Raw genomic sequence first — 60948 nt, 5'->3', positions numbered from 1 at the left:
TTGCCTCGTATGTCATTACAACACAATAACCTGGACTGGACGAAGACTGCCTCTCCTCTGCAACATTCAACGGGACAAAAAAAGTTCTCCCTGGCTGCTTTCGGATCGTTGTCCTCGTTGGAAATTGATCATTCAAATTCAAAACAAAGCTCGGAAGTTGTGTAACAGGAGGGCTGTCAGCATCTGCCGTCCTTCGACAGAGGCTACTGTGGCTGGGATGGGTTAACTGGGCCAAGCCATGGTGGTCACCCGTCTGGAGCTCGAGCTGTGCTACCGGGGGAGGAAGCTGAGGGGTTTCACCTGTAAGCTGACCCGCTCGGCCCACGGCTTCATTTCAGAGAGCTCGTGGTCCATCGCTGCCCAGGTCCTGCTGCCTTACTTGGTGTCCGGCCTGGGCATGGTGGCTGCAGGGATAGTCATGGACATAGTGCAAGTATGTGAAAAGGCTCTTATGCATGTGCACGTGCTTGTATGACAGACGGACAGACAGACAGACAGACAGTAATACTAAGAGAGGATTGCTCTGTAATTTGTGGTGCCCCAGAGTGGTCAAATGTTTCTTTTTCTCCAATTTTGAAAATACATTTTACTAAATAGAGGGCATGAACATTAGATTTTGGAAAGCTAGAAGAAAGATGGCAAGAAGTGGTTAAAATAAAGCAGCTATTGGCATCGTTGCATTTTAAAAAAAACATTTTTGATCTCATTATGCAAAGGATTATAGTTAATTAAAGTAAATTTCTGTTTTGGGATCTGCCTAGTTATCAGCGTTACGTTTACTTGCCTTGGAGCAATGGCAGCCCATGCACCTGAAGGACAGGAACTCTTGTGGTCACTCCTCACATTTACTTGTTATTTGAGAGCACAAATTGACAAAATTTGGGAAGCAATTTCCATATTTCAATTTATTAAAGTAAAACATCGACGTCACAAAATAAGAATGAAATGGGAAAGATCTGATATTTGGTGAACACAGTTTAATTTGTGGACCCAATTTTTAAAACGTGCGCTCAAATCCCCACCATTTTTTCAACTTCATTTGCTTAATTTGGTCACCCAGGGCTCCATAGTCATTTCAATTGGGTTTTGAGATTAAGGTCTATTTCCACTTGCAGAAAGTATTTCTCATAACCGTTTTGCAATATCTCTGTTTTTGAAGGCCTTTTAAAGGTAACTTGTGGAGGAATTCAGGAAGGCATTTTTTTTAATAACATAAACCTGTTAGCCTCTTTCTGTGTTGTATTCGGTAAATTGGGTTTTATTCTTTACACACTACATCCATTGCATGTAGTCCATCTTGGGAGAGAGATGCCTCCTCTGTTGCTCTCACTGAGGTTACCTCTTATTTTTCTCCCTGTTAAAGGTTTTTTTTAGGGAGTGGTTCTTTATCCAATGTGAGGGTCTAAGGACAGAATGTTGTGTTGCTGTGAAGCCCCCCTGAGGCAAATTTGTGATATTGGGCTATATAAATAGAACTTACTTGAAACCAAGTTATCCACAGAAATTGCGCACAAACTGCTGGGGGATGATTGATAAAACGGGGGTGAGTGCAAAAGTTTGAAAAGATTGTTAGTTATACAATTATAAAGAGGTCAAGTTTTTACAGAGAGAACATTTAGATAGGCATTACAAAAATACTGAGTTTGCTGTTGTTTTAGGGTCCTCACAGAGGACGAGAGTGAAAAAGTCTTCATGTATTGGCAGCCCTCAGTAAAAAGACTGTCTATTATATGTCAGGCACTCCCAGTCAATCTATATGTGGCAAGCCTCTGTAAAGGCTACAATATATTGAAACTAGAATTACATGTGGTTTGCTGTTATAGTTAATGGTAATATTTATATAAAAACTCTGATTCTGCACAGCTGCAATGGATATATACGTATATTCTGGAGAGGAGACAGTGGGACAGATAACAATACCTGAAAGAGACAGACACCGCAAAGTATGGCAAGGAGGCAAGGCAAATTTAGTTGTATAGCACATTTGATGATGCTGATGCTGATGATGATTTACTTCAAACATGTAAGTAAGTAGGATATAACATACGGATAAGTCATTGCCAATAATCTGAAGTGGTCAACAAATCCACATATCAAACTCAGTGAACAAATCTCCGTATGCATCAGACTATTTGTTACATGTTGGAAAAGGAGTAGGAGGAAGTATACACTTATTTTTCCCTGCCCCTTCTCACCTACTCTTAAGTTAATTCAGCTACTATACATTTCAAACTCAATTCCCACTGTACTGTATAGTTCAAATTCAATGCAAGTTGTGCTGCACAATACAAACTCAACTACGGTGAACAATGAGAGAAAAAAAGGGGGGGGACACATCGAAAACACGTGAGAGAAAGAGAAAAAAAAGAGAACGCAAAACACATCCTAATGTCTGTCATGTACCAAGAATAAACAGATCTCAATGCTACGTACAACCCAAATATCCACTCGATGTCATACAGAGAAAAATGGGGGGGGGGGGTGTAGTTAGGAATGTTTAGAGATAAAAATAAAACTTAGACAGTTAACACAACTCTTTGTCATCCCTGTATCTCTTGATAATCAGACCTTTGTACTTCTTCTTGATCTGGGTAATGTTTGTACTTTGTTTGAGTTCAATGCTCAAACTGTTCCACAATTTTACCCCACAGATTGAAATGCCCCCACTCTTCAAAGTTGTACGAACACGTAATTTCTTGAAGTTTAAGTTCCATCTCAAGTTATATTACCCTTCTCTATCTGAGAATATTTTTTGTGTAGTACTCGGTAGTAGATTGTTTCTTGCTTTGAACATTATTTGTGCTGTGTTAAATTCTACTAAATCCATGAACTTCAAGGCACTTGACTTTAAAAATAACTTGTTGGTGTGTTCATGATATCCTACATTATTAATTATCCTTATGGCTCTTTTTCGTAGTGTGGTTGTAGGTTGATTTTGTAGGTGTTACCCCATACCTCCACACAGTAGATTAGATATGGTAAAATACATTAACAATAGAGTGTACAATGATTTAGGATCCAGAATGTGTCTTGCTTTCCTCATGACTGCAATGCTCCTTGCCAGCTTTGCTCATACGTATGTTATGTGAGGTTTCCAGCAGATTTTGTGGTCTAGTATCACACCCTGGAATTTATTTTCATATACTCTTTCTAGTTGGATATTGTCTATCACTACTTTGGTTCTTGTTTCACAATTTCCAAACAATATAAACTTTGTTTTGTCCAGATGTAAGGATAATTTGTTTTTGTCAAACCACTGTATTAATTTTTTCCATATCCATTGTGGCCACCTCCAAAAGTTGCTGTAAATTCTCACTAGAATGAAATATATTCATGTCATCTGCAAATAAAACAAATTTCAATATTTCTGATATCTTGCATATATCATTTAAGTACAGAATGAATAGTTTTAGACCTAAAACTGACCCCTGGGGTGCACCACAAGAAATACCCATGCATGCCGATTTATATTCACCTATCTTTACAAACTGCTGCCTGTTACTTATACAGCTTCTTAGCCAATTCTGTACCACCCTTCTGATACCATACCTTTATAATTTGTCTATTAATCTATTGTGATCAATAATGTCAAAAGCTGTTTTTAGCTCTATAAATATTCCCACGGAAAACCTTTTTTGGTCTATGCAATTAGCTATTTCTTCAATTAGTTTGATCTGTTTGGTCAAAAACCTTACTGTCTACTGGTCAGCAGATTGTGCTTCTCAGTGAATTTGTCTAGTCTAGCAGCAAATAGTTTTTCCAATATTTTGGAGAATTGTGACAATAATGAAATCGGTCTGTAGTTAGTAAATTGGTGTCTCTCCGGTTTTATATAAGGGTATGACTTTTGCGATTTTCATTTTGCTTGGAACTTTACCAGATTGAAAGGACATGTTATAGATGTGGGTTAGTGATTTTGCAATAACTTTGATTACTTTCTTAACTATTGTCATATAAATATCATTCCAGTCAGTAGAGTTTTTGTTCTCGCATTTGTTTACAATGCCCACGATTTCCTTCTCTTTTACCGTGCTAAGAAAAATGGAAGTTGGATTTCTGTCTCTATATTCACTGTCATTCCCCTCTGTGATTGTTTGTTTGTCATTGATTTTTTTTTCCCTGCCAGTTTTGGGCCCACATCTACAAACAATCTGTCGAAGCCATTGACCACGTCTTCCATGTTATTTATAGTCTGTCATTATCTGTAAAATATTGAGGGCATATCTTGTTTATCCTCATAATGTTAGCTAGCTTGTTTTATATATATACTATATATATACAATTTTTTTGTATTTTATTTCTGCTCCATTGGTTCTGTGCTTTATGAATTCTTTATAGAGCCTTGTTTTATGACAAGCATTATGTCGTCCCTTTATGATCATTTCAGCCACAAGGCAATTCAAAGCGCTTTACATAAAACATAAAAGGCATTAAGACAAAATCTAAAAGCAACACAAGGCAATAAAAAGACATTTGAAAGCAAATAAAAGGATAGAGTAAAAGTTACAATGCAATGTGAGATGATAATCAATAGCTTTCAATTTTATTTAAAAGGCAGTGGTAAAAATGAAAGTCTTCAGCCTTGATTTAAAAGAAGTGAGAGCTGCAGCAGACCTGCAGTTTTCTGGGAGTTTGTTCCAGATATGTGGTGCATAAAAACTGAAAGCTGCATCTCCATGTTTAATTGTAACTTTGGGGACAGAATGCAGACCTGTCCCAGACGGTCGGAGAGGTCTGGATGGTTCATAGTGTACCATACAAGAGCTCTCTCCTTGCTAGACCTTTTGGAGGTAACCCGGCAGCAGCGTGGAACCACTTGCTCACTTGATAATGTAGCAGGGTTGGGGAGAAAAGGAGGGGGAAAAAAAGAAATACTGTAGCAGGGCTGGCTTTGGCTGAAGCCAGCTTGCTGCTAGGCAAAGCTTAGAAGGGCAAAGGATTACGCTCCATAATAAATGCATGAAAAATAGCCACTGATCAAACTAATCAAATCAAGCAGGTTGAATGGCTCAAGATGTCACCCGTAGCAAGGTTACTGTCCTATATAGTGTTTAGGTTATGTATGAAGCAGCTGAAAATAGAATTATGTTTTTTTTTTCAATTTCACATGAGACTGTTTTATCTTTCATTGAGAACAATGGTACAATAACCTATTGTTTTCAGATGTGGCATTTGATTTTCATTCATGTTGATTTTCACATGTTTTCTAACTAAAAATTATGTTTCAGTATTACGAGTTCGAAATAACTGATAAAAAATCCTGATAAATAGTATTTATCAGGATTTTTTTTTTTACTGTTGAATTAATAGGTCCTCCTGGTGTATTTCAGTGCTGGAACATGTTTTTTTACTTGTTGTATTTTTCACCAGTAGAAGTATGTCAGCAGAAAGAAGTTGTTTTGCAATCACTACAATGTAATTCAACACTGTTGGTGAATTTTTGAAAAGTTCTGTGGGGACATGTTTTGGCATAAAGAAGGTATTTATATGATCATTGTGGTGTATTTCAGCACTGGGACGTATTCAAGGATATCACGGAGGTATTTATCTTGGTGCCAGCCCTGGTGGGTCTGAAAGGGAATTTGGAGATGACGTTGGCATCCAGACTGTCAACAGCAGTGAGTGGAAACAGTCACACAACGATGTATACACACACACACACACACACACACACACACACACACACACACACACACACACACACACACACAGATAAGGACACTTAGTTATTCTATCCATATATTCTTTTGCTCTTTCATGTTGTCTTTGCCCATCTCTCTCTCCTATGGCTTTCCTCAGGCCAACACGGGGCAGATGGATGAGCCCCAGCAGCAGCGAAGGATGGTGCGCTGTAACCTGGCTCTCATTCAGGTGGCACTGCCCATTCCACCACACTTCTGTCACATTAACAAATCACTCTGTCACTTGGCCCATCTGGACAGACAGACAGATGCATACTTGCATGCATATATCCATCCATACATACATACTGCACATATACATACATACTATATACTTACATGTGTGCATATATGTATGCTATCCTACCGCTCTGTTTTCTTCACTATCCCCAGGTGCAGGCTACCGTGGTGGGCTTCCTGGCTGCGGTTGCTGCTATTGGGCTGGGGGCGATGGTGAAGGGCAGAATAGACTTTGTGCGGGCTTCTGTCCTCTGTGCCAGCAGTGTCACCACTGCTTTCATTGCTGCATTGTCTCTAGGTCAGACAATAGCACATAATAACTTTAAATACAGTGCCATTGAACAGAACCGGAAAGGCCAAATCAGAAAAGTAAAATTCCCAACTGTGATATTTGCTCCATCCATGTACTAATCCATCTGATTCTTATGAACGCAGTTCTTGAGCAAGGTAGGGCAAACTAGTTAGTGCAGTCAGCTGGTTTGGTACATGTGTGGGTCATGTACATGGCTAGGACTTTTACTTTCTGGACCTGGTTCTTCCACCACTGCAAACAAGTAATGCAATGCTATATTGCAAAAGTATAGCTAAAAACAGAGAAAAAGCATTGTTGATAGTAAGATTTGAAAGGCAGGCTGTAATTTGAGAATGTAAACTTTATCAAGCATGTGCTGTGGAGGACCGTTTGCATACAGGTTTTTTCAACCCAAAACACCAGCCGATTTCACCAATTAATACACCTTCAACCAGGCGAGGATGACCAGTTAGTGAAACCAGCTGACGGAGTGTCAGGTTGAAGAGCAAACCCGCATTCACCTGGCTCTACAGTGCATATCATTGGATTAACATGTGGTCGTTTCAATGTGTTAAATATTTATCCTGTGTTCATTAGGGCTGGTGATGGTGGCAATAATCACTGGGTCAAGGAAAGTGGGCATCAACCCAGATAATGTGGCTACGCCTATTGCTGCCAGCCTCGGGGACCTCATCACCTTGTCTCTACTTGCTGGTGTCAGCAGTTTCCTATACCATTACAGAGGTCAGAGGACTCACACATCACATTCATTTGACTTGTAGGGTCTTCAAAACTAACCGTCAGTGCCATGTTGACTTAGAAGCCACTCAGCCAGAGGAGGGCAGCAAAAGTCCAGTTTCATTCCTGCAAAACCTCTCATCAAGCATCAGGAGAATCTTTTGAGCCAATGCAAAAAAAAGCCTCCCCTTGGTTCCTAAATGATCTCTCTGATTTAACTTGCAGCACCAGTTGAAAATTAACATCCAACGCTACCATGTCTTGGTTGAGTTTGTTTGTCCACTCTTTGTTTCCTTTTCAAAATAGAAGGTCATTTTCATTTCCACATGCACCAGTTCATTTTCATGCAGAAATATAGTGTGGTGGGTATTTTATGAGGATATCCATCAAAGTGCGATACAGTATATGATAGTTTTGTTTGGTGTCATGTCTCTGTCAAGAACAATGGTACCTGCCCCTGGTGGTCTGTGTCCTCTTTCTGGTCCTCGTCCCAGTGTGGATTATCATAGCCCGCTCATTTCCACCAATCAGTGAGGTGCTACGGTCCGGCTGGCAGCCCGTTATTGTGGCCATGTCCATCAGCAGGTAACTCCCGCGGAACACAATTACCTCTGGAGGAGATGGGGTGTCAAGTAGATTGTGGGGTTCTTCCCTCTCGCTCTCTTTTGATCACAATGGTTTGATTAACTATTTTCTCACCATGACTAAAAACCTTATAAGATCTAGTCTTGAGATGCAGGACTTCAGTGGTATTGGCTTTTCCACAGAGATGTTTCCCATTATGTTTGTTTTGTCTTTTACAGTATTGGTGGTCTAATTCTAGACAAGACAGTGAGTGATCCAAACTTTGAAGGCATGGCAGTATTCACCCCGGTCATCAATGGTAGGTGGAAAGAATTCATCACACTAAAGAAGAAAAGCACATAGGTTGTCCTTCAGACTTCAAATCCTTCTGTATTTCTTGGATTTGCAATGACTTCAGAAAGTATTCAACCTATTCAACCCCCTTCCCCTCCCTTTGGACTTTTTCCACAATTTGTTCCCATTACAACCACCAAATTTTAATGCGTTGAAGTATTTTTCTCTACCTTCATTAGCACCACAGATCAAACTGTGGAGCAAAAGACACTTGTTTTATTAAAGAACATTCTGTTTTCAAAAATGAAAGACACATTTTGCATACACAAAAGTATTAAACCCCCCTCAGTCTTCTTGTATACATATATGTCTGTTTGAGGTTTAGACTGTTTCATGCTGGTATTTTTGTCCATGTCTTCATGCAAATTAGTTCCAACTCATTTGCAAAATTAGATCCAACAAATTTGCTCAATTAGCATCAATGGACAGCAAATTTCCGATCGTTCCTCAGATTTCCAGTGAAGTTGAGGTCAGGGCTTTGGCTGAGCCATTTCAGATTATTAACTGTCGTTTAAGACTTGCTTTAGTAGTTGTTGCTGTGTAGTTACAGATATAGTCCTGTTGTAAAATGAATATTTGCCCTAAATGCAGCTCTTTTGCCAACTGAAGACAAAAACACATATCTAAAAACTACAAGATCACATATACAGAACTACAAAAAAAAAAAATCACTGTCCAAGAAAAAAACAAAAACAAAAACAAATACCAGCCAGGATGACTGTTGGAACTGCTGTTCTGCATGGGCTAGCAGTTAGCTTAGCCTGCCCCCCTTCCACACCCTATTAGACCACCCTCGGTGTTTCCTCCGCGGGCACAGTTTCAGGCAGGTCCGTGGTCCCTGGGCCCACCAGACACAGCAGACCAGGCTCCCCCAGCCGATCCAATTCCAGCTCTCCCAGCCAGACACCTTCGACACACCTCCCCGCACTCCACATGACGACACCAAAAACACAGTCAATGTTAGGCGGGGCCGCCGCCAGACCACCCTCGGTGATATCAGAACTGCCGGTCTGCATGAGCTAGCAGTTAGCTTAGCCTGCCCCGCTTCCGCATCCTGTCAGACCGCCCTCGGTGTTTCCTCTTGGGGCACAGCTCTGGGCAGGGCTGTGGTCCCTGGGCCCACAGGATGCAGAAGACCAAGCTCTCCCAGCCAATCCAGCGCCAGCTCTCCCAGCCATCAAGCGAAGACACAAACTTAGACACAGACATGGACAGAGACACTGCATGGATGATGCTGGGTAAGGTTCCTGGAAACGTAAGTTCTCGCCGCCATCTTTCCACACCGGTACTGGGTGAGGCCTCCGCAAATGTGAATTTGTGCCGCCATCACGGGGTCACTAAATAACCCATAAATGCCTGTATCCAGCTCCGTTTTTGCTCTATTCATCTTGCCCTTCATGGCAACATGCTTTCCAATCCCCCCTGCTGAAACAGAACCCATTGTCACGATGCTGCCTCCACCAAGCTAGATAGTAGGGATGGTGTTACTTGGGTGTTGGACTGTGTCTAATTTGTGCAAAACATTGAGTTTTGCTTTTAGGCTACCTTTAGCCCCATCAAACCACAAAATCCTCTTCCAAAAGAGATTGGCTCTGTAAAGAGATGGGCCCTGCAACTTTTTTAAGTGTTGTAGCTCATCTCTTGGTCACTTGTCTGACAGTTTACTAGGATGGCCTGATCTTGGTAGTGTGTTGTGTGCTGTTTTTTCCATACAGTTACAATGGGAGTTCTGTCTTCTCCAATGAAGGTTCAAAGCTTTGCCAGTCCTTTTAAAAGCTTAACTTAACTTTTTGCTTGCAAGATTGTTTGCAAGCAAAAAGTTAAGTTAAGCTTTTAAAAGGACTGGCAAAGCTTTGAGCCTTCAAACCTTTGTGTGTGTGTGTGTGTGTGTGTGTGTGTGTGTGTGTGTGTGTGTGTGTGTGTGTGTGTGTGTGTGTGTGTGTGTGTGTGTGTGTGTGTGTGTGTGTGTGTGTGTGTGTGTGTGTGTGTGTGTGCTTGCAAACAACTTAATCTGTGGCACGGTGGCGCAGTGGTTAGCGTGGTCGCCTCACAGCAAGAAGGTCCTGGGTTCGAGCCCCGGGGTAGTCCAACCTTGGTGGGTCATCCCAGGTTGTCCTGTGTGGAGTTTGCATGTTCTCCCCATGTCTGCGTGGGTTTCCTCCGGGGGCTCCGGTTTCCTCCCACAGTCCAAAGACTTGTGGGTCAGGTGAATTGGCTGTACTAAATTGTCCCTAGGTATGAATGTGTGTGTGTGTGTGTGTGTGTGTGTGTGTGTGTGTGTGTGTGTGTGTGTGTGTGTGTGTGTGTGTGGGCCCTGTGATGGCCTGACGGCCTGTCCAGGGTGTCTCCCCACCTGCTGCCCAATGACTGCTGGAATAGGCTCCAGCATCCCTGTGTCCCTGAGAGCAGGATAAGCGGTTAAGATAATGGATGGATGGATGGACAATTTAATCTCTCAGAGTTCCTCGGGCAGTTCTTTGGTCTTCATGACAACAAAAACTGATCTGATCTGCTGTTTCAGTTGTGAGACCTCCCAATGCTGGTGATATTTATTAACCAATCATGCAATTAAACTCGTATGGATTCAAAATCAACACGGGGACCTTTCTATTGTATTCAGTGTTATCTCTCAAGAAACCTGAATACACATGGCCCAACATAGGTTGTTAATGCAAAGGGGGTGAATAATTATTTTAGATTAGATTATATTGGGGGCGTCTGGGTGGCATGGAGGGCTATTCCATTGCTTACCAACATGAGGATCATCGGTTTGAATCCCTGTGTTGGTCCCCGGCTTGGTTGGGTGTCCCTATAAGCACAATTGGCCGTGTCTGTGGGAGGGAAGCCGGATGTGGGTATGTGTCCTGGTTAATACACTAGCGCCTTCTCTAGTTGGTCGGGGCGCCTGTCTGGGAGGGAGGGAGAACTGGGGGGAATAGCGTGATCCTCCCATGCGCTATGACCCCCTGGCGAAACTCCTCACTGTCAGGTGAAAAGAAGCGGCTGGCGACTCCACATGTATCGGAGGAGGCATAGTCTGTAGCCCTCCCTGGATCGGCAGAGTGGTGTAATTGGCCAGATACAACTGGGGGGAAATCCCCCCCCCCCAAAAAAGATTAGATTATATTAAATTACTTTCATGAATCCCCTGATGGGGGAAATTTAGGTGTAATTTAATAATTTTCAAGTTTTTTTATTTTTGATGTAATTCTGAAGATATCTAACCAGTTTATTTCCTTTTGACATTATAGAGAATGACTTCTCTTTAAGTAGACTTTGCTTTCTGAAGCCACTGTGTAATTCCTCTGAACATTTACCATCAAGGAGGCAACTGACATACACCTTTGTGTGTGATTAACAGATGTGATCAAAACATGACTAACAACCATCAGTGTATATTTTATGGTAAAGTTTGATAAGCAATATGATTTGATTAGTATTGGAAATATTATGGTCACTGCAACTAAGGTACTACGATATAGACGGGTGACAAAGTAAAACCTGAATGCTTGACCCCTACAGTGAGGGGGTCTGGGGCCTCTGTTATGCTGTGGGGGACATTTTCCTGGCATAGTTTGAGTCCACTTGTCTCCTTAAAGAGAAGGATCACTGCAAATCAATACAAAGTTATTCTGAGTGATCACCTTTATCCTGTGATGAAACATTTCTATCCTGATGGGAGTGGTCTCTTCCAGGATGACATGCCCCCATCCACACAGCACAAAGGATCACTTAATGGTTTGGTGAGGATGAAAATGATGTAAATCATATGCTATGGCTTTCACAGTCACCAGATCTCAACTCAGTTGACCACCTGTGGGAGATTTTCGAGCGATGTTTTAGACAGCGCTCTCCACCATCATCAACAAAACACCAAATGAGGGAATATCTGTTGGGAGAATGGTGTTCATCCCTCCAATAGAGTTCAGAGACTTGTAGAATCTATGACAAGGAGCACTGAATCTGTTCTGGAGGCTTTTGGTGGCCCAACACCTTACTAAGACACTTTATGTTGTTTTTTCCTTTCATTTGTCACCCGTCTGGAGTTAAAACCACTTTCACTGGATAATTCCTTGGTATTTTTGCTTCATAGATACAAGCTTACGTTCAAAGGGCTCCAGCCCTCGTGTTCTGTTCAGAATGACTAAAGAACCATACCTATTGATCATATTATTTGCAAGATGTAGATAGTTTATAGTGTGTATTTTCTAATACATTTTACAGTTGCACTGCTATAAAATCCCAAGGTGTCCTGGGTGAATGTGATGGGAGAATAGCACATCTGTTGCTAATAAGTGAGCAGAACATAAGGATTAAGAGCGGAGGTCCCAAATAAGATGTAAAAATAACCCCAACAAAATTATATATGGCACAAAATTAAGCTGAACTAGGTCACCTAATTAATTGTTTGGCATTATCATAATACTTTTACAGATTCCGCTATAAAAGTACCGGATGATGACGTTCAGGTCGTTCTTAGCCAAAATGCATAGTGTTTTAAAATGATAATGAGACAAATGAAAAGAGGAGTCTGTGCCCAGTTGTATTTCTGCTTTACATGTGTTATGAATACAAGCCCCAGCTGATCGGTGGAAAATAAAAAACCATGGGTTGTGTAATATGCAGAGATGACTTTTAGAGCTTTGGCAATTTAACGGTCTTTTTGGTTGAAGTGTGACATTTCAGCTTTATAATTTGTGGTATTGTTTAAAATATGAAAGCTTCATGAAATTGATCTTGTATGGAGAGAACTTTAGCATCCAAACCCTCAACTATTAATCTGCATGCCTGCACCCCCTCACAGAAAGCAAATGTGTGTTTCAATGCATACATTCTAAAGCAAGATAAAGAACTAAAGACCTGATATATCAACAAGTCATTACCATTGTACTGTAGTTCTTTTCACAGCCCTGGCCCTGCCTCCATTTGTTTCCCTTGTGTTTCTCTTTTCCCCTGTGTCTCCTGTTTTCCCCTGTGTGTATAATGATAATAATAATAATAATAATAATAATAATAATAGGGGTGGCACAGTGGCGCAGTGGATAGCGCGGTTGCTTCACAGCAAGAAGATTCTGGGTTCGAGCCCAGGGTTAGTCCACCCTTGGGGGTCATCCCGGGTCGTCCTCTATGTGGAGTTTGCATGTTCTTCCCATGTCTGTGTGGGTTTCTTGTGGGTGCTCCGGTTTCCTCCCACAGTCCAAAGTCAGGTGAATCAGCCGTACTAAATTGTCCCTAGGTATGAATCTGTGTGTGTGTGTGTGTGTGTGTGTGTGTGTGTGCGTGCGTGCGTGCGTGCGCACCCTGTGATGGCCTGGTGGCATGTCCTGGGTGTCTCTCCGCCTGCCTCTCAATGACTCCAGGCTCCAGCATCCCCACGACCCTGACAGCAGGATAAGCGGTTTGGCTAATGGATGGGTGGATGGATAATAATGATAATAATAACTATATGTGCTGTGGGTGTGGGCGTAGCTTCCTTCCTTGGCATTCTCCTGCTCCCCCCTGATTCACAGCTCATTCACCTCATCTGCCCAGCCTGCACACCTGCCTTCCATCAACTCAACACTATATCTACTCCGGTTCTCCATCCACTCGTCGCCAGGTCCCTCTGGTCCCCTTGCCTGCCTGCTTATCCACAACCAGCTGAGGTCACATCCTTGTTCATCTGTCCTGCTCTACTCAACTCTGCTAACCAACCATCCAGCTCTGTTCAGCTCTGCCATTGCCCCTCTAATTTCTGCTTTGCCTGCCATCCTCATTCCCCTTTTATTCCTACAACAAACCCCTTTTTATATTACTTAATTCTGTTGTGTATGTCTGCATTTGGGTCTGCTTCTACTGATCATATCAGTTCTGCTCATGTAGAGATAACCCCTGGCCTTTTAAACGGATCTCAGAGGTGTGGAGAGTCCTCAGATCTTTAGTGGTTGCAGGCCAGTTTGCTATGTTTGTTGCCAACAATATGGCATACTAAGTAGAGAGGAATAACAATGGCCTTTACATAAACCACACGCCTGTTTAGAATCTCAACTATGTACCGCCTGCTTCCCATTTCCGCACTATTTCAGCCAGTGTCACTGCTTACCAAAGACTCCTGCATATTGCCATCCCAAAACAGGAAGTGCATTTGCATCGCTATTCAGAGTTTTCTGGGCCTTGGCTTGTTGACCAGAGGTACTCCTTTCTCTTCGGTCTTGTCCTCGTGATCCATTGGGTTGAAAGCCTTGCAAGCCAAAGAGCTTTTACTTGTTTTGGCTGTTTTAACTGAGTGTAAAGAGGAGGACTGTGATACTGTGAACCAACATTGTGATCACCTCTTTGCAGTTAACTGTGACATGGATGACTAATAACTGCTGCACAACTGTCAGAATCTTAGGCAAAATCCCAGATTGGATGGTGAACCTTTTTCATGGAAATTTTTACACACATGCTTTATATCTCACAAGTGCATAGTCTTTTTTTGTTGTTGCTCTAAGCCAGAGGCCACAAGACATTTGCAGATAGTCTTTAGTAATCTCTCATGTCTTTTCCCAGGTGTGGGAGGTAATCTGGTGGCCATCCAGGCCAGCAGAATCTCGACCTACCTTCATTGCTGGAGTGTTCCTGGAGCTCTACCAGTCGGGATGGGCGTCAACTGCCCCAACCCCTGTGTCACATTCTGCTCCTCAGGTTAGCCACAGCAACAGCTGATGATCAAACACCAGTTACACAAAGCCAACACGAGCGTGCCAACTATATTTTGCCCACTTTGTCCATGGGGGGGGGGGGTGCCTCAGTGAGGACCTACAATTAATCATTGGTGATAAAACATTCATCATGAATACGTTTAGAGTGCAAATATGCGTTGTATCAGCAGACCTGTGTCTCAGAGACCAATATGAGAACAAACACCCCATATGATACAACAAGGCCAAATGGACTACAACCATCAGTGCATGAATGTGTGTGTGAAAGGGTGAATGTGAGGCATATATTGCAAAGTGCCTTGAGTGGTTGGTAGACTAGAAAAGCGCTATATAAATGTAGTCCATTTACCATTAGATGATAATAATCTTCTGGAGATTAAGAAATAGATCAAGTCAAATGTAATGGTCACACAGCAATAAGGAAATTCTTCTCTAATGGTCAGTTTGGTATTGCATCATCACTTTAAAATGGTGATGGTAGGAATAACACAGCTGGATCTTCATATTGAATGAGTGATGAATCACTCCAATTCAAGAATGCATACAACATGTTACTATAGCAAACAATATAAAAATGCACATGTAAAAACAATGCAAAAAAATTTGGTAATTCATATATTAGAGACACCCCCCTCCAAAAAAAATCAAATTTTGGACAAAAATCCTTTTGTCCAATAACGCAGCAGAAAGTGGATCAAGGAAACATTCGTACAGTGCCTGCTACTTATATGCTTGCACATTGTTCATCCATAGGAGTGAACTCCAGATCAGCCAGAGTCCTGCTCAGCCTTGTGGTACCGGGTCATCTAATCTTCCTTTACACAGTGCACCTCCTGCAGGGGGGGCACATGACCATGACACCTGCCTTCATCATCTGCTACCTGTGTGTAGCTCTGCTCCAGGTGAGATAGTTAATGTGTTCGAGATTTCATTTTCCTTTAATTGGAAGTCTTTTTTCTTTTAACTTGGGAGTTAATGAATTGCCTCTAAGTAAGAAGTATATTGTAAGTGTGTGTTTAAGTATATTTGCACAGTGATAATAACAGTGTGCCTGTTGCATAGTCTAGGGCTATTACTGCCAATGCTGCTTTGCTATCCCTTGGAAAAAAATTTTTTTTTACTTCAGTGCACTTTTAGTACACCCATTTTAAACTTTTAAAAAAGGCAAATTTTGTTCTTGCAAAAGGTGATCTTGATATTATACTTAGACTTGTTGAATACTTTTTGAGTACAATTACTGTATTTTAGTTCATTTTTTTATAATTTTAGTAAGTTAACTAAAAATATACATTTCAGTCTCAGGAGTATTCAGGAATACCTTTTTACTTAACCCTGAATACACTTACAAGTGTACTTTTATAAATTAAAAATATGCCTGTTCAGTCCCAAAGAGTAACACAATGGGACACAAAGTATACCTATGCCCTAATAGTAAGTGTGGTGCATCTTTACTCTTAGCCAAAGCTTATCATTGATGTGCGTTTTGTTCCCAGACTTAAAGTGCTTTACAAAACAACATCAACAAAACTTTCAAAGGGACAGTAAACTGAAAGCTTGGTTTCAGTGATTTACTATGGCCTGAACTAAATGGCTAAAATTTGACGGGTCTAAGGGTTGATGAATACAGACTATGAATTTGTTTGCTCTAGGAGTCCTGCGTTGTCTGACACTTTGTACCTGAGCTTGTCTTATCTCACATTGTCCACAAACAGGTAGGGATTTTGCTCTACGTGGCTAGATTGATGGTACAGTGGATGTGGCATAGAGGAATGGACCCAGATAACTTCTCGATACCATACCTCACCGCCTTGGGGGACCTGCTAGGAACTGGGTTTCTGGCTCTCAGCTTCAGAGTGATTCTAATAACAGGTTTCACTTGAACCAAAGTTTGACAGAAGTTGGAACCTGGGGGTTATTTTGGTTAAATAAACACTGGGCACCATATGCCATTCCTCATCTGCAAGCAGTTGAAAAAAAAAAAATCTGCAAAACAAGTTGGATAAAGGAGGGGGTTGGGGCAGAGGAGAAAGCATATGTGTTTAACAGTTGAAGTTGATGAAAAGTTATTTAGCACTTTGGTCTCTAATTTTTGCCAGCTCACTGTGGATCAATAGATATACACTGTTCACAGGAGTTTCCGTGGCCTCTCAGTCAGCACCACCAAGCTTATGGAGTAGTTTAAAAGTTGGAAATAAGTATGAAGGCTATACCATGTAGAACCACTGCTGCAGAAACTGCTGAGACATTTGTACACCTATTGTAAATGCTTTGATGTTAAATGGTGAATGATTGTATTAAAGCAATAACAGCACATTGTTCTTATTTTAAAGTGCACATATACATAGCTGGTCTCTGGAGTCTTGTTTGTTTGATGTAGATTTGTGCCTTAGTGATCAGCTAACATAGGCCTCTAATGTATTAGCACCAGGGGCTACTGCCCTAATTTTAGTACTGTCAAATATCCCATAAATATTTCTTTCTGCAGATCCATTATGCGGTTATTTTTACAGTGCCAACAAGTAGTCCATTATTCTTAAAATGTTTTACTGTGGTGCCTCCGTAGCTGAATGATTACAGCGTATCGCCAGTTCGAATCCAGCTGACAACCTTTGTTGCATGCCATACCCCCCCTCCCCCATTTCCTGTCTGCCTCTTCACGTTTGCTGTCTAATAAAGGTAAAAAATAAAACAGAATAAAAAAAAAGTTTCATTTTTAGTATCTACACAAACTTTATTTATGGCAAAGATATTCCCCAGAAGTCTGCAACCTGGGTGTCATTCTGGACTCCACTGTCTCATTCTAGTCACACATGAAGTCCATCACTAAATCTGCTTTCTTTCACCTCAAAAACATCCCCGGACTCCAGTCATCACTCTCAGACTCCGTGGCAGAGACCCTCATTCACGCCTTCATCACCTCCTGTCTGGATTATTGCAATGGGGTCTTGTCCAGAGTGCCCAGCAAAGCCTTGCACAGGCTTCAGTTATGTGTAGAACTCAGTTGCTGAGGTTCTCACCTGCACCAAACCCTGGCAGCCCATCACCCCTACCCTCATCCACTTTCACTGCCTCCCGGTCAAGTCCTGCATGTCCTACAAAATCCTCCTCACCTACAAATCCCTCCATTCACTTGCCCCCCAGTACCCATCAGAACTCCTTCACCCCTATATCCCATCCCGGAATCTGCAATCCGCAGACACAGGCCTGCTTTCCATCTCCCACACCAGCCTGTGGACTTTTTGGGACAGAGCCTTCAGTGTGGCAGCTCCCACCTCTTGGAACTCTCTCCTGGCAGAGATCTGCAATTCTGCTTCTTTGGACACTTTTAAAAAAAACTCCTGAAAACCCACCTGTTCACCGAGGCCTATGGTCCCTAGTCCCTTCTATCATCCCCAGCAATCATTGCCATTTTTATTTTCTGTTCTTGCATTATTTGTTTTGTCTGCTCCACTATGTGTAAAGTGTCCTTGGGTCCCTTGAAAGGCACGATATAAATTTAAGTTGTTATCTAGTGGCATTTTCATGCACAAAAGATATAGTATGCATCACTCTGCATTGGGCCTTTACAGTCCATTGTTATGCACTTTCAGAAAAATACTTGTCTCTGTGGTTGTCTATTTAAGGAACTGGTTTAATTACCAAAGATTCTATTGTCAAACCTACTGAGCTTGAGAAAACTTTGAAGATATGCTATAATGTTTGTAAGATCTTCCTAAACCAGCACTTAATGTCTTCACACATATGGTTTGCTGTTAAAATAAAAACATCCACATACCAAGACAGGGTATGTTGTCATCAGTGTAGTCATATCGTTCAGGGAAGACTATACTTCGGTTCCATAGAAGTAAAGGTTGAGTAAACATTCATGGTCTTACGATTCCAGCTAGGGTTAAGAAACAGCTATTCTTATAAGTGGGAGGCATATACCCCCAGAAAATATATGTACGTGATTATTTACTTATTTCATTGACACTTTTGCTTTAAGAACTAAACCAAAGCTAAAAGAAAATAAATGTATACGTAAATGGGCTGCACTGCATTTATATCGCACTTAGTCTACCGACCACTCAAAGTGCCTTACTTTTGCTTTCACAGCTAAATCAAAGCTAAAAGAAAATAAATGTATATAGTGCTTTCCTAGTCTACCAACCACTCAAAGCGCATTACAATGTATGCCTCACATTTGCCCATTCATACACATGCATTCATACTATACTGGTGGAAGAGGCTGCCATGCAAGGTGCCAGCCTGCTCATCAGAAGCAATTAGGGGTTCAATGCTTTGCTCAAGTACTATTTGACACGCTCTCTTGTAGGAGCCAGGGCTCAAACCAGGAATCTTCCTATTACCAGACGACCTGCTCTACCTTCCGAGCCATGCCACCCCCACATTTTATACCATATTTCCTCTGAATAGTAATCCAAGTTTAAATTAAAACTAGAGTGTAAACCCAAATTCACTCTTGCATATGTGAAAATGTCAGATTTTCTACTACTGCTATTTAAATCAATAAACCGGGTTTTGGGCGGCACGGTGGACCAGTGGTTAGCCTGGTGCCTCACAGCAAGAAGGTCCTGGACCGCGGGGGTTGTCCAACCTCGGGGATCATCCCAGATCATCCTCTGTGTGGAGTTTGCATGTTCTCCCCGTGTCTGCGGTGGGTTTTCTCCGGGTGCTCCGATTTCCCCCACCATCAAAAGAATCCTGCATGTTAGGGTTTATACTGCTGTCTGTGCCCCTGACCAAGGCCATGGGAAAAGAACTAGAGTCAGTCCCCTGGTGCTGCATCAAGGCGGCAGCCCACTGCTCTTAGCTACACAGATCACAGCTAGGATGGGTTAATTTGCAGTAACTGAATTTCCCCAAGGAGATTAATAAAGGAAACTTAATTATAAACGAAGATAACTGCTTAACTGTGTTTATTTGAAAATGCTGAGAAAATGAATTCCTATCTTGTTTGAATGGCTGGTTGAATAGTCAAAGATAACAATAAATACTTTTTATGCCATTGTTGCACAAAATCTCTTCCTACAGTACAAAAATTAACTATCACAGTTGCAGAGAATGTCATGTATTTTGTCAAAATAAGGCCCACAATCAAAGGCACATACAATAAGACATTCATTGTAAGAGTAATATAAATACCATTCTACGTTCACTTTGATGTAGATATTACATTTGTGGTGCAAAATTATACCTCCAAAGACAGCAGATAACTATCAAAATATAGGAATCAAGTTTGTTGAGGATCATTTCCTACAGTACGCACTGGTAGTGCATCCCAGGTCAGGCTTACAGAGATAACAGCCACTCTATTGGCTCAACTTTTACAATAAAAAGTCATTTGCCTACTTTAGGCATAAGCGTTCATCTTGTGATGAAATGTCCTCACCTATTAGCATCCTCTCGAGAGAGAAAAAGTGATAATGTTTTTTCATGAAGCACTTTAAAGGATAATACCATTTCAACTTGGGTCTTATTTTCTTAGTTTTTCCAACCATGCATATTGGTTACGATATAATTTTACTCACTGGTAGCCAGACAAAGCAGCGTTTTGTGGAGCAATTGAACACGAATGAGCCTTAAACCTGTCCTTTCAAACAACAACGAAGACAAAAACTAGCACCCCAGTTAGACTGTGCACATGATTTCCATTATCTATGGCTTGTCAATTGTGTTGGCCGGGTAGTTTACTAATGGTTACTGCTACCTATTGTAAGTATAGGGTGGTCACTCCTACAAGTTGGACCAGGAAGTAGCTAAGCTATATGATTGACAACTGATAATATCGGACATTTTGGGTAGTAACTTAACGTACATTTTCGTTTTCACTTCCAAATACGGGGTTTAAATAACTGGGTTGAATTGGTCTTGTTGAAACATATCCAATGCTTGTGTTAGTAGCCCCATAAGATGCCATTGTAAAGCTGAGTCGAGCAGTAGTCCCGTGTCCAAATTCTTGAAAATGAAGCTGGTGAGTAAAAGGACATCATAACCGATATGCATGATGGCAAAAACTAGCACACAGGTTATAAAAAACTGGAATTATCCTTTAAATCCATTTCACCAGATTCATTCTTTCCAATAACACTTGATATCCTTTGAAGATTAATTCTGTATCAATTTTTGTGTTTTTGTTGAGTCGACGACATTGTTTTAATTAATGGGGCCTACAAAGGGCAATTGTGATCATCCCAAACCAACTGAACGAAGCTCTGTGGGCTCGAGACGTTCCAGCCTCATCTAAACTTGAGGTAGGCTGGCGTAGAGTAGTTGAAGAGCAGGAAGTCCATGCGGTAGAGGTTATAAAGCTTTTTCTGGTAGAAGGGGTTGATGTTGTGAAAGAACTGGGCTGCCATGTCTCCTGTAGTCCTTGTACTTTTGGAGGAGGCCGGGAATGCGACCTGGCCATCCACCCCTGCCAGCTGCAACACATAGCGGGAGTCCTGCTCCAGCGTCTCGTACTTTCCCACCACGTCGTAGTGAATGAGGCAGGGGTGGCACAGCGAGTGCACCCGCTCCCAGTGCTCGTTGAAAGGTTCCTCACGCTGGGTGGCTGGGTCCACAAGGTAGTACACAAATTCCTCAAAGGATACGTCATTGCCCCTCTCTAGGGCCTCTGGTTGCGGGTCTGGCCTGTGCCGCCGGACTATCTTCGTGCCGTACCGTTTATGAAATGCCGTGTTATAGCTCCGCGTGAACTTGTTGCGGTATGCCGAAACCAGCCGCTCGAAGGGCTCACGCACGAACACAAACTTCAGGTAAGAGCGTAGACGCTGATTGATCTGCGAGGTGGAATACTCCGACAGTGTACGGAGGTTTCCCGGCACATGGGCCTCGTTGGCAGGGATGGACAGGGGATTTTGATGGGGCCCTGCGACGCCCGTCAGAACCATGAGCACACGCTTCCAGTTGGTGCATGCCACTTTGGGCACATAGCAATACAGCAAACCGTGCTGGTCGTCCACGATGACATGCTTAAGATCCTCGGGGATGAGGACACGCCGTTTGTGAGTGTACGAGCGACACGCCTCCTCTAGGAGCTCCCGCCGGCCCTGATGGATTGCCTGCACCGCTGACTCAACCTAGAAAAATAAAAAGACAAAGGGTAAAATAGGAGTCAATGAGCATCAGTTAATGGTCAACTGAATCACGAAATTGCCCCCTCGTCAAACTCTGCACCACTTGAGCAGTGCGTCTTTTTAGTTCAGTTTAGGAGAGAGTCATTCCAAAAACAATGTCTTATTTTTCTGGTCATTAAGTTTTTAATTGGGTTGCAACAGAATGTTGTGGTTGCAAAAAACAAAACAAAAAAAACAGTATTTGATATGATTTCTTTTGTCTCAACTGCCACTGAAAAAAATAAGACTGGAAACTGATTGAGAGAGAAAAGTACACATTTTCCTTTTTTAGAAATTCAACTTCGTGAATCAAATCTTGGATGAAGCATTTATAGATAAGAATGGATGGATGGAGTCCAATATTAAAAAAAGATCAAGCAATGACAAAGTATAGATGGAAAAAAAAACATTTTAAATCTTTAGGAAATTCGTCATTAAAAAGGTCATCTATCGAAGAATGGAGTAAGCCTCAGGAAAAACACAGGCACATGTCTGACACTAAACAGCATGCCAAGAATTAATAAATTCATCATTTCAGAATATTTTATTCACCTTCCCCTTCTCTTGGTAGGAGGTCTCAATCATGGCCGATGCCCTGCCATCAACACATCACCTTAATAATATCCCAGCTCATCCAGCCCCATTTGGACTCAGTACAGTACAAAACCCTTCATTTTCTTCTTACATTTACCCAGGCCAGCTGACCACTGCAGCGGTTTGAGCCTTGAGACTCTCAGCGTGAGTCACTGTCTAATGGGATGTGTGGCTCCCTGTCTGCATTGGAAAAGACTCTGGCACATCGCTGACAGACTGGGATAGAGGGCCAGCCAAAACCGCCATCTATTGCCAACGGTAAAAGCTCTCTCAGTGGGATCCTCTAGCTGTAAAACACCGTCTTGTATCTTCTGACTTCTAACTTCTTTTCATTTATCAAAACTATTTATGGCTCGAGTGTAATTTCGGGAAATATCACATCTACAAATCAGACAAGCTTATTTTTACTTGGAATACTAAAGTAAAGGCCAACACTTTCACAATGCATTGATTTTAATGTACAAGACTGATTGAGCAATGAAATGGACAGGTTGAAAAGCGACACGGCAAAATTATGCCATTGTTTGCCAGACAATCAAAAGCTCTTCTTACTTAAGTTCCAAACCATTTCTTATACCAGCGTCATTGAGTTTAACACAAACAACTCCATCTTTATTGTAATGCTTCTATTTTTGCTGGAAATTTTCCACAAAAAAAAAATAATCAAGCAACAGAGGTCAATTCAAATGTAGATGTAAGGGTGATTTCCACATTTTTTAAGTGTGTATGATTTTCGTTCCGTCTTGATGACATAAGGTCTTTTCAGGTTAGATAAATTAGGTCATGAATTGGTCACCAAAAAATTGCCTGTTAAACAAAACAATTTCGTTTCAAAGCTCTCTTGGGCAACCAGATAACACATCTACTAGGCAATATTACCACAAACCAAACCCACCGTTGTTGATAAATTGCTCTGAATCACTTTCCCATCATCCACGTTTCCACCGCATAATTCTTTATTTGTCACAACAAAACCACTCGTGGAAGAAAAATTATTAATTACATTAACATAAAAGTTATATCACTCCAAACAATATAGGTTTAGTATATAGGTTACAAGGTATAATACTGCACATAATGTAGATTTATTATGGGAGATAGGTCTTCTCCATACTTTAACAGTTAATCCACCTGGAACCAACCTCAGAATGTCCACTGAAATTAGAAATATCCTGCCTCCCAGACACTGAGTGGTTAATGACTAATCAGCAATCTAAATGACTTCAAACTAAAACAAAAGCATATGATGATTTCTAAGGTCTCATCATTTTGGCTTTATTCTAATAACAATTGAAAATGATGACAATCATATGAAACTGTATCACTTTAAAATTGCTGCTCCTGCCCATATTAATAATAATAATAAACTTATATTAAGAAAAGAGTAAACACCCCCTTGGCTAAAGTACAACCTTCAGTAGTTCAGTTTCATCATTATTTGTCTGCACCAAGATGTTATCTTAACCCTTTCCTGCATGAATTGATTTATGCATGGAAATAATTATTGAAATTGTTTCTCCTCCCTCAAATTAGTCAGAGAAATAAAGAAAATAAACAATGGAAAAAATAATAGGGAGGCAATTAGCACAGTGTTGCCATGTGGTAACATTGTATGATTGTGGAAAATATAACTAAATCCCAATTTTCTCAAATATAGTCAGTTTTCACTCATAAATACCAATATTCTTTTATTCATCTGATGTATTGCATCACTCTTGATATTTCTGAACAGAGTTTAAGAATTTATCATTCATTCATCTTCAGTCACTTCTCTGGGGTCAGTTGTGGTGGCAGCAAGCTAAGTAGGGCACTCCTGACGGCCCTCTCCCCAGCAACACCCTCCAGCTCCTCCTGGGGGATCCCAAGAAGTTCCCAGGCCAGATTGGACATGTAGTCCCTCCAGCGAGTTCTGGGTCTACCTCAGGGTCTCCTCCCAGTTGGCTGTGCCTGGTAAACCTCCAAAGCAAGGCGCCCAGGAGGCATCTTAATCAGATGACCGAACCACCTCAACTGGCTCCTTTCGATGCGGAGGAGCGGCGGCTCTACTCCGAGCTCCCTCTGGATGTCCAAGCTCCTCACCCTATCTCTAAGGCTGAGATACCCTACAGAAGAAACTCATTTCAGCCGCTTGTATCCACGATCTCACCCTTTCTTTCGGTCACTACCCAAAGCTTGGAATGAAGATTGACTGGTAAATTGAGAGCTTTGCCTTCTGGCTCAGATCCCTCTTCAACAATGGTCCGGTACAATGTCCGCATTACTGCTGATGCTGCACCAATCTGCCTGTCAATCTCCCCCTCCATCCTACCCTCACTCATGGACAAGACCCCGAGATACTTGAACTCCTTCACTTGAAGTAACAACTCATCCCCAACCCAGAGGGAGCAAGCCACCATTTTCCGGTAGAGAACCATGGTCTCAGACTTTGAGGTTCTGACTCTCATTCCGGCCATTTCACACTCAGCAGCATTTCATTTCTCAGCTGCAAACCACCCCAGTGCATGCTGGAGGTCGCGTTCTGAGGAAGCCAACAAAACCACATGATCTGCAAAGAGCAGAGATGCAATTCTGAGGTTCCCAAAATGGACCTCACCTTGGCTGCACCTTGAGATCCTGTCCATGAATATCACAAACAGAATCGGAGAAAAGGAACAACCTTGGTGGAGTCCGACACCCACCGAAAATGTGTTCGACTTTGTGCCGAGAATGCGGACACAACTCTCACTTTGGTTATAGAAGGACCGGATGGCTTGAAGCAACTGCCCCGGTACCCCCCGCAGTACCCCCCACAGAGTGCTCTGGGGTACATGGTCGTAAGCCTTCTCCAAGTCCACAAAACACATGTAGACTGGCTGGTCAAACTCCCATGCCCCCCTCAGCACTTCTGCAAGGGTAAAGAGTTGGTCCATTGTTCCACGGCCAGGACGGAATCCACATTGTTCTTTCTGGATTCGAGGGTCAGCAATTGGTCGGAGCCTCCTTTCCAGCACCCTAAAGTAGACTTTCCCAGGGAGGCTAAGCAATGTGATGCCCTGATAATCGGAGCACACCCTCCGGTCCCCCTTTTTAAATATGGGAACCACCCCCCCAGTCTGCCACTCCACAGGTACTGTCCCCGACCTCCACACGACACTGAAGAGTCATGTCAGCCAAGACAGCTCAACAATGTCCACAGCCTTCAGCATCTCAGGGCGAATTTCATCCACACCCGATGCCTCGCCACCGAGGAGCTTCTTAACTACCTCAGAGACCTCTGCCAGGGATATTGATGGGGCTTCCCCTGAGTCTTTAGACTCTACCTCCTCCACTGAGGACATGTTAGCCAGGTTCAGGAGCTCCTCAAAATGTTCTTTCCACCACTCGACAACATCCCCAGTCCGGGTCAAATGTTCCCCTCCCTAGCTGCTGGGGAGGGGAAATGTTTCAATGTGGTTTAATGGAGCAGAAATGGGAACTCTGAACTGGGTTTCAGACATGTTTCTTTCTTTATTTCCAGCCCCACTCCGTAACTTCCACAATACATGACAGAGCATCAGGCTGGCAATTGGCAGATAATTCTCATATCATGACATCCCCCCTTTTTTTAACACAACTCATAATAAAGGAACTAAAACCACACTGTGTAGAGCCTATCAGTTTAAACAGAAATGTCACTGACCAACAGAACATGACAGCATATTTTCAATGGCTTTCAGCTTCAATGGCTTTTTTTTATTTTTTTCCCAATGGCTCTTTAAATGAGCCATTGGAACTCATTAAGAATGTATCATTTACTCTAAATAAATACTTGGCTTTTTCTTAGCCTACCTTTTTATAGAGTAGGATGTATTCATCCTCTAGCGGTGATATAGATAACAATATGAACATATGGGAACATAGACTAATATTCATATTTATATTTACACACTGATCAGCTAAAACATTAAAACAACTGACAGTTAAGTGAATAACAGATTATTTCGTTACAATGGCACTTGTCAAAGAGTGGGATATATTAGGCAGCAAGTGAACAGTCAGGTCTTGAAGTTGATGTTTTGGAAGCAGGAAAAATGGGCAAGCTTAAGGATCTGGGAGACTTTGACAAGAGCCAAATTGTGATGGCTAGACGACTGGGTCAAAGCATCTCCAAAACGGCAGGTCTTGTGGGGTGCTCCTGGTATGCAGTGGTCAGTACTTACCAAAAGTGGTCCAAGGAAGGACAACAGGTGAACCGGCAACAGGGTCATGGGTACCCAAGGCTCAGTGATGCTCGTCGGGAGTGAAGGCTAACCTGTCTGGTCCGATCTCACAGAAGAACTAGCAAGCTAAGCTAACTGCTAGCCCACGCAGACCTGCAGTTCCGACAGTCATCCTGGCTGACGTTCATTACCTGGACAGCAGAATTTTTGGACTGTGTGGCACTAAAAGGACTGTGTAGTTAATTGTTTTTATTATTATTTTTGCTTTGTTTTCTGTTTTTGGTGGCGTTTTTGGAAATTTGGATATGTTTTTATCTTTTGTGTTACACTGCTGTGGGCTGAGTGAAACGAAATTTCATTTCTTTTGTGTCAAGTAAACGACAGAAATGACAATAAATTGTTCTTGATTCTTGATTCTTGATAGACAGGTGTCAGAACACAATGCATCGCAGCTTGCTGTATACGGGGCTGCATAGCTGCAGACCAGCCAGTGTCCATGATGAACCCTGTCTATCACCGAAAGTGGCTACAATGGCCCTGTGAGTGTCAGAAGTAGACAATGAAATAGTAGTTGAAGAAGGTGGCCTGGTCTAGTGAATCACATTTTCTTTTACATCATGTGGATGGTTTGGTGCATGTGCGTCATTTACCTGGGAAAAGATGGCACCAGGATGCACTGTGGGACGAAGGCAAGCTGGCAGAGGCAGTGTGATGCTCTGGTCAATGTTCTGCTGGGAAACCTTGGGTTCTGGCATTCATGTGGATGTAACTTTGATATGTACCTTCTACCTAAACATTGTTGCAGACCAACCACACCACTTCATGGCAATGGTATTCCCTGATGGCAATGGCCTCTTCCAGTAGCATAATCTACCCTGCCACACTGCAAAAATTGTTTAGGAATGGTTTGAGGAACATGACAAAGAGTTCAAGGTGTTGCCCTGGTCTCCAAATTCCCCAGATCTCAATCTGATCCGAGTGTTTGTGGGATGTGCTGGAAAAACAATTCCAATCTATGGAGGCCCCACCTCACAACTTACAGGACTTAAAGGATCTGCTTCTAACGTCTTGGTGCTAGATACCAGAAGACACCTTCAGAGGTCTTGTGGAGTCCATGAGTCCATGCCTGGATGGGTCAGAGCTGTTTTGGTGGCAGGAGGGGGACCTACACAATACTACATGGGTGGTTTTAATGATTTGGCTGATCAGTGTGTGAGCGTGTGTGTGTGTGTGTGTGTGTGTGTGTATATATATATATATAATTTTTTCCCCAAAACCGTCAATGGTGTTGATAGAAGTGCTCAACTAATGAGGAGCAGAATATCAATACAGTTGCAGGAAAAAAAGTTTTGATACATAGCAGTACAAGCCTGTTTCCTGCATCGTGCACACATATATATAGTGACAGAGAGAGAGAGATGTCAAATAAAATTGCAAATGGCAAAAATCACAATTTTTTTTGTTATGAAATACTATCCTAGACCATTACATTGAATGACGATATCAGCTGTGTGCTCCATAGAGAACAGTTCCATAATTGCATGATGTTGTCACATGGCAACAATTACATATTTGCAGTTCAAGAAAAAAATGAAAAGATCCAGGCAAAACAAATATCTACTTGCCACAGATCACAGTTTTTGTCTGATCAGTAATCTTGTGTGAAATGCAAGAGAATATCAGGTTTTGACAGCTAGCTTTCACCAAGCAGTCCCTAAGTGAAAAAGGAGGGGGTGACAGTAGCGGGAGGTGATGTAAGAGTGTAATGTTTTTGCAATCAAAAGAGAATAAACAAGTCTCAATTCATTAGTAGGGAGAGGCAAAAAAATGAACTGCCGCCATATGGCGACACCATGCAGTAAAAGGTTTAAAAAAAATTCTGCAGAATACAATTGCCCCCAAAAACGTGTGCTCGCATGCAAAGTATTATGTCTGATTTCTATTGTCAAAACAGCCAAAGAGCATTATCTTTTAAGTCTCCAGCTGCCACCCAGTACAGAGATGATTCATTTCTTTGGTTTGATCCTTTTGTGCACTTATAGAGCACTCAGTGTACTTCCTGTGCACATTCAAAAGTATAACTGATAAAGGAACAAAAAAAAAGCCTGTTCCCTGAGATCATACAGTCAATTCTGGATTACCCAATTTGCCAGCCAATTCCATCCTGACTGTTAGGATTACATATTCCAAGAGACACTGATCCTCTGTGGACGGCAACACCACAGGGCTCCACTTGGGGAAGCTTCTAAGTAAAAAATAACAAAGAAAATACCACAAGCGATTAAAAGTAAATCATGTTCCTGGGAGGTTTTTCATTTCTTTTCCTCTTAAGCATGGACCTCCATTTGACTCACAGTGAGATTTAATTGGTAACAGCCCTGAAAGAAACTACTATCAGTCCTGTGTTGCCAAAAAAACGTCTTTAACAGTGATATGGAACAATTTCTAATTACGTGGAAAGTCTTCTGGTTATACCCAATTCTGAAAAGTATTCCTGTCATTTTCCCCTTGACAAAAGCAAACTTTCTCACTTTTATATTTGTGACAATAATCAAGTCATGAGGACAGTGTAGAAATAGTGAAGGTTTTTAACTATAACAAAAAAGAAAAAAAAACAATAAATATCAACCCAAAGGATCACTGCAATGGAAATGTAATATTTCGTACTTAGCGACTGGTTTTTTCACAATGAGCTTTGAAAATACCCCTGGAAGACAACATAATAACCTCCCTGTTAACAAAAAGGGGGGGAAATAATTAGATTTTAAGGCATCTTAAGGGGAAAAAAACCTTCTACACTTGTTTTTTTTCTGATCAGGGATCCTCCGCCATACCTGAGAAACTATGGAAAGTGAGCACAACCCTGGTAGAAATCCTTATGTTGACCCCATCAAATGCTTTTCTGAAACACTTAAGCTCTTAAAATATCTGCCGTCTAGAATTACCACCATAAACCCTCCTCGATCTCCCCCTCGTCTTTGCTGAAATTAAACAAAGATGTTTGACCTTTTCTCTGCAAAAGAAATACATCAAAGGAGACGTGGTAAATCACCAAGGTAAAAAGCTATCTATGTCAGCCAGAGAGTACCTCACCACGGTGGGACAGCACATAGAGAAGCCCTGTAGATTTAAAGAGACGTAGCCTTTGGTAGTAATCAAAACGATCTATTGCACACACACACACACACACACACACACACACACACACACACACACACACACACACACACACACACACACAAAACCATCCACATACTGTGGTGCAGTCTTTTGAAAATGGCTCTTTTTATCCATCGTCAAAGCAGTGAAATGGTGGCTTGATACACAGTATTGCAACCTTTCCATTTAGATCAAAGGTAATTTATGATTTTTTTTAAACTTAACTCAATTTTAAGTCCCAAAAAGGTAAACCCACAAAACGCGCTGTAATTCACAAATATTTCACTATCCATTAATAAATATTTTTGTGTTCGGGAAAAATACACGATTACATGTTTATTGATTTGCAATTATGTATGTCAAAATTTACCAATGCATGATTTCACGAGTTGATTGCATTGATTTTTAATGACGATGGCTCTGGCCTCCTTTTTTTTTTTTTTTTAGGTGTCCAAGCAGCGATAGCTGCGGGAACTATTGTTTTTCTAAGGATTATTATTGTTTCCGCAAAATTATTCCCTAAAAGTGTCTGGGCAGCAAAAGCCGTAAGTTGCACAGACACCAAACTTGGCAGGTAGTTTCCAGACCTGTTAACGATCTTACAGAAGAGATATTACATCGATACACCTCTGAGGCGCGACAATAAGCACATTTACGTTTTGGGTCATATCTTGGGCTCTGTATGGAATTCTGAGAAATTTTTTCCCCTCTAGTTCCTTGGAATCTAAAGCACCCATTCCCGCCCATTTCCGCCTGCCAAATTTTCCCGCCATTTTAAAAAAAACCGAAAGTAAAATAAACTAGTCTCAGGCTGTTCATCCGATTCACATGAAATTTGGTATGCGTCACCTCCAGACAATGCTGATAAAAACTTGTCGAAAGAATTTTGATATGTCATTCCATTTCGAAGTAACATGTCAATCAGTATTTAAGGTATGGCCCATGTAATGTATTTAAAACGGGACACACGTCTCAGTTGGGAGCCATCTTGTTTATTCCGCAATGTGAACAGCGGTACGGGTGCTGTGTAGGGACAAAACAGACTGCCGCTACGGAATGCAAACACAGGATCGTAGCGACGTCGCTACGCACAATCGCCACGACATTCTTTGGAAGCACGCCAAACTTTGTGAAATTTCGTCCATAGGGGGGCGCTACAACTGACACATGTCAATATCTCAAAAACCGCTTGAGCTAAAAATATGACATTTGATGTACTTGGGCCCATTTGGCTACATTGCCTAAACTGCCGATTGGCTGGATTATCAAAATGGCCGCCAAACAGCCAATCAAAATTCAGTAGCTAATATTTGCTAGTGTGAATGGCCGATTATCATGAAACTTGACAGGCTTATTCTTTGCGGCACATAGAAGCCATGTATCATATATGAAACAGATCGGACACATGAGGGCGCTACAATAAGCAGCTGCAATACTGCTTGGACCCCGTTAATCACCATTTGCGGCTATATAAACTCAGCACAAAAAGTAAGGACATTTGTGTTTGGTAGATTATTTCTTTGTTGTAACAATGCCTCTTGGCAATACATTTTACATCAGGCACCTGATTGTCAGCACCTGGGGTACCAGAAGTTCAAAACAAGAGTCAATAGCAACAGCAAAATAAGCTGTTTAGCATTGGCAGAGAAGACTTGGCAAATTTTTCATGGGTGTAACTCACATACTCAGCTCTGCTGCTCATCCCACAAATGCATGTTCCTTACAAATGTGGCACCATTTAAAAGGGAAATAAACAGGCTTTCCAACGGTATAAGATTTATTGCCAAGAAGCATTGTTACAACAAAGAAATAATCTACCAAATGCAAATTTCCTTACTTTTTGTGCTACATATATATATATTGTAGCGAATTCAAGGGAGCCAGCCCGGGAACTGTCGCCACAGCCGGGACGCGAATCCGTATCTCCCGCACCACGGGCGACAACGTTAACCAGTCGACTAAAGGGTCCGGTCCGTTAGCCAAGGGTTGACGTGTCTAGTTATCCATGCACGTTACACTACCCTCCTCTTTCAGCATATCAGCTCCTGATGGCTGATTATCTTTGGAAAGTGAAAGTAGGACTTGTTCCGCTCTCTGTCAACTCGATTGGAACAACCAAAAACAGCACAGAAATTAACCATTGAAAAATATCGAACCACAATAGCTATTCTGTATGAATCAAACCTTGAAACAAATTTTGTCCACTCTGACTGTTTACAAAACGTTTAGCATCACACAGTGAGAGCAACACAGTATCCTATGGATTGGAGCTGTTGTCCTCAAACATGGCGGATATGTTGCCGTCACATGATACGTGACATAATATGAGAATAACCCATAGACACAAAGTAGTCGGTGTCCTTTTAAGTAGGATTCAAACAAGTTTAGTACTGTGCCAGAAAGTCCCACCCAGTTTTCCAACGATCTAGTAATATGTTGTAGTCAACTGTGTCAAATGCAGCACTGAGATCCAATAATACCTGGACTGAGATTCTGCCACTGTCTGTGTTTAAGGAGATGTCATTAAAGATCTTAACAAGAGCAGTCCCAGTGCTGTGGTGTGGTCGAAATCCCAACTGGAAGACATCAAGACTGTTGTTTAGTGCCAAAAATTTGTTGAGGTGCTGGAAAACAGCTTTTCTATTATTTTACTTAGAAACGTGAGATTTGATGTGGGCCTATAACTGTTCATTAGTGAAGTGTCTAGATTATTCTTTTTTAAGAGTGGCTTGCTGACTGCAGTTTTCAGGGCCTGTGGGCACAGACCTGAGAGAAGAGTTGTGTTGACAATTTGGAGAATATCCGAGGACATGCAATTAGAAACATTTCTGAAAAAGCCCGTTGGTAGAATATCAAGGTAGCAGGAGGATGTTGTATAATGTCCCCCAAGTTTTATGGTTGATGGGATCAAATTGTGACATGCCATTTGAATTGATTTTAGGTGGACGTAGGGACAACAGATGCCCTGTACATAGTATGGAGGCACTGGCCGCCTGTCTATTTTCTGAATTTTGTCATTTTGAAAGGAGGTAATTTCATTGCAGGCCCTGGTAGATAGAAATTCAGAGGCTAATGCCACTGGGGGGTTTAGGCCAACCATTGGACTAATATAGATCTCCAGATCCAACTGCAGAAGACTTTGAGGGAGATTGAGCTTATTGCTGCCAAGCATATAGTGCTGTGGAAAAGTATTCCCCCTGGAGACAATAAACTAAATTAACTAACTGTAAGTAAGGAGCAGAAAGAGGCTATCCACCAGGATACAAAAAAGCTAGAAAAACCTCTCCACACAGAGATAGCCTTTAGCCACGAGGCAGCTGAAAAGAGCCAGGCCACCGTGTTGGACCTACAACTACAGCTATGTGAAAAGGAGGCCATAGTCTCTGATACCAAGAAGGCTCAGAATGAAGTTAAAAGTTTGCTGGCTCCAAACCACAAAGCCTGTGAAGAAAACAGGGAGATTTTGCTCCCTAATGGGGAGGAAGTACAGAGATGGATGAAGTTCCTCAACAACAAACCTCTCCTTGAAACAAAGGAGTTGTGCATATCTCTCTTAGATTCACAGCAGGCCTTCCAGGTGGAGGCTCAGCTTAATGAAAAAGAGTCGCAGAAGAACCTCCTAGTGGATAAGGAGTCCTGCCACAAGGCCTGAGATAAAGAGAGGAGTCTTCCACTTGCAGAGGTGGACAACCTGGCTTCAAAAAGTAAAAGTCCTGCCATGTATTTGTTCCACCTATACACTACACCAGCTGAATTTAATTAGAACAACTCTTCAGCCAGGTAGAGTGAAATCACCTTGTTTAGTGAATGAATACATGGTCATTAGGGATGGGTATCGTTAGGATTTTATCGATACTACTACTCTTATCGGTACTGCTTGTCGGTTCGGTACTTTATCGATACTCTTATCAGTTCTTTTTGATTATTATGCAAGAAAAAAAGACACTTAATTAAGAACAGAATCGACATTGCTTTATTATTCTATTATATAACTTTATATAAATATAAACAAATATTATTTATTCAGCAGCAACAGCAGCAGCAATATTTTAAATGCGTCTGAATTATAGACTTTATAATCAACATTCAACAACAACAAATAAGATAAGAAAATAAAAGTAGATAAAGATAAAGAAAAAAAATATATTAAAAATAAATTTGTACAGCAAAAGGCTAACGGAAGTTCAAACAAACAAGAACCTAGAACATTATCCTAACAGTTCTTCTGCAGAAAAATCCACATATCTGCCTTCTCCGGCAGGAGTCGTGATTTCTCCTGACTTATAGTGTCCCCGGCTATTAGCCTAGCTAACTCCGTATCTATGGCTTATATATTTGTAGCTAAACAATTAGCTAAGCAATTATATTTTATTTATTGGTCTATTCGTAATAATTCGTTATTAGCCTAGCTAACTCCGTATCTATGGCTTATATATTTGTAGCTAAACAATTAGCTAAGCAATTATATTTTATTTATTGGCCTATTCGTAATAATTCGTTATTAGCCTAGCTAACTCCGTATGTATGGCTCATACGGCTTACCTGCAGTGGACGTGGATGGAACACTACGAGCAAAGCAGTCGAAAACGCCGCATTTCTGCAGATTAATACCATGTTTCGACAAAAGATGTTTCGCCAGATTGCTTGTATTGCCACCCTTACTGGCAAATGATTTGTTGCACTTGTGGCAACGAGCGTTGTTGTCATCGACTTTTGAAAAATATACCCAAACTTTTGAACGTTTAGTTCTCTCCGCCATGATGAGCCCTTGAGCAGAGCTGTCTGCGCGTGTGTCAGCGAGTGTGTGGAGCACAGCACAGCACCAGCCCCACCCCTCGCGCAGTAAGAGAGAGAGACAGAGAGATGGAGAAAACGGCGAACAAGATTATGTTCGCGACGTTTAAATTCCTCGAAAAACACAATTGCCACAATATAAATCTCACTCCATGATTTCTCGAGTACCTACCGACTACCGATAGCAGAACCGAAAACGTCGGATCTTAAAAATGCTCCGGTTTTTACTAATTTAGAACCGGTTCCCGTTTAGAACCGGGTTTCGGGGGGCATCCCTAATGGTCATATATTTTTATTGGATTTTTATTTTCTGAAGCCAGGGTGTCCACCTCTGTCCACTTGTAGAGAAAGAGCTGCTGTAGCTAGATAAGGAGATCCTGAAAAGGAAAGTTCTTCCCAAGGAAAGGTGCAAACCACACCTGGCTTAAGATTCACATACTCCAGTGGTGTTGCTGGGACTCTGTTGCTCTCTCCATTCTGTCATCTGGTGACAAGTCAACACAGTGACCACAGACTTTGAACACACATCAATAGGAAACAAAATATTTTCCTGCCTGTCTGACAAGAACCCACGAACTATGAAGTCCATTGCAGCCATTTCTGGCCTAGATACCAACAAGCCTCTGATTGATGTTACTATTTGGATTGTGATGTCCTGGACACATTGCATCTCTTGCAGTAATCTTGCATATCACAACATATTAGCAATGCCCACTCAAAGCTTGAGAGTTCTTTCAGGGTCCCCTGGTGACTGTGGCCCCCCTGTGCATTCAGTCTAGCACTTCGTCCCACAATGAGACTGGTGAGAGAAGCTGTTTGTAATGTTTGTAATTCTATCAGGCATAAAACTGAAATATAAAAATGAGCCATTATTGATGGATGTTGTACACCCTCTATTGAATTAAGCACAGTTACTGGTTAGGTATCATTATGGATCAAAGTTACCAAAAGCATAAGCAATTTTAAATGGAAATCTAAAAATAACTGAACCACAATTTACAGACTGGCTGCTTTCTTTCTGTATGTCTTTACCATTTGTGTGTCTGCTCTCTCCTTCTCTCTCTCAAACACACACATGCACACGTTTTTTTGTCGTTGTTGTGCAGCCTACTTTTAGCAGACCTTCGTCTACTTCATACATTCCTTAGCCCCTAACCATCATCATCATCATCATCATCAACTACATGCCTAACTTAACACTTGCCCCTTAACAAAACTCCTATCCCTTAAAACACACACACACACACACACACACACACACACACACACACACACACACACACACACACACACACACACACACACACACACACACACACACACACACACACACACACACACACACACACACACCACAGAGTTAGTGGTACTTTACGGTACAATGATAACACCTCCAGACTCAGGAAACAGGCAGGCAACTTCACTGCAGACCCATCACACCCTGGTCACAACCTGTTCCAACTCCTCCCCTCTGGTAGGTGCTACACAGCACTTCACCCCAAAACAACCAGATATAAAAACAGCTTCTTTCATCAGGCTGTCATTCAAATGAACATTTAACACTGTCAAATAAATCAAACCATTTTGTATATACTGTACATTGTACATATACTGGTACGCTGTCATGTCCATCTACTTCAGGCATGTATGCAACTACTGACATCTATTTCAGCATCTCTGATATATTCTCTGCACCACTGCACTTTATCACCTCTTATTTCACCTATACAAGTCAATCCTTTTGATGCTAACCTCGGTTTTGATAATCAAATCAAACATGTTGTCAGTCATGCTTTCTCCAGCTCAAGCTAATCTCCAAAATGAGGTCATTTTTATCAATTGCCGATCTGCATAAAGTTGTACATGCTTTTATCTATTCTCAGCTTGACTATATTGTAATGCCCTTTATTCTGGTATCAGCAAGGGCTCCCTCCACCATCTGCAGTTAGTACAAAACGCTGCTGCTCGGATCATTACTGGGATAAAGAGGCATGACCATATCACTCCTGTGCTTGCCTCCCTACACTCGCTCTGTTATATTTTGAATTGTTTTTAAAATGTTATTGCTCACTTTCAAGGCTTTAAATGGTCTTGCTCCTACATACATTTCTGATTTATTGACCTGGTGTATGCCCTCTTGACCGTTAAGCTCCACAGATGGAGCCCTGCTGGTTATTCCCAGGTCTCGGTTTGTTACAAAGGGTGATCGGGCTTTTGCTGTTAGAGCCCTCACACTACAGAACCCTCTTCCTGTCAAACTAAGACAAACCAAGTCTCTAGCTTCTTTTAAATCTCATCTTAAAACTTTTCTTTTTATGAAAGCTTTTATAAATGTTTGATATTTGTTTTTATTTATACTGTATTTCTTTTTACTCTTATTTTTGCCTTGTCTGGTTCCATCTTTTCTTTGTTTTGTGAAGCACTTTGTAACATTGTTTTAGAAAAGTGCTATATAAATATTATTATTATTATTATTATTTTCCTTGTGTATATATCTGAAGATTGTTGTGTTGTAGCGTTGTTATTCTATGTTAAGTGAGAGAGCCATGAAACTGAGTCAAATTCCATGTAGGTGCAAACCTACATGGCCAATAAACATGATTCTGATTCTGAAGAGGGAACAACCATCCCTGGACCAAGGCAGCGGGGGGAACAAGAACGGATCTGTTGCCATTTTACAATGCAGTGATTGCAGCCATTCCCAATCCTCTGTGAATAATACACATTACCATTGTAACTCTAGTTAATGGTCACAGCAATTTGCATATGAAATCAACGTTGTTTTCGGTCGTTATGTGTTGTATATATTGTATTGTTTATATTGTTTAAGGGTGGGGATACCTGCAGTCAGTTGAGAATGAAGAGGTCACTTAGGTCAGTGATGAAACGTTTCTCTCAATAAATTTCGTGTCCAGATGAACAACTTTCTGTGAGTACAGCTTGTTGAAAAAGGAGACGTGGGTTTTTGACCATATTCCGTGACAGAGGCATTGGAGGGAGAGTGAGCCCAGCAACCAGTCGGGTGTGTGAGAGATGAGCACGGACATGGACAATGAATGAATGGCAAAGACAGCTTGGTCCCTTGTTTCCCTCATGTCCCTCATGTCTCACTCTCTTTCCTTTTTGTTTTCTAGAACAACCCCTGTCAAGTCTCCCAGCGCACTGTAAAGAAGGACCCCAAACAGGAAGAACCTCAGTTTGATTCAGCCCCACTCCCTGCCCCACCGTTTAATTAATAAAGTACATTTGAGTTCTGCGACAATAGTTTCTCCCTGTCTTCCACTTTTCCCAGACTGGCAGCCCACAGTGTGTATCAGCTGCCGTCCTGGAAACTTTGTACATTGTAATATTGATGACTGTCTCCAATAGATCATTTTTGTAGACTGTTCCAAGTTGCATTAAGTTCCAAAACTATCCCATTAAGGCTACACTGAAAGGGAAGTATGGTGCCATAAGCATGTGGATATAGTGATGGTAAACTAATATAGACTCCCAATCTATCTGTGGTAGCATGTATTGAAATGTGTGAAAAGCTTTGTTATTCATTATTATATTGTTATTATAAAGCAGAGAATGTGGTTGATGCAAATATTTTAAGTGGAGGGTACTACTTTCACACAGCTTCTCCGATCTAAGATTTAATATCAAAATATCTTCGTTTTCCTTTTGATAAAAAAAATTGTCTTTTTGTGTATTACATAATCTTAGGCTATGTTTAGGCTGCCTGATTTATGAGCTGCATATTATGATTGCATACAATTATATTAGAGAGACAGCTTGGGTTGGACGGTTTGGAGACAAAGCAAGAGAGGCAAGATTGAGATGGCTTGGACATGTGTGGAGGAGAGATGCTGGGTATATTGGGAGAAGGATGCCGAATATGGAGCTGCTAGGGGAGAGGAGAAGAGGAAGGCCAAAGATTTATAGATGTGGTGAGGGAGGACATGTAGGTGGCTGGTGTAACAGAGGAAGATGCAGAAGACAGGAAGAGATGGAAACAGATGATCCACTGTGGTGACCCCCAATGGGAGCAGCCAAAAGTAGTAGTAGTAGTAGTAGTAGTAGTAGTAATAATAGAAGGCCGCCTGGTACAAGTAACCCAATTCTGAATTTCTGCTTACATGTGCCACAGATAAGATACATTTTATGACTGAATAATGAAGGATAAAAAGACAAGACATTTTAAGGTCCGATTTTGACCACATTCATAATGTGGAAATAAATGGGATAAGAATCTGATATCTGCCAGTGCGATTCTCCTGTAACCACACAGTTTGAAATTTTCAGGTCATTTCAAATGGTGTCATTCAAAATGTGACACTATCAAACTGTTGTGGCATTCTCAATGACATGGTGCATGCATGCTTTTGTATACTTCCACATCGGTGATCAAACTCTCATGTAGGCCAATACATTCAGGTGGCTTCAAGTGCAAACCAAAGAGTTATGGTGTAAGAAAATAGATCTCCACAAATGGGGAAAAAAAACAGACATAAGCAAAAACAATTGGTGATAATGGCAAAAGATCTGCAGTTAAAACGATTACTTGCTTGATACTGGCAGCAACCAAGTTAAGTTTTTTCAAGAAACAATACACTGGTGATAGTTATTCTTCAGTTCTGATTGACATACATGAAGGGAAGTAACAGTAAACTTCCAACTTTCATAGTCTTTTCATACACGTGATTAAATTGCTGGCGTTTAAAAACGTATGAAGTCAATTCTAGCAATCATTTTTTGATGCGCTCTCAGAAATTTCAAAAATCAAAATCCCTCCCTCCCCTCATGTAGCTGTTTTTGGTAGACCTCCAGATGAAATCACTACAACAACCATCCAAACCAACGTTATCATGTTCACCTCCTTGATCGCCCGTAGGAAAATTCTCCTTTTATGGAAGTCCACCCTGCCACCTTCATTTAAATCCTGGCTGCTTGATATTCTGTCTCTCCTAAAACTGGAGAAAATTAGAGGTTCCTCTGATAGATTTTACTCTCACTGGAGGCCACTGATCAATTATGTTGACCAGCTTCCCTCTGGTACGGTGTCGCAGTAATGGTACGCCATGTGTCTGCCTGCATCGGGCGTGGGTTTTGCTGCCTGTCTGCCAAACGGCCCCCATATAAGATCCCTGTATACGAAGGGGTATATGAAGGCTCTGTGGAAGCAGTAGTGCGCATGTTGTGTCTTATCAGTTTTACCTCCTGAGCTTTGGACCTTCAATAGTCCTGCATAATGGCCTGAATGTCAGCAACTATCAACTCTTCTTTTCTAGTGTTTGTTTATGTCTGTATTATTACGATTTTTACTTTTTGTTTGCTTGTGTCGCTGTGTATGTGAGTGCTCGATTTGATTTCATACTTCGCGCTGTTTCAATCCCATCAAGGAGGACTGTGGGGTGGGAATCACCTAGTTGGCTCATAGCAGCCTTGGTGTGAGCGAAAGCGGGTTTGAAACTGTAAAATACGAAAATATTCATTCTTTTGTTGTTGTGCTTTTGTGTTACATCCTTGTCCTAATAAAATATTGCAAAAACGCATGGCAGCAGGGAACCCTTGTTGATGCTTGGCTAGCGTGTTATGAAGAAGGCCTCTAGGTTCGGCACAAATAATGGACCTTGACAATATTTTCATACAGTTATGCAGTTGCAGTAAGGACAGCCTGACCGGGTTGAAACTGACCAGGTCTCCATCGTAAAGTGTCTGTAGCGGACTCCTCCTCGATTTCTGCCCACTGGTCCTTTCACCGACGGGATCCGGGGCTGAGGAAACAGAGGTACATCTGTCAGGAGATTCTGTTAAATAGACCCTCTGTGCACTGAACTGGAAACGTGAAAGGTATGTCAACTTAGAGCTTTTTAAAAAGGCATTTAAAATACAGCTCTATTGAACGATAGTGTTTGATCATCGATTAACTTGCCGTGTGCCATTAAGCTCCGATGCTGAATTATAAATTGTTGCCCCACATGCCATGTTTTCAAAGGTGATGACCTGCGACTATTTCTAAAGCTGACCAACTACTCATACTGTCTTACTATTCAAAAGGTCATCACCCAGGAACTCAGTAAATATGTAGCTACAGTTTAAATACAGATATAGTTTCAAGAGAGGTCATGATTTAAACCAGATGCTTAAAAAGGAGGCATCGCCTTCATTCAGACTATTTGAGCACTTTTGAAAAAGTAAAAACAGACAGATTAGCAAGAGAGCACAGAGAGAGGGGAATGAAAGGGAAGAAAAGGAAAGTTTAGGGACCATTTGTAAAGTTCCACCAAGCATTGAATACAAGGAAAAATATTTACAGACCATTTCATTGACTTATTTTCTAACAATGTGAACTTCAACATTTTGAAGGCTTTTTACCACTGCTGCAGAAGTTACCATGCACTTGTGATGTTCTGAAAAAAAAAAAGGTTTTGGCAAACCAAACGTGCAATTTGCCGTTTAAAAATGTCCCATTTTTCAGACAGCGTGGGTTGACGGGAAAAGGAAAGAACCTCAGATGAAATCCCTTTGGCTTGAAGTGGATTGCCGGGTATGACAAGGCAATGTTAGAAAGTTTTGAGCAAGAACTTGCAGGGCTGAGCCTTCAGCTTTGGCATCAGAATACTCATTTTAGTGAGGGAGAAAATCCTTAAATGACGGTAGTAAACACATGAAAAGAAGTGCAGGATGAAATGATGGAACACAAAGGATAAAACAGACAAACTTACAAACTCAGCATGAATCAGCAAGGTTAAAAAAAGAGAGTCAAACTGGATAAAACATCCAAGCGTGTCATTTCAGAAGACATTTTATATTAATATTTTCCATCAATTAGTCCAGCTGACATTATCTATGGTTGTAATGTTTTCAAGTGGAAGAGATATCTACTTTCTCGTACTGTCTTGTGTATCAAGACGTGTTGGGTTAAGTTTTGGTTTCAAGGGGAATTCATGACATTCATTATGCATCTAATCCAATAAGTGGAAAAAGCAAAGCAAATGAAGCTTTCCAGCACAGCTCCTCCCCGTCTAACAAGCTCATTTAAATTCCTTAGCATTTAATGGTGTGTGAAGTGATAGCTCAACTTGCCGTCAAGAATTAGGAAAGACCGAACAAAGTCAACTTTAAAAAACACTTTAGTTTTGGTTGCCTTTCCCTTTTCTTAATGTTCTTGAGACACTTTTAACACAGTGACCCAAGACAATTTTTACCACAAACATTACTTGAAGTAATTTTTGCTTTATTAGTCTAGACAACGGAGACAGATAGGAAGAGGATTAAATGCAAGAAAGGTCAAGAGTCAGACTTGTACCAACAGCTTCAGAGATCTGTGTTTGAGGCATCATTCTCCATTCCCCTGACATTTCCATCAACTTTAATCCCCAGTTAAAAAAACAATCCTGAAGATTTATATGCAAACAAATATCCGTTTTGAAGCTTTCTAGCACATATTTAAAACCATGGCTAATCATGAACAGTTTGCGGCTGCTCTTTTCACTGGTTACTGTTAGGTAGGACTCGCTCAGGAAACATTTTACAGCTCATAGCGTTTTATGTCTTCACCATAGCATCCAAATGCAGAAAAACAAGACGAGTTTGTTGGTTTGGCTTCAAGGAAGGTGGTTTGGCTAGCATACAGATATGACAGACCAAGCTTGCACCAACAGATATAACATCAATAAACCTCAGCATCCGGGTAGCGTAGCAGTCTATTCCATTGCCCACCAACACGGGGATCACCGGTTCGAATCCCCGTGTTACTTTCAGCTTAGTCAGGTGTCCCTACAGACACAATTGGCCGTGTCTGCGGGTAGGAAGCCAGATATGGGTGTGTGTCCTGGTCGCGCACTAGCGCCTCTGGTCGGTCGGGGCACTATAGTATCACTATAGTGCAGAGTTTCTCAACTATTGGTTTATAGTGCTGCTTTTCCACCACAAATTTGCACAACTTTTAAATTTCATTATTTTTTTTACATGTAAAATTTTGAAAGCTCTGTTTTGGATAAATGCTGTAAAATGAAGGCTGATTATTTATAAAGTTATAATATACATCATCAAGCCACAGAGCCCCCCCCACACACACACACACACACAATATTAAGGACTCTTGTTCTACTTGGATTCGATGTCTGAGGATGAGCTTCAGTCTTAAGTTGCATGCACCATCAAAGCGCGTTTCAAAAAGATCGATGCTCAAAGGACAGATTTCAGATTTCACAGATGGCCGGCCATCTTTGTCTTCATGCCTTCAAGCTTGCACTCAGTGAATACTGCTTGATTCTGCCTTTTTGTTTAGCAATAAAAAGAAATTCAAATCAGGTTATTTGGCCCTGCTTGATGTGGAAAACACCGCAGGAAGTTTTAGGCATATATTTCCATTGAAACAGTTGATCACAACCTAAAAAAAGGGGCAAAAAATATGGTGACTACACCTAAAGTTCAGCTAAGGCCAGCTACATTAAATGCATTTAATTTTTCTCCCCAAGAGTAACAAACTAATTTTCTATGGTCAATTTACTAGTGTAAAATAATGTAGTAATTTACTACTTCCAAATAATGTGAAATTCGATAGTTGGATATTTTCAAGCGCTTGCGGTCAAAGGTAGAATAAAAAAAATGCAGGTCTGAGGTGGCATTGAGTTTGTTGATTATGTAATAACAGTTAGAAAAAAGCTTCTTACCAAGGATTAAGTGTTTTGTGTCTTGTTAAAGACAGCCGCGAGGACAGCACAATGAATACACGTTTAGTACAATCAAACTATAGGTAATTCCAACATACATATTTCCATGCAACAATAAGAACCTACACTGCCTGTGTCAAAAGAGAGGATGATGGGGACACAACGCCAAATGCAATATTGTTCAGAATGAAGTAGTGATGACCGACAAACCAGTGAACACAAGACACTCATTCAGGAAATCACTCAGTCTCTGTCATTGATGTAGAAACCAAGGTCTACAGTTCCATTGCTGCCACTTGGCAAATCCAATTAAATGACCTGCATTCCTGAAATGCCGATTTCTCTGGTCTTATGCTTGTACCACACATATGCGGAATAAAGGCAGCGCTATTCTGCGCTTCTCCCCAGAGATTTTTTTACCATTAGTGCTCACATTCTCTTTCCATGGTCGGCAGTCAGGTTCAGAGGTCAACATGTGGTTCTTATCGAACAGTTGTCGACATTCTGACTGGGTAAGTTTACATGGCGAGCTGTCAGAGAATGCAGGGAAAAAAAGTATTTATGACCTTTTGTGGTAGATACAAGATAGTTTAAAGAAAAAGAATGCAGAAATGGACACTCCATGATAGAATAATCTTTAAACACTTTGTTTTGCAAGGGCAAAACTCATAGAACATTAAACTATACGCTCCTGATCATGCCATGCTCATGCATGAAAAATGAAATGCAGACAAACACTGGGCTCAAAGTCGGCAACCAGCAACCAAGCTCTTGGCATGCGGTATGGATTGAAACTTCAATGCACAAATTCAGAGGAGAGGAAAGAGAGACCACTGTGTGATTAAACACACACGCACCCACACAAACAAACAAACAAACAAACAAACAAACAAACAAAGACACACACACACACACACACACACACACACACACACACACACACACACACACACAGATAGGGCGGGTTGGGCACCTCAAAGCGTTGAGTGAAAATTGCCACGCCATCTCCCTCTTTCCTTTCTACAGGATTAAGGTTAGCTGAGGACAAGTAAACGTAGGTCAAGTTGATCTAGTTTCTGATTTAGGTTTGCAAATCAACATTTGAGAGTCACGTGGACAGGATTACACTGGAAAAACTAGGCTCACGTGACAAATATAACTTGTTTGTTTAAGTCAATCCAATCAAAAAGTGCCACGCAATCTCAACATCTATTTTACCTTTGCACTTTTGACTATAACTCCCTGCCATCCCAGCAGAATAAAAAATCCTGCCTCATGCATGCACATATGCCAGTAAGCCACAACAGAAGGGCTCAGTAGATCTTCTTAGCAGAAGGTGTCAAGTGATGAAGGGGGAAACATTTGTGTCGATTCACCTTACAGGACCTAAGACTGTCAACAAAGCGATTAAATGTCATTAAAACCAATTAGCTCACTTGCATACTGTGAACAGCAATTTAAAATCCACCTGAAAACATCATGGAACAGAACCACAGAATTCGAACACCACCTTATTTTTGCAACACCCAAAATAAAGATAAAATTAAATCTTGAGCAGTTAATGAATATCTGGTCCTGTGTAAATTTTGTTAGGATAATTAATCTATCCTCTAAAAATACTAAAGTCTAATTAATATTCTGAAGGAACCAACCATGTGTTTGGCCCATATAAGCCAAAACCCAAACAAATCCATACCTACTACATGGTGGTAATGGAATCATGCTATGGTTTCTCATGGGAATGTGAGTTTTGGTAACGTTAGAGGGGATTATTGGCAGCTTTACCCATCAAGACATTCTAAAGCCTTATACAGGGGAAAAAAACCAAGATGAACAAGAATTTCATCTTGGTCTGGTTAGACCTAAATCCCACAAAAATCTGTGCACTGACCCAGGGAGACATGTGCATTGGAGGTCACTTTGCAAGTTAAGCTCAGCAAAAAAGCATTATTTCTGAGTAACAACATTTGTCTGATGAATGCAATAGAAATATTCTGTATGTGCGTGTCTGTAGTTTTACTTAGAGAGCAAGGGAGATGTCTCCGAGTGCGTTTTATGCACACGATCCATTTGCAGATTCACTGACCGTCAGTGTGAATGAATATATTATCATTATTGTTAGCGGGGGTATGCAATCTGTGCTACTGCAAATTATACCCCCATGTGGTACAAAAAGTTGGGCATTTACATAAATTTTGCTGAAGAAGAGCTCTTGCGAGACCGGTTCTCATGGCGAAGGCTACAGTTGGCAGCTAAATTACCAACAAAGATGGTGTTTCGTTTTGCTGATGCCAACATAACCTTTTCTGCTGCCGTTTCACAATTTAACATGCAACTGTGCTTAATGAATGACTATTTTAATGTTTGAATATTCTCACTCATCCCCAGTGCGTGTATGCAAATCAGCTTTTCACAGATTCCACTGGTCTATTTAAACCCTGCTGATGGAAACCAACTTGATTAATATTTTCTTTATATGATATTTCTAAAGCGTTACGGTGAAAGGGGGGGATATGTACGGAAGCAGGTAGACATGCACGCATGCACACACACACATAATACATGTTTTGAAGCCAATGTAAATGTGTCTTTATATCATAAAAATGTATGCAAATACATTATATTAGTCACACAAAGGGATGCAATTTCAAAATTGTTCATTATTATGAAATGCATCTCCAACAACATCTCACCTGCTTGATCAAAGCATTTATCGTCAAATCAAGCCTGATGAACATCGCTCTGTCATAATATCACAACATTCACAAGAGTGAATATTCAAAGCATGAACAAACACTTTTTGCGTTGCTGAATTTAATGGTTACTATTGGGCAGGACTTCCTGGGGGGAAAGAATATACTGCATAATGTTTTACACCATAACTATATGTGAAGGTGTAACAGGTGAGCCAAACATGGAAAGCAGACAAGTAGATGTGGCAAACCAGGCCCATAGAGGACCTTTACCAACAAATACTACAACGCCAGTAACCAAAATCTGGTTGAATGGTGCATTGAACATGCTGAAACAACAACAATAGCAACTGTTTAATTTCAAAATGATTCTGGGATCTGGAGAGCTTTAACATCACTTCAATTACCACTATCACCATAGGTGTCAGTAAGTTAAACAAAATACAAGATCTTCAGGATTGTAAATTAGTACAGAGTTTTATTATTATCTAAGAAGTTCTCTGTGGCCCACAGGTTTCCAAATGGCTCATTTGTATCCATACAATAGTAAATGGAGAGGGAGACGCTTCCTACTTGTGTTACACTGGAGAAGCGTAACATGGCTTCCTGCATACTGCCCAATCGCTGTCGCCCAACAGCTGCTTGCTGGATGAAACTGAACATCTAGGTGCCAAGGGAAGCAACCGGAATAGCTGCCAGAGTGATAAACAAGTGCATAAATCGTAAATCTAACTTTCGCCATGCAGTCATAAGCCTGTCACTGGGTTTTTACACTTCTGCCAAGAATATGAACAACATTTACGGGCAGCACGTGGCCCAGTGGTTAGCACTGTTGCCTCACAGCAAGAAGGTCTTGGGTTTGAACGCCTGGCCGTCCCAGGTCCTTTCTGTGTGGAGTTTGCATGTTCTCCCCATGTCTGTGTGGATTTTCTCTGGGGGCTCCGGTTTCCTCCCACCATCAAAAAGACATGCATGTTAGGGTTAATACTCCTGTCTGTGTCCCTGACCAAGGTATGGCAAGACGAACTGGAGTTGGTACCCGGGTGCTGCACGGTGGTTGCCCACTGTTCCTAGCTGCATGGCTAGGATGGGTTAAATGCAGAGAATGAATTTCCCCAATGGGGATTAATAAAGTACATCTTAATCTTAACTGCTGGAAAGAATTTCCCCACAGGGATTAATAAAGTACATCTTAATCTTAATTGCTGGAATGAAAAAATGTATGAGAGGCTGACAAGATCCTGTCCCCATAAGCATCGGTGCCATATGGGGGGGAGGGGGGACTGACAGGGTTGGTAAAGAAATATTAGAACATAAGGTTAATCTTTCATTCATCAAGGTGATATCTTTTCACAGGGACCAGATTCCCTGGTGCCTTCCCTGCCTATTGGGTAATGTCCCTTGCTTTGAGGTATCGAGGTGCGGGGACATTTCATGGTGTAGCGGGCTACACTGCCCTAAATTATTTCAACCTTTAGCTACTTTAAACTCATTACCACTTCCTTATGGAAACTACCAGTTTAATGAACACATTTTAAATACGACCACTCCCAACTGTGACTACCACCTTTTTTCTTTTTCTTTTTTTACATAAATGCCAGTAAGCATCAGTAATGCCTTAAATAATTGAAGATCTGACAGATGCTGCTGGCAGACTATGACTGAGTATTTCAGCAGCAAGCTGAGATGGCCCACTAATTCAGCTGAAAGAGTGCATTGTGTGTTGTCACTACCCTGCTAATAAGACATCATCCAAAAAAGCATGGAAATTTCCCACAGAACTCTGGTCGTACAGTACTTCAGAAGTGCCAGACTACAGTAAAATGAATTTGGGGAAGAAACTGATTAAACTGTTGAAGCCACAATGCTGGGAATCAGATGAAATCAAAGAAATTTCTTCAAAAAGTGACAAAGATGTAACCAATCACACCTGTGTACAGGCCCACACACCTTCTGATGGAATTCACAGACACTATCCCCCAAGACCATATAATGGAAACCAACCCAACCCCATTTATTTTCCCCTTACTCAACCAACACTGAAGAATCCCGTCTTCAGCACTCTCTGCCTTGCTTGTACAAACTGACAGCATAGGAAATGCAAAATATATAAAGGCCAATGTGTGTTTCTCCTGTCCCGGCCATGAACAGTGCTCTATGTGGAGGTCCCACTGGGAAAACTACCCCCCCCAACCCATGGCCTCTCCTGCTCTGCCAAAAGTAACTTGACTGAGAGACACACTGTGTAAGTGAATGCCTAATCCTAGGTCACAAAAGAGTGTGTGAAGGTGTTACAGTTCAGAGCGAGGCATGCCATGTGTGGTGAATCTCAGAAGAGCATGATCAGATTTAAAACCAGTCTTCTCAAGCTTTCCTAGAAATATAGGTTCAAGAACCTGAGGGATCTATCTCACCTTGTGGAGGGGCTGTAATTCTAAATTCAAATCAAATTGTGTGCACCAGCATATTAAGCAGGTACACACGCAAGCAGATGTCCAAAGCTGTCCACCCTGTTCATCTCCTCTGGATCCTCTCCAAATGTTTAAGTCATTAATTGGAGGATTGATTGGCAGCCAAACTTCACTGGGAGCGCTTCACAAGCCACATGGGGTCATGTGTCTCTCTAATGGGTCAATGCGTCTCAGCCAGAACGCTTTCTACTTCTATTAGCGTTTGTGTTGATCCATGAAAGAGCAGTCAACATGGTCAGCCACTTCCACAACCACCTTCTCTAGGATCTTACCAAAATGATAAGATATTCCCAAGAAAAAAAAACAAAAAAAAAACAGAATGAAGACCTTATGGAGCAACCTCAAAACTGAAAGAATATTCCCAGAAGTGTTGCGAGTCTTCGCTGTTCTGTATTGGAAGCAAATCATGCGGGTAATTCTTTGAGGCAGAGCGCAATCAGCTCTTAACTGAAAACCAAATAAACTGGAGCGACATGAGGAATCCTTGTTCCAGAGTACTCATTCAAATTACCAGTTGCCGAAGCACAGTGTTATCATAAATATGAACCTGGCTTTAAGAGAAGAACATATTGAAACATATACAGGTATCTCTGGATGGTCAAGTATGTGGGAACACTCACAGGCAAGACCCATTTCAACTGGAAAACAAACACTTTGAAGACCTAGAGAGACAGTTTTGACTTTTTTTCTGGACAATTTCTTCTGTGTGTACAATCGATCGATGTCAAATCCATAACTCCTCATAGGTTCTTGGAACACAATCACTTATGCTCACAATCTTTGGAAATGTGGCTTTAATCTAAAGATGGCATCTGTGCGAGGCCACCGTAATGTCAGACATGGTTCCCAAGGACTCGGGTAACAAATTTGTTCAATGTGTTGCAAAAACAGTGTGTATTTGGTGTGTGTAGAGTAGTTACACTTTATGATTCATATGGTCCCAAGTCAAGCCCATGGTATGAAGTGGGGGTCTCTTCTCAGTGTAAGGGATAATGGAAACTGTCCCAAACCTTCAACAATATTCGGACTCATGTTTACCTGCACCTCTTGATGGTTTGCTCAGAATGAATAACTAGGGTGGGTTGATCGCTGATTATACACCCCGCCCTAGTGGAAAGCTACCAGACACATTTCAAAGTAATTGTAGCAATTTTAGGTTTACAGTCACCAGAATGTAGTCTGTGGATCCAATGACAGGGCAAAATGCTCTCTATTCTGTCCCCATTCAAAGTATTATGTAATCTATACATTTATCCTACTTGTTAAACTACAGTATAGTGTCTGGATAAGCATACAGAGCTATACTGTAAACAGTCACAGCAGAACACTGTTTCATACTATAACAAAATCTATCTTGATGTGTTTGCAGCGTCAACCTTTAGTGTAGAGCAATCCAGACATAAAGAGCTGGTTCTAAATGTGAACAGGATCGGCTTGCTGCATATTTGAAGCCAATTGTAATACATTTCCAGCTGGGTTTGAACATCAGGAGAATTATTCCAAGTAGATTCCTGATATTTGAGTCTAAATTCCCAGAGGCATCACTGCATAACATGAACTTCAACTATAACCAGAAAGACACAGTTCTGGATGAATTGCTAAGTAATTATACCCAATCCAATAGCAATTTCCCCAACAACCGTTTTGGTCTCTGTAATATGGCACTATTTCAACCCATACGTTGCTGACCCGTAAAAGATAGCGTCTCAAATAGATTCCTAATAGCTGGGGTTGTCAGAAGAACAAGCTGGAAAGAAGCTGATAACACAATGTCTCACACTACTTCTTAGCTAAAGAGAGACAAAACCAACCTCTCCTTTAAGAACTGCTGAGAACCAAAAATGTCCCCCACAGTATGGGCAATGTAAGCCTTTTGGCTCAGAAATAGCTGGGCATGTCTGAATGAGCCCATTGTATGTGACAGACTGGGACCTGGAAGGACTGGAAACGGGTCTCAGAAAGAACCAGCTCATCTACCGGCTGCAACTTCTCCCTCCTTTCCCTGAGCAAAGCAGAGGAAACGCGATAATAATTTGATCGGTCATTCAACTGCTCCTCTGTTGATATGCTTGCAGCCCAGATAGAAACACATGGGGAGAAAAACATGGCAAAGCTGTTGAGAGAGCCTTGGAGACATGGTTTAATAAAGGTGCACAAGCTTTCCGTAATGCAGCAAAGTCAACATTAATATATTCTGCAAAAAGATTTCGGACTTCTTGCTTTAAGTAGTGTGCTTGTCAGTAATAATATCAGATGGTCATCAGTTCAATGCAAATCCATGAGAAAATGAAAGACCAGTTAACGGCATCTGTATGAGCAGCTGCATGACAATTGATGGCACATGGCCATAAATTTGACCAAATCATTTGTAAAAGGTCAGCATGTTGGACAGCGATTAAATTCTTGAATTAGGTTCTTACAAAACAGAAAAGAAGAGTTTGTGTGTAGCGTTCAAAAGGCAAGTTGGGATATAAAGTGAAGTCAATTCGTGCAAATAGAGTTAGTAGAAACCCTCACTCAGTACCTCATTGTATATGTATTCTTGGTGACTGTGGCAGATGTCGGGTGATTTTTCCACTCACCTGGGTTCAGACTGTTCTGAAAATACAACAGGACCACGATGAAACATCCTAGACACATCGCAAGAACCATCCACTTAACTTTAGGTTTTCTCATCCTGATTCTGTGGATATGACAAAGCCGCCCGAAATCCCTTTGTGGTTCATGCGAAACGAGACCTCCCGACGAATTCAAGTTGCTTTACGAGGCTGGAAGATCGGATGAGGCAGCATTTCTATCTGGACAGCGACCGCGTCTGACTGAACGAAATGGTTTTGAAAAGCTTGCCTTTCTTTATCTAACCTCTTTCTCTGTACATCCTTGCATGTCCTCCCTTGAATGAGAAGTTAACAGCAGTTTTCCTGCATGGTTCTCAGCCGAGACAGAGACGGTATAAAAGAAACGAGCGAGGGAATGAATTTCAGAAACCAGTTGCCAAGCCGTTCACACTTTGCGAAAATTATACATTTAAATATAAACGCATTATAGAAAATACAGTCTGTAGCAAGGGTTGGTTTATAAGAAGAGATTAGTTTATATATGTTACCCCAAGCGTCTTTCCAAATGTTTGGTTCAGCAGCTAGTTAACTCTTTACATCCCGAAAAGCGTGGCTCTCTATGTAAGACAAGAGAGACGCATACACCCCCAAGCGTTGGGTCGAAGTACTGCTTGTTTGACATTGTTAATTCGCTCTCTCTCTCTCTCCCCCCTCTCGATCTCGCTCTTTCTACATGTCCTCATAATGTTCGTTATTTTTCCCCCCTGAACAAACGGCCGGAGCAATGCAGGAGAACAGTCTTTCTTGGTCATCATCAATTTCCGATCCTCACCACTGATAAGAAAGGCAGTGGTATTATCTATTGAAAAAGACTGCACTCTTTGCCTATACACACTCGTCAAGATAAAGCCATGATGTGCATCTATCCTGGAAATGATGTAACTCCACTTACACAGGAGACAAATTCAGATTGAAAAGGAGCATAAAGAAGAAGAACGTGTCTTTGCATAAATGGTGTCGAAGTAGTGATGCCATTATGAATGTATTGGCCCATCTCAGACACAGCATCCCAGTATCCCTTTTCAGAGACAGGTGTGTGTGTGTGTGTGTGTGTGTGTGTGTGTGTGTGTGTGTGTGTGTGCGCGCGCGCGAGATTGTGCGTGCGCGCGCACGCGAATGCATATCGTGTTTTACACGCATTTTTCATTTTGTGTCCAAATGGTGTTGCCGTACTCTTAGCGGTGGGTCCATTTTTAGTAAGGTGCTTCGTAAATTCCAACGCTTTGTCCATTTTTCTATTAGAAATGATGTCATAAATTGTAACCTACACCTAGGGTTGCCAACTCCTTGAAATGGAAATAAGGGACAGGGACGGGGGTTGGATGGACGGGGCGGCGCGGGCATAACAAATATAATGTGCCTTACACTACACACACACACACACACACACACACACACACACACACACACACACACACACACACACACACACACACACACACACAGGGGTCGCAACGGCGATTTATCCTTTCCATTTCTTATATATATATGTATATATATATATACATATATATAGCAGCGAATTAAGGGGGCAGCCCGGGAACCGCCGCCACAGCCGGGACGCGAATGTCTCCCACTCCGCAAGCGACAACGTTAACCTGTCGACGAAAGGGTCCGACCCGTTAGCTTACTACTTATTCGTGTATATTGCACTACCCCCCTCCTTCGGCACGTCCCCGCGCTTCAGCGTATCAGCTCTCTCACGCCTCTGGGCGCACGCGCTTCCGATGACCTCACGGTCTCACCATTCCACTTCTGACACCAATGCAGCGAATATAGGGGGCATTCCGGGGACCGCCGCAGCCGGGACGCGAACCCATATCTCCTGCACCGCGCCGACAACGTTAACCAGTCGACTAAAGGGTCCGACCCGTGAGCCAAGGGCTAACTTGTCTACTTATTCGTGTACGTTACAATATATATATATGTATGTATGTATGTATGTATGTATGTATGTATGTATGTATTATATATAATAAGGAATGATTCCTTATTTTAGGGAACGGTTGGCAACCCTATCTACACCCCTTTGCAATCAGCTTCAATTTTTGCATTCAATATTGTGAAATTTGATTCTCTGATATTGTTTACGTGGAAGCTTATTATTTTGTTTCATTTCGTTTCATTCACCAAGTTGTCTGTTTGGTTCACATGAATCAATATTAGACTATACACAGTAGATTACACCACCGAAGCAATAGCAGAAAGTTTGGGGGTAAAGGAGGTTAAACAATAATAGTAAAGTTACACTAGCTGTATTTCATACCACTATAATAATCCTACCAAGTCTAAATATCTCTGTTGTAAGATTATGTACAGTAAGTCCTAAACTCTTTCCGTATTAATTGTTGGGTAATATGATATAATGTTTGTCAAGTATCCCTCAGACTCGTTTGAACTAACACCTTATAAAACATAAGCCAACCAATTAAAGAGTAGGTAAAAAAAAGTTTTTTGATTCATATTACTAAGAGGAAAAACAACCAATAAACCATTATGGATTTTAGAGGCAAAATAACCAAGCTGTTGACTAATACGTTATGTACTGTGGTATATAGTATATATAGTATTTTGCCTTACATAGATTTGTACACAGACCTTTGGGGACTCTTCAGCCAATTAAACCAACCAAGCTGATGGGATGCCAGTGTCAAGCTCTAGTGCAAACCATGCCATTCATTTAAGCAAGTTACAAGTCAGGCTGGGGTGGCATGGTAGCGCAGTGGTTAGTGCGGTCGCCTCCCAGCAAGAAGGTTCTGGGTTCAAGCCCCGGGGTAGTCCAAACTTGGTGGGTCATCTTGGGTCGTCCTCTGTGTAGAGTTTGCATGTTGTCTGTGTGGGTTTCCTCCCAAAGACATGTAGGTCAGGTGAACTGCCCATACTAAATTGTCCCTAGGTGTGTGTGTGTGTGTGTGTGTGTGTGTGTGTGTGTGTGTGTTGGCCCGGCGGCCTGTCCAGGGTGTCTCTCTGCCTGCTGCCCAATTACTGCTAGAATAGGCTCCAGCATACCCGCGAGCAGGATAAGCGGTTGAGATAATGGATGGATGGATAGATGGACAAATCAGGCTGCACAATCATTTCCAAACAATTAGATATCAGGATTTCATATTTCCATATCAGTGATACCGAAGAGGCTATATTATAATTTTGATGTATCTGAGAGTCTCCTGTGTTGAATTAAGTATTTTGCCTGACTTCGCCTAACATTTGAGAGTATAATGTGTACCCATGTGACCAAAATTAAAGAAGTTGACAGTAAGAGGTGGGAAAGCCTAACAGATTATTTTTGGACAAAAAAGTTGCAACAAGTCAAGCGACAAAGAAAGGAAAAAGCCAAATGTTATAAGTTGCAAATGTACAATGAATTAATTTAGTTTCCTGAAACTGACACTGATAATTATTATTAATATTTGTGATCATAATATTGAGCAAAATAATCGGGATTATCATTTTTGCCATAATCATGCAGCTTGAGTTACAAGTACATTTTAGACCAAAGTGACAACTACATCCAGTTCAACCCAAGGATCCACTGGTTAAGTCTTGTTGATCAAGTTGGATCCAACTTGTTGGAGCAGGAACATTATGTCAACTTGATGTGCATGTACTCCCCCTGGACAGGAATGTGGTTTGTCTTTTCACCCATCAACCCTTATTGAGGTTGAATGAGTAGAAAGGGACTGGGAGCCGTTGTTAAGAGTGTTTTGGTGCAACCCAGCCAAAACCTCCAAACCTTAAAATATACTATGGTAAGAATGAGTCTACTGTGAGTCTATAATTGAACAGAACATCTGCGATCTCCATTTAATGGCAAGCCTCTCTGCTTGGAGATCGCTCTAGTAGCCATTTTCACAAAGCTAATGGTCTTGTCATATCACTTTGAACAAAGACCAGGACTGATGTTCATTATACTGCAGTCTTGACTTTGAGAAATTAAAGCCATTCTGAAAGCAAAAATCTCAAACCACAATTTTTATTTAGCTCCTGTAGAGCTGAACTTGTTGTATATGTCTAGCTTTGGCAAAATGAAATGAACCAAAAGCAGCAGCAGATGCACAAACTATTTTAACAACTTTGATCTATAACCTATATAATGGAGGCCCAGTGGGAAGTGCAGCCCCAGCAGGAGAGAGCACATGACTTTAGCAAGGCATCAGAGTTCACCCTTAATTCCTCATGTGATACAGTAGGCCCTGGCCTACACCTCTTGGGGTTAGATTGATGAAGCCGTCGGCATGTTTTATCTACATCGACATCTAGGCAGGAGCCCGGTTTCAGCCAATTAAAGCACAGAATACTTCCTGTAGTGTTGCTTTTGACCCTCAACCCTTTCTACATTCCTCACATCTGTCTATGTTGGGTCGGGTTAGGAGGCACACGACTGGTCAAACCTGAGGCCTGGTGGCAAGACAGTGTGAAGCCTGTTGAGCTGTTTACTGTCTAGAAATTGGATGATGTCCACCCATTGTTCGGTAACTTCTCCGGGGCAGTTGCACATTCCCACATTAGCTGACCGTCCAGACAAAATGTCTCATTGCAACTGTATGTAAAGGCTACTAGACTACTATCTCATTCGTTCAAGATTAAACGTTTTCAGGTTGCTACTGACTGAGGTGAACAATATTTCTCCAATGGACCCAAGCCTTGAAATGGGTCCGAATGCAAACCTCCCTCATCAGGAAAGGTGAAAGGGTGTAAATAGTGATGCCTTGGAAAGGTTTCAAATGTTGAGATTGAAGCAGAGGTCTCATTTCCTGTTATGGTACTCTTCAATAGTGTACCACAGTGAAATACAATTTTCTGTGTTTTCCATGTGCTTTTTCCTAGAGCGCACTCCTATTATTAATGAGATATGTTCAACAACAAAACGATTTGAATTTACAGCTTTTATGGCTACATGCATAGAAGTTAGTCAAGTCAGTTTGACTTGTATAGCCTGATATCACAGATTACAAATTTGCGTCAGTGGGCTTTAAATCAATACGACATCCTTTTTTTGTGTGTGGCTTTTTCCCCCTTTTCCTTCCGATTGTACTTGGCCAATTACCCCATTCTTCTGAGCCGTCCCGGTCACTGCCCCATGCCCCCTGCCGATCCGGGGAGGGCTGCAGACTACCACATGCCTCCTCTAATACATGTGGAGTCGGCAGCCGCTTCTTTTCACCCAACAGTGAGGAGTTTCACCAGGGGGACCTAGCACTTAGGAGGATAACGCCATTCCCCCCAGTTCCCCTCCCCCCTGAACAGGCGCCCTGACCGACCAGAGGAGGCACAAGCGCAGTGACCAGGGCACATACCCACATCCGGCTCCCCAACTGCAGACACAGCCAATTGTGTTTTACAGACGCCCGACCAAGCCAGAGGTAACACAGAGATTCGAACCGGCAATCCCCGTGTTGGTAGGCAACGGAATAGAACGCCATGCCACACCATGCCACCCGGATGCCCCAGAAGCAATATAACATCCTGTCCTTAGACCCTTGCATTGGATAAGGAACAACTCACTAAAAAAACCTTTAACAAGGAGGAAAAAATAGGAAGTAACCTCAGGGAGAGCAACAGAGGAGGGAACTCTCTCCCAAGACGGACAGACGTGCAATGGATGTTGTGTGTACACAATTTACAGAATACTACATTGAAAGAGAATAACAGAATTACAATAGAAATATAAGATATATGAAGATTATGATAAAGAGGATGCCAAGCAGTGTCCAGATATCACCAGATGCCACCGGAACAGCCTAGGACCTGAGCCACGCGACTACCATCACCATGTAGACCTGACAGAAGGACAGACTACACATGCACACCGGGAGAGACTCACATCATACCATACACGGGAGAAGAGGCAAGAAGAAAACATTAGTCACACATCGGAGTGACAGAAGGGCATAACATTGAAACAGGATAACAAAATTATATGGCTTTATAAGATTTATGAAGAATATGATGAGGATGATGCCAAGCAGTGTCCAGGTGGTGACCACTGTCAACATGGAGACCCGGGAGGAGGACAGACTACAGGTGGACACGGGGGAGACTCACATCAAACCATTTGCATATATGGGAGAAGAAACACGAAAAACATTAGTCACACATGGGAGTGAGAGAAGGATATAACATTGAAACAGAATAACAAAATTATAATGATTGAAGATACATCCTAGGATGTACTGGGACACATCATCAGTGATGATTCCTGAGGTCCTCGGGTGTTTCGGGTCTTTCAATATCATACACCCTCGGTCAGATGACCCCAGCCAGGGTTGATCAGGCCCTGGCTTGTGTCCCAGCAGCATTGACCCACAGATCACTCCTGGTCCGAAGCGACCTGGAGGCCCTCTCTTCAGCCTCCATGGAAGACTTGATGGCTTTCCTTTTTGCAGCCCCAGTGATGCCAAGTAGACCTTGCACAGTGAGTGGTCAGCAAAGCCTCTACACCCCACTTCAATGGGCTAACAATGCGCCTTCCAGCCTCTCTTCTGACACTGATCCATCAGCTCCTGGTACTTGGATTGCTTCCACTCATTTGCCTATTCCATCTGGTCCTTCAAGAGAACTACCAGCTCTATAAGGAGCAACTGTTTTGAAGAGGCTGATGATAGCGCTATGTCTGGCCTCAATGAAGTTATCAATCATGAGGATCCTTTTTTCCCTTTTTTTAAGCCACTCAGAGTATCGTAACCTGCTCTCCTCTCAACAAAGTTATCATAATGTGGTCCAGGAACCTGAGCTGCCCCCGCCCCCAAAGTCAACTCGCAGATCCCAGTCTAACACAAAGGTTAGGAGACTGGCTGCTGATCTGGGCTGTGACTGAGGCTGCTCACCAGACCTGACAAAGGCAATGTTCCTCTGTCCGTGGACTTGCTTGTTGTTGGCCACAGTTTTGGAGATGGCCTCTGCAACTGTTTTCAGCACTTGGTCATGTTGCCAGCGGTAAAGGCCCTCCCTCGGGGCTAATGGGCAGCTGCTGAAGGTGTGCTCAAGTGAATCTTTTCCAAGGCCCAGAGGGCATGATGGAGAATCAATCTTGCCCAAGAGATGGAGATTTGTTAGGCTAGACTGAACATCATACACAGCTTGTACCATGAACTTTATCCATTGCAGTTCTGCCGGCCAGATATCTGCCCAGGTTATCATCCTCTCCAGCGCACCTCCCACCTTGTACATGCTTCCTGCTGCCGCATGCCCACCATTCTGCTGGTCCTTTCCACCTCGACACCTGCCCGCACTTCCTCCAGGACTAGATGGCATTTGTCCTTGCCATGAGCCTCATCATAGTGAGGTTATGGGATGGCTCCCAGCCCTACCTGTCCAGTTGCCACCGTGCCCACCAAAGCCTTGTGTCTCAGCCGAGACTCTGCTATCTCCAGGCCTTCCTGGGCTCTCCACTTGCTGCCTGTCTGCACCATAATGCCTGTTGATGCCACTCTGATAGAGCGTTTCTCACAAGTTAGTAGGGTTGCCAACTGTTCCTTAAAATAAGGAATCGTCGTCAGATCTGACTATGGCCGGACTCGATGAAGCAGCAATAATTGGCAACGCTGTCTTCAGGAGGGGGGAGGAGTCGGGTTGTGTTCGTCACATGAATGCGTCTCTGTGTGTGTCGGAAAAAGCAGTGGTTCGGCCTGAATTTGCCTTGTCATGAAAGTGGTGAGGTGTCTCCTTCGAGACTGCTGACCAGAGAGATGCAGTTGGCGAACACATGCAGTACGAGGGTGGGTGTTTGAACTAAAATAGGGATCGATTGGCCACTAAATTGGGAGAAAAAGGGAACAATCAGAAATAAAAAAAGGAATCGTTCCTTATTATATATAATATATATAATATATATATATGTGTGTGTGTGTGTGTGTGTGTGTGTGTGTGTGTATGTGTGTATAGTGTAAGGCACATTATATTTGTTATGCCTGTGCCACCCTGTCCAGCCAACCCCCGTCCCTGTCCCCTGTTCCTTATTTCTATTTCAATGAGTTGGCAACCCTACAAGTGAGAAACCCTTAACTCCTCATCGGGGCTGCTCACAGGGAGCTGGAGTTTGTTGCCGCTCCCATAGAGTGCCACACTGCTAAGGCTGGGCGGCAGACCCAGTCATCTCTGGAGGTAGCTATTGATCTTCCTCTCTAAGATCTCCACTGTCGACAGGATTACCCCGTAAACCAGCAGAGGCTAGAGGACTCAGGGTAGGATGTCATGTTGGTAAATCCAAGCCTTGAACCTGTCAGGTTGGCCATACTTGTCTACTGTGGTGAGCCAAGTCTCAAGCTCCTTGATGGTTGCTTGGATTGCTGCTGTATACCTAAGGCTACAGTCAAAGACCTTGCCTAGACTCTTGACTGATTTCTCGGTAATGGATGGGATTGCAATGCCATTCAAAAAGAAGCGAAACCGGTCCACCCCTTTCCCCCTCTTCAACACCATGGCTCTGGATTTGTCTGGTTTAAAACTCACCCTCACATAGGAGATGAGTTTCTCCAGACCCTGGAGGATCCACCTACCACCAGGCACTGATGATATGGTGACAGTGAGGTTGTCCATAAAGGCTCTGATGGGGGGCTGCTGAATGCCAGACTTGGAGAGAGGGCCTCTTCACTCAGTTTCAGCTGCCTTGACCACCATATTCATGGCAAGGGTAACGAGTAACTGAGATGGTACACCCAGTTATGATCCCATTCTCAAACTGGTACCAGTCAGATGTTGTATTCCCAGAAGTGACTCATAGTCTGAAGTTCCCCTAGTAGTTCAGGATGTGGTCCTTGATCTTACTGGGTACATAGTGTTGGTCCAGGGTAGTCTCGATCAGCTTGTGGGGTATTGAGCCTTATGCGTTGGCAAGGTTAAGCCAAAGCACAGCTAGATCACCCTTCGCTTCGTGCGCCTCGCTGATCAGCTGGGTGACAACTCCGGTGTGTTCTAGGCACCCTGGAACTCCAGGAATGCCACCTTTCTGTACCAAAGTATCAATGTAGGCATTCTTGCGGAGGAAGCCTGTCGTCCTTCTGGATAGGACACTGAAGAAGATCTTCCCCTCCACACTGAGGAGTGAGATGGAGCTGAACTGCTCCAGCTTGTTTGAGTTCTCTTCCTTTGGTATTCAGACTCCCTCTGCCTGCCTCCACTGGTCCACTACAGTTCCCCTGTGCCAAATCACCTGTTGATTCTTGTACACCTTATAGTGTACTCCACTGGGTCCTGGAGCAGAGCTGGCTCTGGCTGCAGTAACCACCTCCTGGACTTCCTTCGAAGTGGGCTCTCTGGTGTTGAACTCCACCGTGGGCAATGGTATGTCCAAAAATGCTCTGAGGGGCCCTTGCACTTGCTCTCTATCAGAATCACTCCAAGTGTCGTGCAGGAAGTGGTCTACCTCTTCTTTATAGCAGACAAAACAACCGTTGTGCTAATGCCCTAACAGCTGCCTTGTTCTGATTCTGATTCTGAATCCATATGGATCAGCTATAAATATAGTATGCTTCCTGGCTCTCTCTCTCCTCTGTCCCTGTGCCATTCTGCTCTGTGCAGGGCCATGAGCGTCTTCCTGATGATGTAATGGAGCTAAGCCAGTGGTGGTTTCTCCTCCTCAGTTGCAACCTTGAACTGCCTTGTCAGGGTCCTAAGCTCTTGCCGCAGTTGTTCGATCTTGTCTGCCCTTCAGCTCATGGTGTTGTTGGGTCTGGTGACATATAATAATAATAATAATAATAATAATAATTTTATTTATATAACACTTTTCTAAAACAATGTTACAAAGTACAGTGAGCTAATTATAATTATAATTACCTCACTACTATCTACAGTACCACAACACAGGCTAACAGAATTACAATTTTTCTCTGCCAATATTGTTGTTAGGATGTAAAATTTGGTGGTCAAGCCTGTGGTAATGATATTATTATTTTTTTAGTTAAATAGTTAGTTCAATATGTAAACAGTAGCACCATTTATGGCATTGCATATAGCTAACATTACCTTTCCTTACAACATACAACTTCCCCTCAAACCTTTCTCTCTTAAAATAGATGAGATCAAATCCCACAAGAACATTTAAATTCTTATTCAAAGGGTAGGTCTCAATTGTGTCATAGTCTACTGCTCTGTTATGCTCTCA

The 60948-nt window shown here is 42.0% G+C and overlaps 1 protein-coding gene across 1 annotated transcript; it reads left to right on the top strand.

The window, feature by feature from the left end:
• Window positions 1-238: 238 nt before the first annotated feature.
• Window positions 239-21279, top strand: LOC130107093 (solute carrier family 41 member 3-like). Its single transcript, XM_056273501.1, has 11 exons — window positions 239-433; window positions 5511-5618; window positions 5800-5871; window positions 6075-6219; window positions 6811-6957; window positions 7392-7536; window positions 7755-7834; window positions 14401-14535; window positions 15306-15454; window positions 16265-16414; window positions 21129-21279. The coding sequence occupies exons 1-11, from the start codon at window positions 239-241 to the stop codon at window positions 21225-21227; spliced, it is 1425 nt and encodes a 474-aa protein (XP_056129476.1). The 3' UTR covers window positions 21228-21279.
• Window positions 21280-60948: the final 39669 nt, after the last annotated feature.

Source organism: Lampris incognitus, chromosome 2 (genome assembly GCF_029633865.1).
Source record: "Lampris incognitus isolate fLamInc1 chromosome 2, fLamInc1.hap2, whole genome shotgun sequence".
In the NCBI taxonomy this organism is placed as follows: Eukaryota; Metazoa; Chordata; class Actinopteri; order Lampriformes; family Lampridae; genus Lampris; species Lampris incognitus.
The sequence above is the reverse complement of the archived record's forward strand: the minus strand, read 5'-3'. Positions and strand labels throughout refer to the sequence as shown.

Bases quoted from the DNA above. Each gene is read 5' to 3' on its own strand.
- LOC130107093 (XM_056273501.1), top strand. From the start codon at position 239: ATGGTGGTCACCCGTCTGGAGCTCGAGCTGTGCTACCGGGGGAGGAAG. The intron at 5,872-6,074 runs GTGGCACTGCCC...CACTATCCCCAG, and splicing joins GTAACCTGGCTCTCATTCAG to GTGCAGGCTACCGTGGTGGG. The intron at 6,958-7,391 runs GTCAGAGGACTC...GTCTCTGTCAAG, and splicing joins TTTCCTATACCATTACAGAG to AACAATGGTACCTGCCCCTG.